This window comes from Carex rostrata, chromosome 10 (assembly GCF_964058835.1).
Source record: "Carex rostrata chromosome 10, lpCarRost1.2, whole genome shotgun sequence".
NCBI lineage: Eukaryota > Viridiplantae > Streptophyta > Magnoliopsida > Poales > Cyperaceae > Carex > Carex rostrata.
Genome location: NC_135927.1, coordinates 3,925,423 through 3,993,113, shown reverse-complemented (window position 1 = coordinate 3,993,113; position 67,691 = coordinate 3,925,423). Strand labels below are relative to the sequence as shown.

At 33.5% G+C, this 67,691-nt stretch overlaps 4 protein-coding genes across 5 annotated transcripts in view; all 4 read left to right on the top strand.

Annotated features, from left to right (window-relative positions):
• The first annotated feature begins 2,371 nt into the window (after positions 1-2,371).
• On the top strand, positions 2,372-6,276 carry LOC144560891 (uncharacterized). The gene is made up of 6 exons (XM_078310112.1): positions 2,372-2,462; positions 2,555-2,610; positions 4,913-5,107; positions 5,209-5,514; positions 5,648-5,746; positions 6,145-6,276. The coding sequence occupies exons 1-6, from the start codon at positions 2,372-2,374 to the stop codon at positions 6,274-6,276; spliced, it is 879 nt and encodes a 292-aa protein (XP_078166238.1).
• A 7,460-nt stretch (positions 6,277-13,736) lies between these two features.
• LOC144561023 (anthranilate O-methyltransferase 3-like) lies at positions 13,737-52,160 on the top strand. Of its 2 annotated transcripts, XR_013513557.1 has the most exons (5): positions 13,737-13,845; positions 15,561-15,965; positions 16,339-16,614; positions 17,132-17,552; positions 52,150-52,160. XR_013513557.1 is itself a non-coding variant. In XM_078310243.1 (4 exons), exons 1-4 carry the CDS (start codon positions 13,771-13,773, stop codon positions 17,489-17,491), a joined length of 1,116 nt encoding a protein of 371 aa, XP_078166369.1. In that variant the 5' UTR covers positions 13,737-13,770; the 3' UTR covers positions 17,492-17,607. The 2 variants fall into 2 exon arrangements, 1 of the variants encoding a protein (XP_078166369.1); XM_078310243.1 differs by lacking the exon at positions 52,150-52,160 and having other exon boundaries at positions 17,132-17,607.
• On the top strand, positions 46,157-47,928 carry LOC144560890 (uncharacterized). Its single transcript, XM_078310111.1, has 4 exons — positions 46,157-46,208; positions 46,396-46,934; positions 47,034-47,371; positions 47,463-47,928. Exons 1-4 carry the CDS (start codon positions 46,157-46,159, stop codon positions 47,926-47,928), a joined length of 1,395 nt encoding a protein of 464 aa, XP_078166237.1.
• Positions 52,161-65,029: 12,869 nt separating the features above from the next.
• Positions 65,030-67,691, top strand: part of LOC144560889 (uncharacterized) — a 6,473-nt gene continuing 3,811 nt past the window's right edge. Inside the window, exon 1 of the mRNA XM_078310109.1 lies at positions 65,030-65,585. Coding sequence (XP_078166235.1) covers positions 65,030-65,585 — 556 coding nt within the window. The remainder of the gene's footprint in view (positions 65,586-67,691) is intronic.

Genomic DNA, 67,691 nt, shown 5'->3' with positions numbered 1-67,691 from the left:
GTTCTCAAATGCTAAAGATGCAAAATTACTGCGTTGGCATGCCGAAAACCGGAAGAAAGACGGGAAATTACGGCACCCCGCTGATTCTCCCCAGTGGAGGAATATTGACAGAGAGTTTTCTGAATTCGGACGTGACCCTAGAAATCTAAAGCTTGGGCTGAGTGCAGATGGAATAAATCCGCACAGTAGCATGAGCAGCAAGCATAGCAGTTGGCCGGTTTTATTGTGCATTTATAATCTTCCGCCTTGGTTATGTATGAAGCGCAAATACATCATGTTGACCTTGCTCATATCAGGACCCAAACAGCCCGGGAACGACATAGATGTATATCTAGCGCCATTGATTGAGGATTTAAAAGAATTATGGCAACCCGGAGTGCAAATGTATGATGCATACAGCAAGGAGAAATTCACTTTACGGGCCATGCTTTTCTGCACCATTAATGATTTTCCGGCTTATGGAAATTTGTCGGGTTATAGTGTCAAAGGAGAGAAAGCGTGCCCTGTTTGCCTGGATGATACAGTCGATGTGTGGCTACCCAACTCCTCTAAAAATGTGTACATGGGTCATCGTAGATTTCTTCCTGCCAACCATGCACACCGAAAGAGAAAAAAAGAATTCAATGGAAAGACCGAGAATACCAGAGCAAATTACCCGTTGACCGGTAAGCAAGTTTATTCGCGAGTAAAAGATTTGAAAGTTCAATTGGGTAAATTTAAAAAGAAGGTGGTGAGAAAGAAAGGGGCTCCGAAAATATGTTGGAAGAAGAGGTCAATATTCTGGGATTTACCATACTGGGAGCACTTAGAGGTTCGACACTGTCTCGATGTGATGCATGTGGTTAAAAACGTGTGTGATAGCATAGTTGGAACATTATTGAATATTCCAGGTAAAACTAAGGACGGTATCAATGCTCGGAAAGACATGCAATTCTTGAACATAAGGCCAGATCTACAACCAGCAGAGAAGGAAAGAGAAAAAGGAAAAACTTGTACATATCTAAAACCCGCAATGCATACGCTATCGAAAGCAGAGAAAAAAAGCTTACTGGAATGCCTTCATGGTGTCAAAGTTCCATCTGGATATTCTTCGAATTTTAAAAACCTAGTTTCACTGGATGATTTAAAATTGACAGGAATGAAGTCTCACGACTGTCATGTTTTAATGACACAGCTTCTTCCTGTTGCAATTCGGGGCATATTGCCAAAGTGTGTTAGGCAGACCATTACGAAGCTTTGCTTTTTCTTTAACGCCATCTGTTGCAAAGTAAATGATCCTGATACGCTAGATGCTCTGCAGAAGGAGGTTGTTGTCACTCTTTGTCATCTTGAAATGTATTTTCCGCCGTCTTTTTTTGACATCATGGTTCATTTAATCGTTCACCTAATTAGAGAAATTAAGATGTGTGGACCTGTTTTCTTGCGGTACATGTATCCGTTCGAGAGATACATGGGATTGTTAAAGGGATATGTCAGGAACCGATATCAGCCTGAGGGCAGCATTGTAAGAGCTTACACTGCCGAAGAGGTTATTGAGTTTTGTACTAATTATATGGATGATGTCAAAGCCATCGGCATCCCTAAATCTCGGCACGAGGGTAGACTTCACGGGGTAGGAACAATCGGTGCGAAATTATTCGTGCCTGATAGTACAACAATGTCACTAGCACATTTTCATGTTTTGCAACACCTCACTGACGTTCATCCTTTTTGGGACGAGCATATGACTCTCTTGCGGCAACAGAATCCTAAGAAATCTAACAAGTGGTTAATCGGCGAACACAATAAAACTTTTGAAAGATGGTTTACACGTAGAGTCATGCAAGCTCCGGAGGGAGAAAACATTAAAGAAATTGTCAAATTGTTGGCTCTTGGTCCAGTTCATGTCGTGAGGACCTTCCAAGGATATGACATCAACGGGTACACATTTTACACAAGAAATCAAGATGCAAAGAGTACCGTGCAAAACAGTGGAGTGACGTTAGTAGCTGTTTCGAGTGATTTGTCAGATCCTAAAGGTGCCGGACCATCGCATGCATCGATGTCATATTACGGGTTTATTGAAGAAATTTGGGAGCTCGATTACATAAGATTTAATATCCCGTTATTTATGTGTAAATGGGTCGATAACCGTAGGGGGGTTAAAGTCGACGAAGATGGTTTTATTCTGGTGGATTTCAGTAAAGCTGGATATAAGGATGATCCATTTATACTTGCAAGACAAGCCACGCAAGTGTTCTACGTAACTGATCCCGCCGATCGTTCAAGACATGTTGTCCTCCCTGGTAAAAGACGTATAATCGGGATTGATAATGTGGAAGACGAAGAAGCGTACGATCATTTTGATGAGATACCACCGTTTTCTACTGGCATGGCATCTCTACCGGGCGCTGAGGATAATGAAACAGGTCATATGCGCATCGATCATGATGAAGGAGAATGGGTTGAAGAAGTTTCCATTGGCAAGTCATAATATTGGTATGTCAAAAAATATTAAAATGTGAGTTAATAATATTTAATATTGCTGACAAAAAGGTACGATTTTTTTTTTCAGAATGCACTGAAACACCCGACGATGAGAAGCATGCAAGTTATTCTTCAACACTTCTTGTAGCTTATTTTTTTTCATGTTATATGTAATTTATTAGCTTATTTTTAAATTTCTAATGTTTTTATTTTAGTAGCTTATTTTATTTTATTTTGTAAGTAATTTTTAAAATACAAAAATATTAAATAACACATACACATCCTTTTTTTTAATATTTTAAAATAACATACATATTCAAAAATAAAAAGCACAATTTTAAATAAATAGCACTATCAGCATCGGTTCCTAACTTAAGAACCGATGCTGATAGTAATCCGCATAATTTTAAATATATAGTACTAGCAGCATCGGTTCCTATCTAAGAACCGATGCTGATAGGCTTAGCCTCTATATTCAAAATTATAAAATAACACATAAAAATCCTTTTTTTAAAATTTAAAATACAAAAATATAAAATAACACATAAACATCATTTTTTTAATATTTAAAATGACATACACATTCAAAAATAAAATATAAAACATAAAAATCCTTTTTTTAAAATTTTGAAATACAAAAATATAAAATAAAACATAAACATCCTTTTTTTTATATTTAAAATGACATACACATTCAAAAATAAAAAATAACCCTTAAAAATCCTTTTTTTAAAATTTTGAAATACAAAAATATAAAATAACATACACATTAATTTAAATAAAAAAGCACTATCAGCATCGGTTCTTAAGCTAGGAACCGATGCTGATAGTAATCCGCATTATTTTAAATATATATCACTATCAGCATCGGTTCCTAGCTTAAGAACCGATGCAGATTTGTATTAGCATCGGTTCTTAAGCTAGGAACCGATGCAGATAGTTATGTACAAACCCTCCCTTCCTTAGCGAAATTCAAATTATTTTCTTAAGCCTCCACCGCGACCTCTTTCTTTCCTACTAAAACCCTTCCGCCGTGACCGTTGCATTCCTCCTCCTCCTCCTCCGTAACCCCTCCTCCTCCTCCTCCGTGATCTTTGGTCTCCTTCTCCTCCGTTGGCTCCATCTCGTTGGCTCCGTAACCCCGCCGTGACCTTTGCTCTCCTTCTCCTCCGTTGGCTCCATCTCGTTGGCTTTGTCGGCTCGTTGGCTCCGCCGCCCTCTCCCTCTCAAACCCCTCCCTCTCAACTCGAGTAAGATCTCTAAATTCATATTATGGAGTTATTAGAAATTGAAATTGAAGAAATGTGAGAAACGGGGACCAATTCGGGTATTGTTATGTAACTTAATTTTTTTAGAAACCAAATCGAATTAGAAACCAAATCTAATTGAATTTGAGGAAATGTGAGAAACGGGTACCAATTCGGGTATTGTTATGGAACTTAATTTGGGTATTGTTAGATAATTGTTTAGAAACCAAATCGAATTAGATATGGAACTTAATTTTTTTAGAAACCAAACCAAACCGAATTAGAAACCAAACCGAATTAGATATGGAACTTAATTTGTGTAAATAATTGGTTTAGATTAATTTGGGTAATTAATTGGTTTAGACACCAAACCAAAGTAATTGTTAGATTAATTTGGGTAAATAATTGGTTTACATATTTGGGTAATTAATTTGGGTAAATAATTGTTGCAAATTTAATTGTTGTGATACTTGTATATGCTTAGATCCCTTTAGATACTTGTATATGCTTAAATAATTGTGAATGTGTGTATCATTCTAGATGGTAGTGAGAAATTGTTAGACAAGAAGCATAAAGGTGATAGTTAGTGGATAAAAACCTAAAGGTAATTGGTTTGGTTTTATTTGTTGATTTAATTTGAATTGGTTTGAAGTTGGTTTGGATTTATTTGAACTTGGAACGATAAAGTTACAAGTTAAGGATGGTTTTCTTTGTGAGGATTAGGGACTTGTTTGTAATTTTTGGGGATTTATGGTGAAACTGTTGAAATTGTTAGAAACTGTTGAAATCTTTGTGAGGATTAGAAATTGTTAGAAATTGCAAATATAGAATGATACTTGTTATATTGTTAACCTATTTGCAAATTCAGATATGGAAAGCAATAGTCAGACAGCCTCGGCTAAGAAACGAGGAAGAGGGCCTAATGCAATCAAGGAGAAGTTTAACGAGAAAGGGAAAGAGCTGGAACTTGACAAGTTTCACAGGCCGGTTGTTACTACGGATACAACGTCTTTTCCAACGGAATTCGGTATATTGGTGAGAATGAATATTCCTATAAGTTTCGTATTGTGGAAAGATGTTCCAGAAGAGAACAAGCTGAAAATATGGGAAACACTGAAGGTAAATAATGTAGTACTAAGTTCACAAGCTTTCATTTGATATTAACTAACTCTAAATTTTGATTTCTATTTGTTTGGCAGCTGAGATGGGGTATAAAAGAGGAAGAAAAAGTGAGGAACTATTATTATCAGAAGATGGCTACTTATCACCGGAGGTGGCGAACCGAGATGACTAAAGTGTGGCGCGCGGGTGAGACTCCCGATTTTGCCAAGCAAAATATGGAAGAAAAAGACTGGGAGGTATTTGTCAAGTATCGAGAGACGGAGGAGTTTGAGGTATGTTTATTTCTGCGGATCACCTACCTTATCTCTAAGTAAGAATTCAAATACTCTTATAATTAAGGCCTACAATGATTGTCTTGACATATTAATTGTAGACTGCTAGCAAAATTGGAAAGGAGAATCAGGCCAAAAACGAGTATCCGCATTTCTTAGGATCTAGAGGTTACATGAGCGAGGGTTTTCGGAGTAGGCTTACAGATGCTATGCAGACGATTGCAGACGAGAAAACATCTAGTGATCCGTCTTCCCAAGGCTCAACAAGTGCATTGAAACCAGAAGAGGTCCTTGATATGTCGATTGAGCATAGGCACGTCACCTGGAGACTAGGAAGACAAAAGCTCGATAAGGAGACCAAGGAACGCTTTTATCCAGAAACATACGTACCGGTCATCGAGAAGATTGTAAGAATTTTAGATATTGTCATTCATTGAAAACTCTACTTTACTTTATTAGTTTATTGTAAGAATTTTAGATATTGTCATTCATTGAAACCTCTACGTTAATTTATTAGTTTATAACATGTTGTCATTCCAGGAAGAACAAGAGGCGGCTCTGAAAAAAGGCTTGTTGGCCGTCGAACGATACGACGATGTTCTCGGAAAATCTCTGCCAAATCCGGAACATCCTGGGAGGGTGAGAGGAGTGGGAGGTTTGGTACCTATCAGGAAAACATACGAGAAGAGCTCAATAAGGAGGAGACGCGCTCCCTCGAGTTCCGAAGCAAAAATGAGGGAAGAACTGAGGGAAGAAATGGACGACAAAGTAAGAGAAATAGAGGTGAGACTAGAAGCAAAAATGAGGGAAGAAATGAAGTCTCAACTTGCACTTTTGGTTCAGCAGTCAATGGGCCAACAAGTTCAGACGTTTACCCCAACAGTCCTTCAGAGCAGCAGCCAGTTAGTCAAACCAATTGCAGATCTTTCCGGGTATACTGAGGTAATGCAAATTCAAATTTCACCATTTATTTTCCATTACATGTTGTACTATTCATACGTTTTAGTTTATTCGAGTAAATACATATATCTGAACAGGAGGCAGAAATAAGCTGCAAACTCCAGGCAGCTGTCAATGGGAACACTGTTACAGTAGCCGTGGGGACAATTCATGTTCCAGTTGCACCCGGTGGAACAATTCACGGCAGACCGATGCCGCTCGACCATTAAAAGAGTGATGGTGGATGGTATTTTCGATGCAGACTTCATAAATCATCCATTACCTGTACCAAATGGCGAGCAGGAAACCCTAAAGGATGCCCTCGGCAGTTTCACTGCATGGCCGATGTCCATGATAGCGATAGGTTCAGCTGAGGTATATTATTATTACAAGTTCTTATACTTCCGAATTAGTATCTATGTGATAGAGTTATAGATGATTTTGGATTTTACTTCAATTTATTATGAAATTTTGCAGAAACCACGCAAAGAAATGATTATTCCTGGAGGTCCGAAAGTAACGAGTCACTGCAAGGCATTTGATGGTATCAATTTTGACAAGCTGGGACAGACATTCAAGCATATTCGTGATCGGTTTTCGGAGCTAGATGGCAGCCCAATCGAAATCGATTCCCCAGCTGATCTTTTATGTTCAGATGACTCCATATGCGTGTTTGCAGATGATTATGCGGCCTTGCTTACTCCACGGGAGTGGCTCACTGTACCAGTTGTTCAGATCTGGATGCTGTGAGTTAATATTTGTAATAATTGCAGATGTTTAGTACTTGTAATTCAAATTTCACAAAATTGAGATCACCTTTGTGTCTTTATTTTGTAGGTATTGGCACAAATACCTCAAGGAGGAATATCCCGATGAGCAGGTTGGTTTCATGGACCCCAGTCAAACGAATGCCACCCTGTTGAATGATGACCGAGGACGTGTTCTTCAATACATAGGGAAAGCACTCCGAGAAAATCAGGACAAGAGATTAATCTTCATACCATACCATCAGATGTTAGTGTTACATATATATATATTCTAATTTTATTATATTTCTTTCAATTCATATAAATTGAATAATATGACATGCTACAAACCTAACATGCAGAAATCATTGGATATTGGTCGTGCTTATGCCAAGAGAACGTGCATTGTACGTGTATGATTCCGATAAGAAAGGTAAAAGAATGCTGATGATCAGTGCTGCTATCGAGGAGTAAGTGTCTTTCCTAAATTTTACGTTTTTTAAGAATACTAATGATTTTATTATTATATTATCATTTCAAAAATGTATCGTAAGTACTGATTGTTCAATGTTTTCATATTTCAACAGCGTCTTCATAAAGGAAATGAGTGCTTCTTTAACAGTTCATAACGATTGCAAGGTAAAAATTCATATTGCGATATAATTATAATGAATATACATATAAGCCATTTGTATGCTCGTAATACAAACATTTTTTTTTTTGAAACTTGTTATGTAGTGCCCACAACAACCAGCCGGCTAGGAATGTGCATATTATACCATGTTGCTCATGCAAGACATAATAAACCACTGTCTCGATGTTTTTCCGCAATTGAAGGTATATATGCATTTATAAATTTTTCAAAAATAAGAATTGTTGCTTCAATTATAATAAAATACACAATTTAATTGTATATATATGCTCTTCACAAATTCTAAAAATGCAGGATATTCCCGCTAAATATACGTTACAACGCTTGGCCGACTTTCGCCAAATGTGGGCCAAAGCCTTGCTGAAAGAAATTAAGACGAGAGGAAGTTAGGAACATGAATTTTTTGTAATAAGTTAGGATGTGTATGATATATAATTAATTTATGATGTGTTTTATTGATAATTAATTTAGGATGTGTTTTATTGAAAATTAATTTAGAATGTGTTTTATTGATAATTTAGGATTTGTGATAATTTCAAATTTCGGCCAGCTAAATAAATATGGAAGCTGGCCATTTAATAAAAAATATTTTTTTAAAATTCAATTGAGTATCAGCATCGGTTCTTACTTAAGAACCGATGCTGATACTCTATTTTCTGAATTTAAAAAATATAATTTGAAATATACATCTGTATCGGTTGTACAGTAGAACCGATGCTGATAGTTTTTCCTGAATTTTAAAAATTCTATTTACAAAATCTATCTGCATCGGTTGTTAATTAGAACCGATGCAGATTAGTACCTATCTGCATCGGTTGTTAATTAGAACCGATGCAGATAGGTACTAATCTGCATCGGTTGTTAATTAGAACCGATGCAGATTGGTACTAATCTGCATCGGTTGTAACAACCGATACAGATTTGTTTGGTATCTGTGTCGCCCTCATCAGGATCGGTTGTGAACCGATACTGATATCTGTATATAACCGATACTGATTCTATTTTTTCCAATGGTGAGCGTCTTATCAACTGATATTATCTTTAGTCTCTAACCATAGCACAACACTTCAAATTTTTGTATCTAGAGTTCCATGAAGAAGAAAGATTCCAAAATCCTCTGTAGCGAAGTTCATATCCTTCCACGAGCAAACACTGCAATGCTTGCTGTCGATCCATATTAACATTCATACAATGACAGATCTTGATTGTATCTCCTTAGATCCTTGATCTAGGTGAACAGTTGGATCTTTGATTTTTTTGAATCTTAAAATTAAAAGTAGTCATGAACATCATGTAGTTCTTGTATCAAATTGAATCAAGAAAAGATCGGACAGTTGTGCACTAGTGCTGCTGAGTTGCAGAGGATCCATTCTCTGGCAAGCCATAATGATATTCGACTATGTAATTATTTTTCTTTCTACTGGGTTGTTTTTATAGTTGATCATTGTTTATTTTTTATTTTTTTATAACATTCTTTTTTGAACTAGATATAATTTACCAATTAACATTTTTGGTTATTTGTGCGAACTCGATTTTGCTGGGAGAGAGACTTGTCTGAGGGAGAACAGAGCTGAGAGAGACACAGGGAGGAAGAAACAATTAAAATGGACACCTCCATTTGTAGTTCAAGGGCATATTGATCATTTCAAATTTTAAAACAATTAAATAAACATCTTAATAATTTAATGGGGATAAAAGTAAGAATGTTAAATTTTTATGGGGATAGTGGATAATATGGTGTTTATATGAAGATATTGGCTATTTCAAAAGTTTGTATATATAGGTACACTGAAAATTTCCCTTCTTTAAATATCTTTCAAGGGCACTTTCTACTATGCATACTTTGTAGCTTTCTAGAATACATATTGTAAAATATACTATATCATTAACAAAACAAAAAATTAAGGTTATTCAGTCAAAATTAATTGTACCGTTCAAACATTATTATATAAGCCACCATCAAATTTAACAATTCTAATATATTTGACCGCACCGGGTCTTTGCATTTTCTAGTCCGTGATCCCATCTCAGAACCATACAAGACAAAGAATATTCAATAAGGTATTTATAATTTCTCTCTCATATCTCTTTTTTCCTGTGACCTTAACTCAGCTTTTCTACGTGTAACAGTTTGAAGATGAACATAATATAATAGTGTGCGGGTTATGACGACTCGTTGTGATATAAAAGAAGTAATGTAGCCTCGTTGAAGGAAAACATGTGGGTGGCACGTGGCCAGGGTTTTGTTTGTTTGTACCTTTGCAAAATTGTTTATGTCCCTGTCCATGTGAGATTGAATATCTTGATGTGTGTAGTGTAGCTAAAAAAAACAGCGATTGAATATCTTGATGTGTCCATGTGATATTCGTTGTTTTTCAGACAAATTTGGACCATAAAAAATAGCGATTTTTAATAAATCTAAAAAATAGTAAAAAATTCTCAAAAAATATAAAATTTGGTGTCCAAACACATTAATATGGAGAATAAGATGAATAGTTTGGATCGGTTATTTGGACTTTGAATTTGGTGATTTATAGTTTAATGTACAAAAATACCAATGCATTGCAATGTATGGTAGCCTTACTCTCTGTATAAATATATAGATATGAAAGAAAAATCGATCATCCTTTCTCCAAGTATATTTTCGTTTTTCCACCCTTTTTCTTCAAACAAAAAACTTTCCTCTCTTCATTAAAAAAAAACACAAAAATAAGAATAAAAAAACATGTCTTGGCACAAGATTCACATTTTATGAGAAAAGGAACCAGTATATTGTTAGACAAAATCAAATAGAGTTTTTTTTTATCATGTGCATGACATAAAGAAGCAATCAGTATAGATTGTTGTTGTTGACAATTATTGTCAGGGGCAGAAGATAAGTATGGAAACTTTATTAGCATACAGAACAGCTGGAATACTATCATCATGCCCCATGCAATCAGAAGCAAAGGCACTACTAGAGGCTATGAGATATGTTGTACTGTGCGGTATTTCCTCCTGTAGGTTTTGCACTGATAATCTGTCCCTATCTAAGGCAATATCGAGTATACAACCACCAATGAAAACTGAATGGCATGCCTTGGAGGAAACCATGCAAATCTGGAAGCTTGCGAAGGAAAACACTGGTTTTGTACGTAGCCATGTAGGGGTGTCAATGGATACGATACAGGTAGGGTGGGAGCATTTTCATACCCATACCCACTAAAAATGATCTTACCCATACCCTACTCTTACCCATTAAGATTTGATCTTACCCTACCCTACCTTTACCCGTTAAAATTATTGGGTAACGAAACAGTAGCGGGTGAATAACGGATAATACGACTATAATAATTAGTTTTATTATATTTTACAAATAGAACATCAAAACTCATTTATTTTGCACATATACAATGATATTACTAATAAAAAATAAAAATGAAAATAATTGTGCAATCAATTTCAACTAAATTATATTTTTTTATAAAACAAGAAAATTTAAAAACAAAAATATATCTTTCAAAAAAATTAATTATTTAATTAAAGAACAAAACACACAAATAAAAATAATATGTTTAATATTTTTCTTATAACAAAAATAATATACTAAATAATAAAAGTACTCACTAATTATTGCTCAAATATTATCATATTATTATATTTTATATAATTACCCTATAGGATAATGGGTACGAAATAGCTTTTACCCGTACCCTTACCCATTTAGCTAACGAAAAAAAATTCTTACCCATACCCATATCCAATAAGCTAACGAAAAAATTTTCTTACCCATACCTGTCTTATCGAATACGGTACGGGTCGGGTAAATGGCTAAAAGGGTATCATTGACACCCCTATAGCCATGTGAGTAGAGATGAAAATGGAAAGGCTGATAAGTTAGCAAAAATGGGTTTAAGGAAAGGGATAGCTTGGGACTGTATGGGGTACACATATCCTATGTTTTTGGAATTTTAGATTTTTATGGGAGGGTTTTTATATCAAATGTAATCTCCTGTGAAAAGTTGTGATTAATAAAGCTATTGCCTACGGGCATGATTCATGCAAAAAAAAAAAAAGAAAAAAAAAGAAAAAAAAGAAGATAAGTATGGCCAGGGGTGGCTAAGTCAGAGAAATAATAGACAATTTATTAATAGGATTATCTTGAACGAGCTTTACCTTTATAACTTCTTGCCAAAAAAAAAATGAAATGTGTGTGTATTATGTGATCGTGGTTTAATAAATAATAAAAAATTCAGAAAAATATAAAATTTGGTTTCCAAGCACATCTTAATATAGAGATCACATCTAACTGTTTGGATCGGTTTTTTGAACTTTGAAAATTAGAAAACGACTTAGTTGCACGGGACCTCAGAAACAACCGATTTGATATTAGCCAACCTCTATATATCCATCTATATATATATATATATAGAGTAATGCTACGCTACTTCGCGAATTAAAAGGGCCGTTTTAATTCGCGCTCATATCTCTAGTTTTGAAGACCAAATAACCGATCCAAACCGTTAGATGTTTAATTTATATTAAAATGTGCTTGGAGACCAAATTTTACATTTTTTTAATTTTTTTTACTATTTATTAAGATGGTTTGAAAATCGCTGTTTTTATTAAAATTCTGCACTATTAAAAAACAGCGATTTTCAAACCATCTTAATAAATAATAAAAAAATTCCAAAAAATGTAAAATTTCGTCTCCAAGCACATTTTAATATAGATTAAATATATAACGGTTTGGATCAGCTATTTGGACTTCGAAACTAGAGATATGAGCGCGAATTAAAACAATCCGTTTAATTCGCGAAGTAGCGTAGCCTTACTCTATATATATATATATATATATATATATATATATATATATAGAGAGAGAGAGAGAGAGAGAGAGAGATGGGCTATGGTGCATTGCAATGCATGGAGGGATTTGTGCATTGGACCATAAATCTAAAATTCAAAATTCAAATGGCCGATCCAAACCGTTCATCTTGTTCTCCATATTAATATGTGCTTGGAGACCAAATTTTACATTTTTCTGAATTTTTTTACTATTTATTAAGTATTTTACAAAATTGTTAATCCAACGGTGGCTGCTGATTTTACTGTTTTGTTAAGCCACCGTTGGATCAACAATTTTGTAAAATACTTAATAAATAGTAAAAAAATTCAGAAAAATGTAAAATTTGGTCTTCAAGCACATATTAATATGGAGAACAAGATGAACGGTTTCGATCGGTCATTTGGATTTTGAATTTTAGATTTATGGTCCAATGCACAAACCTCTCCATGCATTGCAATACACCATAGCCCATCTCTCTCTCTCTCTCTCTCTCTCTCTCTCTATATATATATGAAAGCAAAATCGATCATCCTTTCTCCAAGTAGATTTTCGTTTTTCCACCCTTTTTCTCCAAACAAAAAAACTTTCCTCTCTTCATTAAAAAAACAAAAATAAGAATAAAAAAACATGTCTTGGCACAAGATTCACATTTTATGAGAAAAGGAACCAGTATATTGTTAGTCAAAATCAAACACATTTTTGTTATCAAGTGCATTACATAAAGAAGCAATCAATAGATTTTTTTTTTTTTTTTTGAAAGATCAATCAATAGATTGTTGATGTTGACAATTATTGTACCATATATACTGCTGAGGTGGAGAGAAATGGAATGGTCAAAGTTAATATCCCGGAGTGTCCTAATAGGCACGCGTTCTAATAGAAGCTTCATTTAACTGATCAAATCCACAAGTCTTGTTATTATCCCCTCTTTTAACTAATTAAGCCTCTTTTCAAAATATATTTGATCATTTTAAAATTTGTATATGAAATTGTAATTGAGTTTGAGAGAGAGTGTTAGTGGCTTGATAACATTCATATATTGTAAAGACTTCAAGTAGAATGATTTTCTTTGTTTGCATTTAACAATTATGGTGACATTTAATATTTTGATACTAAGTAATTTAATCAATTTTCTTTTGTTTTAACATGAGTGTTCTCCGGAATTTGTATATGGAGCTACATTATATGAACAAAATTGGAATGTAATAAAAAACATGGTGGTCGTTTAAATTTTTTTACTATCTTGCGTGTATTTTTGAATAAATATATGCAGTTTTGTCCGGATACAACGGCACATGTTAAATGTAAGAGCATTTCTGTGTGTCATTGCATACATTTGGCAGTGACCTCACCATACACGCACCATCTTACGTACATATTATTGTATGACTACATATGTTGAAATATGCATATAAATACTACCTTTGCACAGATGTACATGCATTAGAACTAAAGTAAGCAGAACAACAAGAAAAACAAGAGGATCAGTCTCGGAGCAATGGATGTTCAAAAAGTTCTTTACATGGTTGGCGGCGCCAGTGAAACAAGTTATGCTGCCAATAGCAAGATACAGGTGGGAGTTTTTTTTGTTAGTATTTGATATAAACTTAATACATTTTAGTAATGGAAGAGAGAACACTCCATATTATAAATTTAACGTTTAATATTATTATTCTCTTACTCACTTACTTTCTTACTATCTTACAAATTAAAAATGATAACATCGCAATTTAGAAGCTACATGGTGCCATTTAGATATCCTATAACATAAATGTCAATAAACATGAAACAAATATCAAGTTAATGAATTGCACAACTCAACATAACTCTAGAAAACATAAACATTTAATCTATCTAGAAAACCCAAACACATTCACGTAATCATTTGACTAATTGATCAATTAATTAAGATTACGTTTTCTAACATGCCTCCGTAAACTTAATTATTTTCCACCGTCTAAAAAATATGGTAGAAAACTGTACGATTATTCTTTTAGAGACATCTTCCTGAAACTCGATTATCATCGTGGGATTACATCAATAAGTTGTCCGCTCATCATCGTACTTGATCACCCATGATGTATCTGCGTTGTTGCACCTTGGCTTCCCATGATCAAATCATAATTTGTCGCTTATCGACTTACACCCACAACCATATTTACGTTTGTATATTGGACCTCACCTCGATCTCTCACATCTTCCATGACCAACACTAGTAAAATAGTATCCAACAAACTCTCTCCTTCATCACAATTGAATCAAACTCAACCATTAGAGTTTAAAGGTGCACATTCTTCACTTTATAAACTACAAGCACCGCATTTCTAAAAAATTCTCATACATTCTTACAACTCGTCTAATTGGCAATCATATTGACGTTGTCATCATCTAACCATTGATGGATGATACTTAGTGTGCTTTGACATTCATTCTTCTTTTTCAAAGCATTTAACTCGTCTAACGTGAGTTTGCCATCATCTTCGAGTTCTTTAACCCCGTTCTCGACAATGTTCCACATGCCATGACTATTCATCACTACCGTGACCATAACTATGATCTCCACAACCGTTGTGATCTTGACCTTGACCCCGATCACCGCTGTCTGGTTTCTGTTCTATTAGTGTTGCCTTCACTTACAACGTTTCTTCGAGAATTTCGTGCTACTTCATTTTTTCATGATTACCATATGGCAATCCCACTTACATGCCCTTTTCTTTGTTTTTGTTTTCTTCTTCTTTATTTTCTTTTCTTTTAGCTCTTCTTTTTCTTCTTTGCAATGGTTGCACCCTCTTATATGTCACCAGTCTCTGATACCAATTTATTAGCAATATTTGATATGAACTTAATATATTTTAGTAATGAAAGAAAGAACACTTTATACCAAAAATTTAACTTCTATTATCAATATTGTTTTACTCTCTTACAATTTACAAATGACAACATCTCAATTTGTTGGCTACATGGTTCCCTATAGATACTCTACAACATAAATATTATTAAATATGACACAAATACCAAGTGCATGAATTGCACAACCCACCATAAATATATTCACCCAAACAATTTGACTAATTAACCAATTAACTAAGTTTACTATTTTCAACAAATTTTGGTAACTGCACTTTTTCCCTACATCTAAAAAAAATACTTTGTAAAGACAAAAAAGAAGAAACATTTGTGTGGCCTTAAATATGTCCATTTTCTAATTAACAATAGGATTAGCATTCTTTCATGCTGTTATTGTTTATGGATAAATCATGTATATAACATGTGTTATTACATTATCAGGAGAAGGCTATACTAACTATCATGCCTATGGTCGAGGAAGCCATCGGAGAAATATACAGAAATCTTCTTCCTGAGAAGATGGTTGTGGCTGATCTAGGCTGCTCTTCTGGCCCCAACACACTGGACGTTTTGTCCGAAGTGATAAAAATAATAAGCAATCAATGTCTGAGGTCGGGACAGCAGCCGCCTGAGATGCTATTCTTCTTAAATGACCTTCCTAATAACGATTTCAACAACATCTTTCAGTCGCTCGACCATGGTGAGGAGAGTGTAAGGGCAGAGAATGGTTCCATTAGTGTTCCCCATTTTGTTGCGGGGTTGCCTGGATCTTTCTACGGACGGCTTTTTCCTCGCCAGAGTGTTCAGTTTTTCCATTCGTCATATTCACTCATGTGGATTTCTCAGGTATGTACATGTACTTTTTTTAATAGTACTTTTAGTTAAAAAGCGCGATACTACGATCAAGATAATGAGATATGTATAATATTCAGATAATTTTTGTACAGTACATCTAATTTATGGTGCATCCAATTCTTATGGTACATAATTATACCTATTTAATTATGTGTTTAATTTAGATTACTTGGATAGAAAATGTATTAATTTTGAACAATTAAATTATTATATAATCGAATGATATATAAATGACTGACTGAAGAAGTCATATTATTTGACTGAAGTATTTTCACCATCATGCATACTAATAAGCTATATGGATATAAACAATTTATCTTATCTTGTTTAGTCTAACAACTTTATATGTATATAAAATATATAGGTGCCTAAAGATATAGGGGACAAAAGAAATGGAATGCCTCTCAACAAAGGAAACATATACATTGGTAAAACAAGCCCACCTCTTGTGGTGAAACTATACCAGGAACAGTTCCATATGGACTTCTTGCATTTTCTCAAGCTCCGCTTTGACGAGCTAGCACCTTGTGGTCAGATGGTGTTATCATTTCTGGGAAGGAATAAAAAGGACATATTGGATGGAGAGCTCAGCACAATCTGGGGATCAGTTGCTGAGTCACTGGATTCAATGGTTCGAGAGGTATTAGCAAAAATCCTACAATGTGCAATAAATTTCTTAAGAAGGTCGATGAAATTTCTAAGATTCCCTTATATCGTATATATATACATATATGAACGACAACAAGTTGCACATCCCGAATTCTTTATTAGTTTTCAAAATTAACCACTCAAACAAATCCTTCAACCATTGTTCTAGCTTGTTATAAATAAATTACACTGGTTTCACAATTGAAATTGTTCTGTAATCTTGAAATTTTAAATATTAATGAGAATAAAATTGTAGAATCTTATGGCACCCAAATTTGTTATATAGTGGAACACATTGTAAGAGTTCTACCTATGGTTGCATAAAAAAAATAATTGTTTCAATCTCAAGGAGCCTTCCGTTAATTACTTCCTATACCTCTTATGGCCAGCGCTAAGATCAAGGGGCTATATAGCGAGAGATACATACAACTCATTAATTATTTCTGTCATATATAAAATTAAAAGTCTCTAACTTTGGTATTTCATTGTGTATTTCTTTACATTTAAAGGGACTAGTGGAGGAAGAAAAGTTGGACACTTTCAATCTACCTTTTTATGCACCTTCTGCCGAAGAAGTGGAGGCAATCGTAAACTTACAAGGGCTCTTTGATATTATCCACTTCCAAACATTTGAGTCGAACCTTGACCCATTTAACGATTTGGATGACAATGTGGTGGTTGACAATGTTCAAAGCGGTGCAAATTGCGCAAAGGTCATACGATCTGTTTTAGAGCCGATGATTGCAAGCCATTTTGGTAGCGCTATAGTTGATGACTTGTTCTCAAGATTTGCCACTCATGTTGCGAAACACCTCCTCAAGGAGAAGCTAAAGCTTCCTGTTTTAGCTCTCTTATTGAAGAAAAAATAATAGACATAATAAATCTAATAAAAATAATTTCTTTCTGAATATTAATGCTTGTTAAATTAAAGTCGGCAGTAAATGCACCTTAGTTATTTTGAATGTTATTTATAAAATTTCATATCAAGAATAAGTTAGTTAAAATCACTTTCTGTTATTTACATTTAGTCTTGAACTATTTGATATTTAACTTGAATGTGAGAGTACTGATTGACGCGTGCAGGTACATATGCTAATATTTATTTAATGAAAATTTATGTTCAAAATAGATTGCCATTGTTGTTCAAGAACACGTGAAGTCCTTATTACAAGTGTCGCACTTCGCAAACGTACAGTCCGTTTTGTGCAACTTATTTTGATAATCCGGTCACCCCTCCTCTCCTCTCCCCTCACTTATTCTACTTTTTTCTTTTGTGAAGCAGTTTTAGAAATTTGTGAATGGCTTGTAGAGTTGTTCACTTGCTTGCACACTCTAAACCGAAAGAAATGGTTATGCCACAATGAAACATATGGTCTTTGGTGAATTTTTCACTGAAGAAGTTCACAAGGGAGAAAGAAGAACCTAGCCTACACCTGTACTAAAATGAATAAGATACCGTTAATTATTTAAATATTTAAGCATTTTCTACTGCAAGATGCTATTCACATTGAACTTCTTTAGTTAGAGTTGGTCGACATGCTCATGTGCTAACTAGTCCAAAATATGTGACATAATTCTCACGTCAATACAAATTACATGATTTATTATGTAATACTCTTGTATGTTGACCAACAATACAGTTCTAATTATTTTAAGAGAAATTATGGGAAATTTTGAGCTACTAATTAATAACCATGTGAGGAATTTTTTTGGTGGGTATGTATAATATTGCTAATTATATGTTAATTTGTTTGGTGAATTTTGGTGCATCTGAAGGAGAGACAAGAAAATATTGTTCTTAAATATTGTTTGTCTTTCAATATAAAATATCTAGCTATATCTATTTCCTATATATTTTTCAAGAACACTTTAAACTTGCATATTTTGTAGCTTTCCCGAATACATATTCTATGAACTTTATATTTAACCAAACAAGAAAAGTTAAGGTTGTAATATTGATTCAACATAATTAACTGTACCGTTCAAATACAGTCATATTATATAATCCACCATCAAACTTAACAATTCTAATTTATTTGACTGCACCGGGTCTTGTATTTTCTAATTCCTGATCCTATAACCATACAAGACAAACATTAATCAATATAATTTCTCTCTCATCTCTCTTGTTTCCATCCTGTGGCTGTAACTCTGCAGTTCTACGTGAAACAGATTAAAGATTAACAAAATTGGGGGTTATTTTCCATCTATGTATTAGAGACGAAAATACATAATTATGTCAAAACTTTTTATCTTACTTTAAACTCATAAAACGAAATATATAAGCTTCATAATTAAGTTCATTTCTCTTATATCTATTACTTAGTCATACAACTCATGATTAATGACTTGTTTGTCAAATTTTTCAGTATGATATGTAATCTTTCAAAGAGCCAACACCCAAAAAAAAAAAAAAAAACAAAAACAAACAAATGCTTGTAACTTAGCCCAACATCAATATCGCTTATATATTCAATTACAAGATTTAACCTATCATTAATTTATGGGCTTGTAACTTCAAATTCAAATTCTCTGACAATCAAAAAAAATATTGGAAATGCCGAAGCAGTGGAACCGGGCTTGGGCTTTTCTGGTCGGTTGGAAATTCTGTAAAAAGGCCGTGTTTGATAGGGACAACAAAAGCAATAATGAAACGGTTTGCTGAACTTCAGATTGAAGAGGCTGCTGGATACGGCTACGGTCACGATGCCTTCCCATCCAACCCCGCCTAGAAACTAGGAGTTATGTCTGGTTCAGTGTTGTAAAAAACAGGTTTATTAGTCGCTAGCATTGACCAAATCGTTATTGATTTTTCCAATTAATCGATCGATTATTCTCGATTATGGTCAATGATTCCCAATTATTCCCTATTAATCGCTTGGCGGTGCCCTGTCCGCCCGACGACCGCATACCGTTATTTACAACACTGGTCTGGTTGCACTGGTCGGAATTGGCCGAATTGGATCGGAAACTCGGATATTTTTTACAGAAGCTTGTTTTGTAGTAAAAAAATAGAAAAATATTGATAAATAAAATATTTTTGATATCTAAATGAAATAAATATATAGAAGATAAATAGAGAAAGAAAATCAAACAGACAGGAGTAGAAAACATGAATAAACAATTCAAAAACAAATATAAAAATGAAAAAAATTGTGTAAATTGGTGGATCCAATGAAGACCGAAATGAAGAGAAGTAAAAGATGGAGGCAGCACTAAATTTGTCTTAAATCTTACAAGTGGCTCCATCTCTCAATCAGAGTGTTTTCGTTGCTCTTGGTTCACGATGAACCAACTATTTTTTTTATTTATGTGCTTCATGGACTTGTACACCGAGTCTATTTAAGATTTATCTATTAGCCTTCTTCTCCAGAGGTGCCTATCTTCTTTCTTCCCAAATCGACTACAATTCTTCCGATAAACTCAAATTGATGTAAATAAAAGATAGAATCGGCTTATCTTGGAGAGAATCTCCTTCAAATCGTGAGAATTGGTCTGGAATTGGTTGAGACTTGCTTGATTCGGCCGAATCACCACTATTTAATCTGGTTTTTCTATGAAAAAATAGTCACCATGTAACTCGGTCAAAAATCGGATCGGCGTTGTCCGATTCCGTTCTGACTCTGCCAAATTTGCATACTATAGTCGCAAGGGGATCGTGATTATATGATAGAGCTGCAGTACTTAATTAGTGGTAACTACACACTGTTGCTCACTAAACCGATTGATTCCCAGCTGTCAGAACCTGTAAACAGATTCATAAATGGTAAACACTTCTTTTGATTAAAATGCTACTCGCTCTTGTGACGTAAAACAGTCCCGTTATGATCTTGTTCGTTAAGCTCACATGCCGATTAAGTAGAAATAGAGAATAATATAAAATATGAAGTCTCAAGTAAACACAAATAAAACTTTCTATTTGATTCACTAATTTCCAACGGCAGACCTATTACATATTTAAAGTAAACAAAACATAAAAATGCAATTAATGCTAATTTTAGTAAATCAAGAAAGAGTTATCTCTTAACAAAAACCTATGCAGTCAAAGTAAGAAATCATGTCATCTAATTTTTTCTTAGATGACTGCCCATGCCATTAAAATATGTGGGATCAAATTTCAAGTTGTACATACAACTCCTTTATTGATCTGAATCTGATGTGGCCATCGTTTACGTCTGAATCTGAATCAAACATTTCTTAAATACACACGTGTCATCTTAATTCCTCCGTCAAGGACAAAATCCGTATGAAACACTTGACATATGAAAAGGTGGGAAGAATTAAAAATGACCAAGCTGCTACAGAGTTAGCTAGCAAACTTTGTCATACCTACAAGGGGCCCATGGGTTGGCAGCCCATCTCTAAATACCTGAGAGAAAGGTGCAAGAAGAGAATGCTCAAGTATGGGCCTTAAAAGGGCCATAGATGAAATTCTAGATGAATTGGGTGAAGGAAACAAGGCTTGATCAGAGCCCAAATTTATTTGGGCTTGGCAAGGAGTATTGTACTCAGGTACCTGAGGGGGTACTCACATCCATCCACATCCCAAAACTATATAAAATTTATTGTATTTGTATTGTAGGATTCAAAAATGGATTTATTATCAATCAGGTAAATAATATTTCTAAAAGAAAAAAAAATATTGTTTATTTAGCAGCAAGATATTTGATATATACTAGTGATTGTAGTTTGTTATGAATTTATATGGAAATAAATTAATTTCTCTTGATATATATTATTTTTTAGCAGCTTAAACACATATAGTGTTGTATATTAAAGAAAAGTAAATAGCATTGTCAAGTAAATCACAATCCTCAGTCACAATCAAATAATAACACATGTCATCTTCTATGAATAGCTTATTATAATTTAGTCAGTACAGTTTGTTCAGAACAAATAGAGTAAAAAACAATAATACTTTGCAAACAAAAATCTAGTACAAAATTGAATAAGGATCAAGAAATAATTTTAACCAAAGAATAATTTGACTAACTTATTCTGCCTAGTAATAATCAGATGTCAAACTCCAGTCTCATGTAATAAATTTTATTAATATCATATGTCATTTGTAAATTCATATCTTTAAATTAATGAGACATTCTTTCTGAACTTTATTAGAAAAGTGGTTGATAGATGTTTAGAATATATTTTTTTATAAAATGTAGGAAAGAATGTTGCCACCTGAAAGAAAAATATTATAATACTTTCTTGATTAAAAAATACTAATGCATTAGACTAGTATAAATAAATAAAAACTATTAGTTAAGAACAAATTTGATATGAAGGCAAACTTTTGAGGGAATTTCTCCCTCTGAAATTCAAAATATCATATTTACTCTTCTAAATTTCAAAAACTCACATATGTACTACATAATTGGTTTATTCTATTAATATTCATAATTTATAAAGTACCTATTTACTATCTATTATAGAAATAAGAATATGTAGCATGTTTAATGACAAGTGGAATGCGCACACATGTTTAATGACAAGTGGTTTATTTTCTTACATCACAAGTAATGTTCAGTCTATTTTCTTACATCATGAGTAAAGTTCAGTCTATTTTCTTACATGGAATGCTCACACGTTTAATGACAACTGGTTTATTCTCTTATTTGGAACACAAACAAATATATGTTTGAATTTCACTGTTTATGCATCACACATAGATAAAGGAACCATTTACCATCAGAAACCAAACAAATAGAAGAATAAACATTTATATTAAACATGCAACATATTTTTATTTTTCAATAAAGGATAATATGAGTACTTGTACAAATTTAAAATGGCATTTAATAGAAAAGATAATTCGAAAGTTTTTTAAGATATATATAGAAAGAGAGAGAGAAATGGGCTACGGTGAACCATGGAGTAAAATGAGTTGGTGCTCTATGGCACTATATTTTTATTTTGAAAATCAAAACGACTGATCCGAACTTCTCAATATGATCTCCATATTGAAATGTGCTTGGATACCAAATTTTACATTTTTTGAAATTTTTTTACTATTTATTAAGCCACTTTGAAAATCTTGATCCGATGATCCAGAAATTTTTACTATTTTCTATTGTTCACAACAAAACATCAATTTTCAAAATTGCTTAATAAATAATAAAAAAATTACAAAAAATGTAAAATTTAGTCTCCAAACACATTTCAATATAGAGATCACATCTAACGGTTCGAATCGGTTGTTTGAACTTTCAAAATGAAAATACGGCATGGAGTACAAACGTGTTTTACTCCATGGCTCACCGTAGTCAATCTCATATATATATATATATATATATATATATTAATATATGAGGAGGGTTCAAATGCACCCAAATTTTTGTGCACCCAAATGCACCCTATTCTTTTTCTCCATTTTCAAAGTCTAAATAGTCAATCCGAACCGTTAGATGCGATATATATATTAAGATGTGCTTGGAGACCAAATTTTACATTTTTTGGAATTTTTTTACTATTTGTTAAGCCATTTTGAAAAATCGCTGATCCAATGGTCTAGAAAATGTAAAATCAGCGATTTTCAAAGTGGCTTAATAAATTGTAAAAAAATTCTAAAAAATGTAAAATTTGGTCTCCAAGCACATCTTAATATATAGATCGCATCTAACGGTTCGGATTGACTATTCAGACTTCGAAAATGGAGAAAAAAGATTTGAAAGATAGGGTGCATTTGGGTGCACAAATTTTTGGGTGCATTTGAACCCTCCTCTTAATATATATATGAAATTGTCCCAAAAGAAGTTATCTACATTCAGAATTCAGTTTTCAAAATTGCATTTCTATTTCCCAAATGGATAAGCCAAAAACTAGATTTTATTTCTCAAATAGATATATATTAATAAGCACTCTTAAGTCTCTTCACGTCCTGTAAGAACATTAGCAAACACGTGGACCCTACAAATTTGAGAAGGGACAACAAATTAAATAGTAATACACTACACCTAAAGCACCAACTTGACTCCCATTTTGTTTCATTGTTTTAATACATGTTATCTCAGATTCAAATCTATCATCAATCTGGCACGAGTATTAAAAGTCTTCTGCGAACAAACATCATCTTCAATGGAGCTAAAAGAGGAAACGGAACGGGAGAAAAAACCCAGCGTTACGGATCTTCTAAACAAGATAAATGATGAAGTAAAGTCTTCTCGTCATTTCAGATACTCTCTTTCTTCGCTCATAAACTCCTGTAAGGCCCCATCTCATGCCAATAACGACAACTCCGTCTCAGATCACCGGGGGAAAATTATTTCCATTTCCTCTTCCAAAAGAGTTGACGGTGGTGATAGTTTGCAAGGTTATCGTAGTACCAAGTGAGTTCTTTTCTCAAGTTAAATTTCTTCCTTTTTTGCTTCAAGGATTCATTTGATTTCTTCCTTTTCACCTTGGTTAGTTGTTTTTCTTCTGAGTGCTGAGTACCCATTTGATTTCCTCATTTTTATCTCTTAAATACAATATTTTCTTTCTTTCTTTCTTTCGTTGCTCATTTATTCATTGTGAAAAATCGTAGGACTTCTCGTTGTTCAAGTACAACACTTACAATGGCACCACATCATGACGGATATCTATGGAGAAAATATGGGGAGAAAAAGATTCTTAACAGCAGATTTCCAAGGTAATGACTTCTTTTAACTAAACATATGACAAATATCAATAGAAAAATGTCTTGTGGTTTAATGGTTTCATATGTATCAACGAATTAGAAGTGCAATTTCAGAGCTAGCAGCTTTAAAAGAAAGAAGGGGTTGAGCTCATTATTTCTGGTATTTCACATAATTAGTGCACCAAGCTTTAATTATAGGGCCATACTATATATATATATATATATATATATATATATATATATATATATATATATATATATATATTGATATTGATATATATATATTTTGTAGTTAAATGAAATTAATTTCAATGCTTTGTACGGATGCCCTTGAAAATACTTCTATCACAGATAACCTAGAATTTTCCATTTTGGTGCTCCGTTTCATTGGAAAGAAAAATTTATCTAAGGTCAAGTCTTCCCAAATTAGAGTGGACCACCTGGGTATTTTAGCTAGAAATATTTTAAAGCTAAACTTGCATAAATATCTTTCTAGTTAGTACCAAGTTTTTTCATATATATAAACACATACATGGAATTGGCTGTTTTTATTTTTTTTTATTTTGAGTAATTGTTGTATGTCAACCTGCCTAACTATTTAATACCCCTGTTTATTACAACAAATGATTTTTCCCTTTCAAATCCATAACCTCTCACATAGAAACCATTAGCCTTTGCTACTAGACCAAAAACCAGTTCTTACATGGAATTGGTTGTTTTTTTTTTTTTTTTGAGTAATTGTTGTATGTCAACCCGCCCAACTATTTAATACCCCTGTTTATTACAACAAATGATTTTTCCCTTTCAAATCCATAACCTCTCACATAGAGACCATTAGCCTTTGCCACTAGATCAAAAACCAGTTCTTACATGGAATTGGCTGTTGTATTTGTGAATTTCAAATAAACAACTCTTTATTGGCCAATCATAACATTCAGAGAAAGATTTGTTGTGGTTTAATGGTTTCATATATATCAACGTATTAGAAGTGCAATTTTAGAGCTGATTTATGGTATTTCACATAATTAGTGCACCGAGTTTTATGGGGCCATACTAGATCCTTTTTTTTTTTTTGTAGTTAAATGTAATTCAATGTTTTGAAGGGATGTCATTGAAAATACTTCTATCACAATTTAACCTAGAATTTGCCATTTTGGTGCTCCGTTTCATTGGAATAAACTAATTAAGGTCAAGTCTTCCCAAATTAGAGTGGACCACCAGGGTATTATAATATCTCTGTTGAGAATTAATTAATTTAATTATTAATCGCTAGATCTGCCTCCAGCACAGTAGATGCCATTCATCTTTATACAAGTGGATACCAGTGTAATAAAATTCATACCCTTTTAAGTAGAAATATTTTAAAGCTAAACTTGCATAAATATTTTTCTAGTTAGTACCAATAGTTTTTTCATATATATAAGAACATGCATGGAATTGGATGTTGTATTTCTGAATTTAATATAAATACCTTGACTTTTTTTTTCCTCCATATACATTTTCTAGAGCATAATCTAAGACATTTCTCCGCTATATCCCTTTGACATGTTTTTCCTTGTTTGAGTTGGCTTTTCCTATTTCTTAGACATCTTAATTATTTAATTTTTGTTGGGATCTTTCTCAAATGTATTCGGCCCAAAATCGGCCCAGTCCAACATGATCTTTTTGTGATTAGAAAGAGAAGTGAATTTTCTCTCTTCTCTAGATGTGCTGTACTCTCCATTTATGGCTTGTTCCAGTGCATCATCATCTTCAAACCAGCTCTTAAACTTGTTAACTTGCCTTTAAAATGTGATACAAAATTAAACAAAAAATGAAATTAATAAATTAAGATTGTGCAAATTATTATTAACAGCAGATTATTCTTTTTTGAAAACTTGGTAGTAGCTACCAAGGTTTGATTAACAACAGATTATTCAAGCACAACTAAATGTTGTACCTTGTCAGATAGTTGGCAGCATAGTGTTCTTCCTTCCAGATTTGTGCTGGTAAGTGATAGAAATGAAACAGAAAATAGATGTCTTGTAATCATGGAAAATGTAAAAAATGAAGTAGATAATGTTTTATACGCATAGAAAAATTTAGGGTAAATTTCGCTGTAGGTCACTAAACTTTGTTATTTGTCACGAATTGGTTACTCAAGTTTGATTTGTCTTTTTTTGAGTCACTCAACTTTGTTATTTGTCCCAATCAAGTCCCTCTATACTTTTCCATCCAAAATTTTACCGGAATATTCCTATTCCGTCAAAAAAATTAACGGAATATACTCATTCCATCCAAAATATTAACGGAATGAGTATATTCCATCCAAAATACTAACGGAATTAGCATATTCCGTTAAAATTTTGGATGGAAAAAAATAGAGGGACTTGATTGGAACAAATAACAAAGTTGAGTGACTCAAAAGGGACAAATCAAATTTGAGTGGCCAATTCGTGACAAATAACAAAGTTTAGTGACCTACAGCAAAATTTACCCAAAAATTTAAGTAGATCAATGACCTCAAATTATTATAATTAAGGTCCATAATTTTGAATCAGCTAGTTAATTAAGGTCCTCAAATTTAAGTAGATCAAGTCCTTTACAATTATCAATCAGCTAGTTAAATTTTGAATTTAGCTTAAAATTGTATTGACAAACCTGTTCCCAGTAACTATCCAATTTACCACCGGAGGCACTACAATTTTCAAGAGGAACCTGCCACTGACAAAACCGATGCGCCACATGATTGACAAAACCGATGCGCCACTACAATTTCCCAATAACATGCGGATGCACCACTTGGTTTAAATCCTAGTCTTTGAACTGCTGTCAAGCTTCGTTAGTCGAAGTATTAGTTCTTACATGCATTATTGATGGGTGTAAATGTGATCAGTGCTTTTAATTTATAACCCAGTTGTACTTGATCAGATTACAAACGCATAATCCTATCTAGTATAAACAAGTGTCAATCTGTAGGAAATATGATTTAAGGTCTTGAGCAATTAAATCACAATCTTTCAAATGACTAGACAAAATCTGAAATCAAAGAGTTGTTGTTGGATCAAAAATTAAATTTATATTTGATGAAAATGAAAAATAAATATAATAGATAAATTGGAGATGTAAATTCTTAGAATTTTGGCACACCGTTGTTACTTTAATCCACTTTGACTCATATTTTATTTGATGTTGGTTTTTAGCTATTGTATGAGGGTTGTGTAACCCAAACATAGTGATTGTCGCTAGCACTACACTTCCACACTAGTAATCAAGACTTCCCATTAAGACTTGACTCAATAAGTGCAAAGAGATATGTGATTAGCCTAAAGTCACAGACTTCACTTTACTAAGTCCTTCGACTGATCCTCTTATGTATACTCTTGTTGATCCAATTAATGGTATCTCCGGCTAAAGTCTCCACCACTAATGTAGTATTTTTATTCTCCCTTATTCTGATCCGATTAGCCCAATAGTGATTGACTTCCATGTGTGATTGTCACAGTGGCGGTCTAGACTGATAAACAAAATCAAGTAAGATCGAACATAAAGTGCAAAAGTAATCGAACAACAAAAGACTAAACAATAATCAAATAAAATAAATATCAAAGTATCATGAGTAACAAGGTTACTGCCAACCCTAAAAATTATGCTTAGCCGTTGAACTGCATGTTTTACTCACTCAAGTAATTTTGTTTGTTATGGGTATATTGTAAACTTTTTTTTGGTTCTTATTATGTATTTTTGCACTTCGTAAGCAATATATATCTTCAAATAATGTAAATAAATTAAATCATTTTATTTTCCAAGCTATTTGGCATTAAACTATATAATCTTATTATTTTACTCACTCAAGTACTGCATTTACTTAGAATTTGATTTGGAATTCATATCTTTCACACCAAAATTATTATTTGGAAAGTAACTCTAATTGGCGTAATTATCTAAATTATAGAAATTGGATAACACATCTTGATTAATGAATTAATTAAATACGAATGAGCTGCTTGCAGCTGGCTGTTGGTAGATGGCATTAATGGCGAAAAATGAGACTTTGTTTGGCAACAATTATTTATTTAAAGTTCTAAATAAAGGTTGTGCTACCTTATCTGTGGCTTGAAGGTATAAATGGCGTATCTAGTTTACTTATTTATATCGGCAACAATTTAAAAATCTCTAGAGCTACCAAGATTTTTTTTGTGTAATAGGCGTATTTTATATATTCTACATACCTTCGAGAAGAACATGCATCACTTGAGAAAGTAACATGCGGATGCACCACTTTGTTTAAATCTAATTTAAAAATGAATTATGTGTTTAGATAGAATTAAATTGTTAAATTTAATAAGGTTACGTGCAAAAATCAATTTTTTTACCACCATTTAAGGCTACTCAGCTTTATGTGTTTAGATAGAAAAAAATTCCTGTCTCATAACAAATGATATCAACAGTTTGGCAGGTGGTGTAGCCATTGTTGATACTGTGTGCAATATTTTTGTACATGATTTCATAAAATTAAGAGATGAAAGGGTTGTGCAATATCCGATTCGCTGACACGAGGAGATATAAAGAGAAAATTAAGCTTAGTGTTATATGCTATCATTCAAATGGATAAAAATTTATTAAGGTTAGCAATTCATTAAAATTATAAAATTATTTAAAATTATATATATAAATGGATAAGCTGTATTATACTTTACATATGACATTGAGATTTTCTAAGAGTTAGACCTCAATTCTTTCTCATCATTATTATTATTATATTAAGTTTCATAAAAGGCAGGTTTGAAGAAAAAATAAATTTGAAAAATAAATTAATTTTGATTCAAAATTTTTAATTTTGCCTATTTATTACGTGTTATTTGGAAAATAACTGCCAATAACTGATAGTAACTGCCAATAACTGCAATTTTTGAAAGTGGCCCAGTTTTGAATTTTGTAGAAGATTTTTCTCTAAAAGTACAACAAGTGGTCAATCTAAAAGTACAGTTATTTTGTCATGTTGTGCAAGTTGCAAACGGTTAGCAACAAACTTGGGACCACTTCGTAGAGTCGCTAGTTGATATTTTATTAACTGACATATTATATATGATATGTTATTTAAGTATACATTATGAAAGAAAGTTTTATTTCGATATTAAAATACCCAAGATCAATTCTACATATTACTACGCAAAGTGAGCCGTGATATGCTCCAACCAGTTGGATATTAATATACAGAGTCAACCTCACGCCTTAATTTGTAAATTACTTGTATTTTCATGTATAATATTCTGAATATATTTTATTAGACTTACAGTAGTATTAAGCGCAAATTATAAAGTAATTTCTCAAATTGATACATCACTTGGATGGAACAAGTCAAATCTAATAAAGAGTCGAACAAACTGGGCTGATTTTGTGTAATTTCGGCCCACTAGAACACCATACGAGAACAGAAAAAGGACTTCAGCCGAATTGGAATTAGCAACAATATTTTCAAAACAATACTAAACAACAATTCGTGGACTAATTCAGGCTAATTGGGCGGAGAATATATAATTTAATGCTGGGCCTTAATCGGTTGGAAAATCTGTTAAAAGGCCGTCTTAGATTAAAAATATTAAATGTTGAATAAATGATAAATTAAATTAATACAAACGCCACGCCATTAATACAAAAATTGGAATTTCTATTAACCAAATGATGGCTCGTTCACCAAGGTCTCAATTGTTTCACTTTATTATTATTTTTTATTAAGTTTTCTAAAAGGTTGGCTCTTGAAGAACTTAACATGCCCTACTTTCATTGTCACAAAATAATATAATAATTATATCGCGTAATTAAGAAGTTATCTGCCTGATTCAAATTAATTACATGAAGTTCAAACAGCTCTTTAAAAAAAACTTCAAATTTGAGCTGAATTAAAACTAGATGGCAAATTTACGGCTTCATTTTTCAAGTACAGTAGACAAGCTCATAAACTAGTAGGATTAGGTCCAAAATGTTTAGACGGTAGATCAATCGATCACTAATTATCATTATGTTGATGACACAATTTTTTTTTTAAAGGATCTCATGAAAATGTGGCATCAGCATGGTGGGGGATGAGGTGCTTTGAAGCACTTTCAGGCATTACAATCAATTTGAATAAAACTGAATTATATCCAATTAATAGTGATGGTGCTGCATTTGCAGATACCTTTCGTTGTAAAGTAGGTAATTTTCCCTTCCAGTACTTAGGACTTCCATTAAAAGATAGAAAATTATGTGTAGATGATTGGCAATTCTTATTAGATAAAGTAGAGAAAAGATTACAGCATTGAAAATGACAGCTTTTATTGTTAGAGGGGTAGGCTTACACTTTTAAATTCGGTCTTATCATCTATACCATTATACACATTATCCATTTATAGAGCTCCTAAAACAATACTTAGGAGATTAGATACTATTAGAAATCGATTCCTTTAGCAAGGAGCAGGACCTTCAAGGAAAAAATATGCTCTTCTTAAATGGTCTAAAGCATGTTTAGCAAAAGATAATGGAGGTCTAGGAATACTTAATTTGCAGGAAATGAATATTTCATTATTGCTGAAATGGTGGTGGAAATTTCATAATACTGAATATGCAGCATTATGGAAAACTGTTATTGTCCATGTCACACCGCGAGACAATCCGCCACGTATTTCTACGTAAGACGTATGCACATCACATACATTATCAATAAAATTATAAATAAAACCACATTTATTTCAAAATCAAACTAGTTAAACAAACGATCATGGCGGACATGGCTAGTAACACAAGCACTGCCATGCCTACTCAATATATCAATTATTGAATCATGGAAACAAAACTAAATAACATGTGGCAATTTATCAATCATAAGTCTTCCCGCTTAGCCTCACTCTTGTCCTTGCTCGAATCCTTCCTCTTCATTACCTGGAACCCACATAAAAGTGGAACGGGTGAGAGATCGAACCTTCTCTTAGTGCGGGATTTAGTTCCAGCCCAGAGTTTATAAAACCTTTACTTACATTTACAAATATGATAAGAAAAATAAAATAAAATGCGTATGCTTCTTCTAATGCAATGCATATTCTATCATTACTTACTACTTTTATTTATTTAAAGAAAAATCCGTTAATCTTGTTCGTTTGCCTCACTAGACGGTGAATTCATATGCCACTAGGTCTTGGCTTGATAGGACCGCTTCCGCCTACAATCACGTCCGTGAAAGGACCACTTGTGCCTACGATCATGTTGGTGAAGGGACCACGTCAGCCTACAATCACATCCATGACAGGACCGCTTTCGCCTACAGTCACGTTAACGAGGGGTCCAGTAGAACACTAGACCCAATGTATACATCCCAATATGCAAGCATATTGGCCCCTGTTCAATTACCATATTCGTTCTTTTTCAAAACACATTTATTCAATCACACAATTCATGCCATGCTCAATACATCCTATTCATGCAAGTCCATTGGTTAATATATGAATCCTATCATTTCATGCAAATTATTTGTGTCTACTCAAGTCATACGAATGGTTCGAAAACAACATGCATAAATCCAACTAATGCAACAATAACAAGCAGTTGAATGACAATAGGAAAGTAAAATAGTTTTATAAAGTCTAGAAAACCCGCACCTGTTACCGTAGGAGATTCCTAATCTATCTTCTCGTCTTCTAGTACTTTGGATGACAGTACTTGTCCGTATTTTCTAAAGTTCTTTAATACTATTTATAATTACAGTCACAGATTATTAGATCTAACTTCTAAACTTTAACTAGTTTAATCCTTTAATATTATAGCACTATTAATTAAGTGTAGACAAATAATCCAATAAGAAGCAGAAAACTTTAATTGAGGGAATATATAATAAATTCATTTCGAAACTTTGATCATCCAGCAAGAGGAAATTAATAACAATAATAATTATAATTGTATCAATCTGATACTAATGAAAATAAATAAATAAATAAGCAAAATATCTGTCTTTGATCTATTAGAATTAAAATCAAGAAACATCAATTAAAGGAACGGAATCTGAAACTTTTGCAAGGTACAACAAGCATTTCTATAATAATAAAAAAATATATATCTTTTATACCCATTATAATTTATGAAAATAATTCTTCTAGCCTATATTTGTTTCTCTGGCGAAACATAATACTAAGATTTAAAGATATGAAGATATGAACTTTGTAATAATATTGTATAATAAGTATATAAAAACAAGTTAAGCATCTTATTAATAGAATTTTTATTGTTTACTAGTAGAACATATTATTAATATAAATAAGACAAAATCTAATAGACATAACTTTAATTTCACATCTATTATTAAAAGAACTATAAGGAAATGGAAGACCGAACTCCATTTCATCAAAGAACACCATAAATTTACATTAAATAAATGTCATGTCCCGACAACATGACCGACAACCTGCCGCGCTGTCAGCGCAAGGCGATTTAAATCATCTTACACAGTCAAATATACATACATTACCAATGACACATAAATGAGCCACGATGCATAAAGAAATTTACTACAAGTTATATAATTTACATAATAAAATCGAAAATAAACCTGTTACAGTAGAATAATATACAAACGAAATACCATAGCAGATTTATTTGAAATTAACCTTCTTTGTGGCAAATCCCGCAACTCTTCAAGTTCTACATGTCGTTTTTCTATCATTCTCTTGGTACCTGGAACCCACAAAGTGGAATGGTGAGAGATTGAAAATCTCTCAGTGCGGTATTCAGTTTCAGTCAAGTTATCCTCAGATCCAACCAACTGAAACTAAAACAACACCGAGCAGAAACAATATAAACTGCACAATAATCTCAGATTCAAACAACTAGCGACAATATAATTTAGTCAAGCAACATAAATAGAAGTTTGCTTTATTAAATACTCGAGTGCCACAAAAATAATCAACAAGCTAGAAAAGTACCACGAAAGAAAATAAACAAGTTATATACTATAACAATCAAGCCTAAAAATAAAATCATAAGATGTAATGCTCATGTATTACAACAAATGCAGTAATGTTCATATGCATAAATTCTAAAAGTTAATTTAGTTTACATGTACTACATCATTGTCTAACTATACTCTATTCTTTGTTAATCATGTCATATACACAACAATTCATATGTACATAGGTAGGGGTATTACCACAGTATGGATTTTAGGTACGGAATCTGGTGATCCGCAGCAAGAGATGTCAGGAGCTGTTTCCGATGGCCACACCACTTGATTAGTTAGAGTTAGGTTTACGAGTCCCGTATTTCTTGTGTTATATATACGAGCTCGATAGATCATGTATCCCCTTTCATTAGATGATGTTATTTTTTGATCCGAGACAGATTGTACTGTAGGAATGATATGTATGTTTATTTATTTTTTATGTGACTGATGCTAGATACTTTATATTATTATGCTTCCGCTGCTGTTGTTTTATTATTTTGTTATCCTAGCCTTGTGTGCTTAATGATTAATTAAGTACGAGGCGAGGTTGGTCACATCTTAATCTAGAATTACTGGTTTGGGGTGTGACATTTAAGCCATTTATGAATGTGGCGTCAAAATAGGGTATCACATGAAGCATGCAACAGCTCATACGAAGTGCATAATATGCAACACGGTGAAAAACATAGAAAATTAGCTATGTCAGGAGCCTTGCGGACTGGAGCATACCGCATGCGGCTAGGCGTCGAGGCTGCAGAGCACACGGATTCAATCCATGGACTGTTTTGGTTTGATTAAATCTCAGCCATTGACACAAATTTCAAGTAGAAGCCTTCTAGAAGAACGCACTTACTTCAATTCCAAGTTTGGAAGTCTATTTGTGGTATATTATTTATGGTATGAGAGGCTATAAATGGTCTTCATGATCTCCACTACTTCCACTAAGCTACACCTTCTTAGGAATACTATATAAACCCCTCTTGTAATAGAATTATGTGTGCGTGTTTTATTTATGTGAAGTTCAGAAATTAGAGTAGAATAGAACGTAAATTCTAGAGAAAGAGAAATGGATTTTTATCTTATCATTTTTGTGACACTTTCTAATTTTAATTACATGAATCAAGTAATGTGTTTGTTTGAAACAGCATAAAACAAAATATGTCACGTAGCCATATTAGTTCCGCTATCTCACATTTAGTAGTGCCACCGCATCAAACTATTGTGGAGTACAATGAACGAGCAACTTATAATTATCCTCCTTTAATTACATAAAGATGGGTATCATTCATTAACACGAAAAGCTACTTCTGACCAGATCCAACATACAATATATATATAATAATGCCTCACGGGAGAATTTGTCTAATGGGTTAGGTGCGTAGATACTAAATGATGGAAATCTATTTTGTAGTCTACGAAGAGTTCTTCGTATAAATATTGAATTGACATCTTTTTTGTACTTCGCGAAAATATTTCTTATAAATATTGAATTGGTGTCACAATCGTCAATATTTAAATCTTTCTTATTGTCATTCACGAAAATGATTTCGTATAAATATTGAATTGTTGACCGTCAATCATTGAAATATTTATTGTACTTAAAGAAGTATTGAATTGGTGCCTGCGTCATCAATTATTGAAATCTTTCTTGTCATTCTGGACAATGGTCTCGTATAAATATTGAATTAGATTTCAGAAATATTGTTATTAAGTCTAATCACAATTGCATTATTTTTTATGTGAAATATTGTAAGCTTAAAATTCGACCGGACATAAATCATCATTTCTGTTAAAAAAATAATTAAACTAGGTGGTTCTTCACCGTATGATGGCATAGGCTCTGAAGAAAATTAAGAAAAGGAGATTTTTTTTTTAAAAATAATTATATCACAATTTTTTTTTTTTCTAATATCAATTTTTAGTTATAATGTTTAATTCATGTAATAATTCCATGATTTGGTTATCTAACCAATAAGAATAATGGTAACAAAAATGTAACTAATAACACATAATTACGTAGTGGTAATCGCTAAATTGGATTAAAAATCTTCAAACAATATTTGAAAACCAAGTAGAGTATGAATTTACTTAATTAATTGGGGCCCAAGTACCTTATGGGGCTTATGGGGCTTATGGGGCCCAAGCGCAGACAAAGCTCACTTCGCTTCCTCCTCTGTTGGTAGTTGAATGAATAGGTTGGTAACAAGGCCCAGAATATGGGGCAGCCCACCAAACCCTGTTCTGTGACAGGATTGCTTACACTGTTGTTCTTCTTATCCCCCAAAAGTGACCAATTTAGGCGTTCTCTTTGGAACCGAAGTTGGACAAATTTAATGAGAAAGTAACATATATGGTCCTGTTCTAGGTGCCTGTCTCGCGCCAGATTCTCTTCAGTTGGGGGACGCATAAGAAGGGATACAATTTAAAAGACTATCTTATTGTTGACCTACAGTCGTTTACACCATAACCACCCGATCGATCGGAGACGAAAGTTCATCCACTCCTTCCATATATATATACGTCCACCAGTCCTGGCAATGGAATTTAGGCTTCCTTCTCACCGAGGATGGTCCGATTTTGAACGGTTTGGATCGACTATTTGGACTTTAAAAACTTTGAAAATGCACGGTGTCATCCGATGTCACCAAAAAGGGTGTCATCCAATCCCTCCTCTAATAATTATTAGTTCCCGCATGAGCATAGCTACAAGTTTGAGATTTGAGACAATTATCTACATAATTTCAAAATAATTCGTTTTTTATAATTTGTATAAATAAATAAATCTTGAAGTTCTAAAAAAAATCAAATGATGTGAAAAAAAAAATTAAAGATGGCCATATGGAATCCTTGTAATTTGTTTATAAAAAAATACTTGAAAGTAATAATTCATATATTTGCGAATTTTGTTACTATGCTCGAGTAAATCGTGACCTCGTAACCATTTTAGAATGAAAACACAAAATGCATAACAATGATAAAAACTAAAAAGAGTAATTATACCATTTGATTTAAATGGAAACACCAAATCCATCCAACCGTTAACTTCATTCCATGTAATCCCAATATGCATTATAATTACCACAATGATACGGAGAGCAAAACATACATTAAAACAGGAACATAAACAACAAGAGAGACCTATCACACATGCACAAAGAAGAAAAGAAGGAATTAATCAAGCATGAGGCTGAAAGTATCATTTCAACTATCTATATCTTCAATAGTAACATTATCCAATATACGAGGATTATCTATACCTTCAATAGTAACATGCTCTAGGTGACGAGGCTTTTTCAGCTTCGGGCATAGAGCCACACGCAGAGTGGCAAGCCGTAACATAGCCATTGGTTTGACCTCCAAATTCTTCAAGTTCACCAACTTCTTAAGTTCTAAGATTTGCAACTGTGGAAATCCATTTGTGGAACAAACCATTTCATTCCCTGTATATGCTCCATCTTGTAAGCTCAGAAATTTCAGGATTTTTAGTCTTTCTAGCCTTGGCATGGGGTCTTCCTTCAAACCAGATTTGATTAGGGTGAGCTTTGTAAGGTTTGGTGGAAATTCGACATTATCTATGAATAGTTTCCTGCAATTCCATTGTCCTTCTAATTTCATGGAATTTACCTTCTCGAGTTTTGGGAAGGCCCTAACATCAGCAAATTCTGATGGTAAAGTGTCACCTGTAATCGTCATTGAGAGGAGGTTAATCATGTGACTCAATAGGATAGAAATAGATTTCCAGTATGGATTTGGTTTCAATTCTGGATTGTCCCTATTTGAGAGTGCTAACTTTTTGAGGTTGATCAGGCACTTTGGGAAGTTGTCTTTCCAAGACTCTGGAACTACAACTGTTTTTAGAATTTGTAGGTTTGATATAACAGCTGTAGAGGGTGGGCCTATAATTTGGGGTTTAGGTTTGACATACACATTACGAAGTGTCGAGATTTTCCATAGAGATTGAGGTAGGGTTTCTATGTTTGTATCTCTAACATCCAAGGTTTGGAGATATTGCATGTCCCCAATATTTTCAGGAAGATTAGATATCTCACTACCTTTCAAGCCAAGATATCGTAAGTAAGTCGCAGATAATGAACCTAGTTCTGGGACTGTGGATTTTCTCATTTCTAACACTCTCAGGAACTCGCAATTTCCCAAAACATTCCCATGAAAACCAAAAGAGAGAAATGCACGTAGATCAAGATTATTATTTATCTCAGTATATTGTGTGTTGCTGTTGTGATGTATTGCTAAACGGAACAAGCTGGATTCCAATTCTGATGGATCTGCATTGGCAGCCAAAAATTTCTCCGCATAGGATTGATTGATGGCAAATTCATGAATAGATTGGCGTACCCGGCAGCATTTAATTGTACCTACAAATGATCTCTTTGAAATACAAAGCAACGACCTGCAAGCAACAAGGAAAATAAATAAACATCAACTGCATACATATAAATGAACAAAATTTATACAAAAATAAGAGTCAATCTGCAGAGATGAATATAAAATTGCTTTGTTCTTGGGGCAGTACTGTATTACTCTCAAGTACGTAGTTGATTTGTTATAGATCATGAAGTGGACCGCAGAAATTTGTCTGCTCTTTTGTAATATGGCAGACAAAATTCAGATCTATTGATGACCTCTTCTAAGGAAACTATGACCCAATGTTTGAAATAGCAACCACAAGTTTGATGGATCGGTATCAAGATGGTACCAACTCATCCATAGTTTTAAAATGATCAAACTAAGAAACAGTAAATATACAAGCCCACAATCTTGCAACTATTATGGTAGATGATCTTTCTAAACAAAAACATACAACAGCAAATTAAAAGTTCATAGGACCTAAGTATAACAGCAACAAACAATAAACGAATAAAGGAGGGCACATCTGACAAAAACATGGAATTATGCAATGAAGTCCACACTAAGACCAAATGTTAATTTCACAAAATATTGACAATACCTTTCAACAAGTAGCTTTAGGTACTTATTTGCTGCCTCTTCAATGGTCTCTCCTTTCTCCTGTGTAAGAAATCCTTCAGCAATCCATATCTCAGTTAGAGACCATGCTGGAATCTCATAATCTATCGGGTAACATGCTAAATAAAGAAAGCACGATTTGAGTATGTAAGGTAAATCATCATAGCAGTAGGTGAAAATGTGCTCCATATGACGGTTAGTGTTGATCTTGACCAGGTCATTTTTCACCTTGTTCCATGTGTCGTAGTCCCTTGGTTTGAATGAAAGGAGACTTCCTATAAGGAGAAGAACCAGGGGTTGTCCTTTGCATGCCTGGAAAATCAGTTCAGGGAGGTTGTCCAGTTCAGTTGATAACTCTAATAAAAACTTGAGAATTTCAGAAGGTTTTTTGAGGTCACGAAGAACTGGAAAAGCAGTCATGAGGAAGAATGCTCGGCCCTTCTCCTTATTTGTTAAGCAGTTTGAACTAGTTGCTTGGTCGGGAAGCAAGTCTTCAATTTGTTTTATGTCGCCAAAAGAATTTATAACTGCATCTATGACTTTGCTCTCAACCTCACCTTCTTCTTTTGTTTGCTTCAAATAATTATCGGGAAGTGACACATCTATGATGGAATCTAGGAAGTTATACCAATGTTCCATCAACTTATGGGTGTTGGATCTGAAGGACTGCCTTCTGGAATAATGTAGAGCAAGCTGCCTCATCAAATACCCGACATGACGGGATTTTAGTCGCAAACACTCAATTAAAGCCAGCTTTTCATTGTCACTGTGATCACTGAGGTTTGTGGTCATCATGGATATATCAGAGAATAGTCTATGCAGTAGCAAAGTCAGAGAATGCACATGAAGAGGGACATTGTCTGATAAAAAAACTCTAAGCGCGGGTTCAGATTGCATTGATTTTATGAAAGGAAAGGCATCCATCTCTGTTCCAACTTTCTCAAAATCACACCCAAAATTCTTCCCACACTCTCCCTCCCTGTTGAAAATTGATTAAATTTGCATTAGTGTAACTATAATAAAGCACTAGATGTGTGGCTTCTATAATTAATATTCTCTATAACGAGTAGAGTCAGTAATTAGTGGCATGTTGCGCATGAAGTAGCATGGAACACACTTCTTGTTAGAATGGATATTTCTGGTAATAGGTACTTAATTTAGAACAAAATGTAATTATTGGTAGTAGTTGTTGTCAAAGTTTACATAGATGTGTTTTCTATAAATTAGTAAGCATGTCCTGTAATTTAGAGTAAGGTGCTAGAAAAATATAACCATTTTTGTAAATCAGTTCTGTTTACCTGTATTGAGATATAGAGTTCTGCCAACACTCCCTTCCTCTATCTCTCTTGTTAAATCAAAATAGTTTAATACTTCATTTGTTCCCTCCCTCACATCTATTGCAACCACAAGCTTCCCCAAGTAACTGCAAAAAGAATTTAGAAAGTAATATGAGCGGTGCAAAACTCAAATCAGACATTATTGAGCTAAAATTTATCAAATGTTAACAACTTGATGACTGTTTGAACTTAAAACTCTAGATCTTAGAGCCCCTGTCAACAGATGAGGCCCTTGTCAACAGAAGTGAAACACATGAGAGGAGAGAGAAGACACTCACCAGGAATTGTTGCTGTTTCAGATTAAATCTGGTGGACTCGGTAGGAGAAGAGAGGAAGGAGAGGGTAAGTGAGGGAAGGGGGAGGAAGTGGTGGTTGATAAGAGATTATTTTCTTGTGTTGGAGAGGGAGAGAGAGGGAGGTTTATTATATATAACGAATGTATGATCCTATCCTCAATTTGAATCCTAACAGATGCCACCACAGATGCTCCTTTAATAATTTCGTTATATATTCACCTTTTAAACATTCAATGTGAAAACAAAAACCTTTTCTTAATTAAAAACCATTATGAAGAACATTTCGTTTTAACAATCATTGAATTGTTTATTATTGTTATGGACGCAACTTAATTATGAATTAACACTATATATATATATATATAGAGAGAGAGAGAAATAGGCTAATGTGCTTTCGGTAGCATATGGGCCGAAATACACACAGTCAAAATTTGAAATTTCAAAATCCAAAAAGTCAATCTGAACTCTTCATCTTGTTCTCCATATTAATATGTGCTTGGAGACCAAATTTTACATTTTTCTGAATTTTTTTACTATTTATTAAGCCACTTTGAAAATCATTGATTCAACGGTTTTACTGTTTTGTTAACTCACCGTTGGATCAGCAATTTTCAAAGTGACTTAATAAATAGTAAAAAAATTCAGAAAAATGTAAAATTTGGTCTCCAAGCACATATTAATATGGAGAACAAGATGAACGGTTCATATCGACTTTTTGAATTTTGAAATTTTAAATTTGGACCATGTGTATTTCGGCTCATATGCTACCGAAAGCATATTAGCCTATCTCTCTCTCTCTCTATATATATATTTCATCTATATTATGCATCTTAAATTAAATTGTCTGTCCTGAAACTCAAACGGTTAGGATTGATTGATCTAAATTCGGATTGAATCTGAACCCTTCAGTCAAATAATCTGCATTCCTTTGATTAAATACATCATTTATATGTGTAGAAGTCTAAATTCAGTTAAAATTAGACCCGCCACACTAAAGGCCACACTTAATGCACACCATATGAGCTCTTTTTTTTCTCTGATCTGAAACGAAATCCATGGAGAGATCCAAATCTCTCTTTCCGTAAACCCAAGTCTCTCTCTCTATTCGCTCTTTGTGCGCTATGGCCGCTTCTTCAATCTTCTTCAGAGACTCCTTCGATGATGAATCATCTCGAAAGGAGGCGCTGCCAAAAACCTCGTCGTCTGGAGCAGGTCCCATCTCTAAAAGGGACGGACCTCTTCTTCTTCGTTTTTCTTCCTTCGACGCAGTCACAGGTGAGTTGCATTTTTTTTTACTTCATCTTCTCCGGTTTACATGTACCTATTTTTTGCCGCATAATTTTTCTGTAATTTCTGTAAAATACTTTCTCCATGTAGATTCACATGAGTGACACGACGCCTGAGTGAGCCATTAGATATAAATTGGGCATTAAGTCATGATAGAACCTGATTTTTGGACTAAATAGAAAAAAACAACACAGTTAGAATCTTATGATTCACATACTGAGTTGTATAATTTGATTTGATTTATTGTTCGGGTTCATACTGAGTTGTATAATTTGATTCGATTTATTGTTCGGGTTCATACTGAGTTGTATAATTTGATTCGATTTATTGTTCAGGTTGGCATGTCCAGACCAACTGAAATTGTTTAATATATATATGTCATGAAACATCTTCCAGTTTTTCGGCCTCCAAAAAATATACCTCATCTGCTTCTTTTGTGCTTTTCTGGTTTTGCTGGCTGGAAAGAATACAACAGAAATGTGAGAGAGGAAGAGCACAAGATGTGGTGATTGAGAACACAATTAAATAATTAGTTAATGCTTGTTTTCTGAATCTTGGGAAAATAATAAACTGGTAGAGAAACAAACAATGTCATTTCTTGATTTGGGTCATGACAAGAATTTGGGGATTTGGAGGGAGACACATAAATTTAAATTTACATGATTCAATATCCAAATTGCAAATTAGTAGAGCGCAAGCTTGATCAGTAATACCCAGGTTACTAATGCACATTGCTCAAATTTTGAAAACAGAATGAAAAGAAAATGCACCTGCTGGGAAAGAGAATGTATTTCATTAGCATCAAAGCAGCAAAGCATCTGCTGGTAAACTCCACCGTTAGCATCAAAGCAACAAAGCATTGCTGATACGGCTCCTAGCAGATGCCAGTCTGCCTTCTTGTACTGGTACATATTTCTTGGTTTTATATTATATTTCCATTCTATAACAAGAAGATGCTTTCTGTTTCGATTTTATTAAATCAATCGTGATCTCAATGCAGAGTGCAATGAGGAGCAGTATAGAGTAAGAAAAATCATGTCTCATCTCAATCGCTTGATATGGGAAAAGGATAAATGAAATAAATGGTTGAAATTTCTTCTTCCTTTTTATACTCCTTTCCTTTCCTAATTTCTACATAAAATCAAACTAATAGAGCAATTATTATTGTTACAAAATACTAAATTAATTACGGATGTAATTTTAACATGATCATGTACCCTGTGTACCATTTCATGATTCACAAAAGAATCCACAAGTAATTGTGAACAGTTTTGAAGAAAACAAGTCAGGTCGTTGTTTTTGTATATAGTATATGTTATATATTCAATTTATTTCTTATTTAGTGTCAGAAAATAAACAGCCTTTGAGTTTGTATAAATGTAATTGTCACATATTATGAATTAGAGAGTTCCACTTGTCATATTTTGTTTGTTTATTTTTAGAAATATTGAACTACTTCGAAGAGAATCACACTTGCAATGATGCTTCAATAATTCTTTTCATATTATATTTCATCTCTTTTTTTTCATTTACTGTTATTTATTATTTGTTTTTGTTCAATCTTATAATATGTTCCCGTTACAACGCACGGGCACGATACTAGTATATATATATGGATCCATATCCCACTACTACAGAACTGTAGTCTTTTATTGAGCAAAAACTGGATTTATTAAAGGATTCCCTACAGTTAGCTAGAGACCAACACGATAGAAGATCTTATGTCTTTTGTCGGCTTTGTGCCGATAGAATATTGACCTTATTATATCGGTATGGAATCCATTACCGATAGAGGAAATTTCATTATTCTATCAGTAATAGGTACCATACCAATGGAGTGAAACGCTCTTTTCTACCGCTCATTTGTTATGTACTGATAGTGGAATTTTTTTTTTTCCATAAAATTTAATTTATATAATTTATTAGCTCCCAATTTGCTAGCCATAATAACAAAAAATAATCTATACATAAAATAACTTGCAGTAATATTTCCAAGCAACATACGAGCAACATAAATACAAAAACATGTAAGCAACATAATGATAAACTTAAGATATCAATTAAAAATTAACATAATTACTTAAATATTTTTCTGATTAGATAGATCTAACATAAAAAATGTACAAGAGTTTATTTACAAAAGGACCCTGTAGAAATCACTAATAAAAAATGTTTAAAATGGAAATGTTTTTCCTAAAATTCATCATTAGTTGTCTCCACACGAAACCCCTCCTATAATGTTGCAATAGTGAAATGTTAATACTAAACAGTTTATTTAGCAATTGTCAAGTGTTAGTTCCAAAGTGAATGTACTACAGTGAAACTTTATAAGGTTATGTCAGAGGTTTCCTGAGAGATTTCAGTTCCTTCTTGGATGACATGTGGATTTATCAAGGCTTCCATCTTTCGCATGATTTCAGCAAACAATCTTTTCTAATAATCACTAGCTTCGCATGATTTTGGCCTGACTCGGACAGACTCGGCCTGAAAATAGGATAACTCGGCCGAGTCAAACACTGTTCAACCGAGTTTTGGTGAAAAAATCACATGGGTGCGAGACTCGGGTGAAACTCGGATCGGACCTGACCGATACTGAGTTTACTTGGCTGAGTTTCCAGACCATGGTTTTATCCTTAGCATCAGTTCATGAACCAGTTGGTTCTTTATCTGAAGTTGGAACAAAATATATGTGGATCTCTCAAAAACAATGATTATTTTTATAAATTGAAACATAATTAATATGGAGTAATTTACCTTTGGCATTATTTGATTAACCAGCTGTTTGTTTATCTGCAGTTGAACAAAATATATGTGAATTTCTCAGAAACAATGATTATTATTTTTAAAAAATATATGTGAATTTCTCAGAAATAATGATTATTTGATTATTATCACTACTATAGAAAACGAGACTATACCCGGTCCGAAAATCTAATGCATGAAACATGGTTTTCACGGCCATGTCTGTGTGCTATATGTATGAAAAGGTAGATACATTATACATGGTCGCCGAACCATATCTATATAATATTAACATACATGGTTCTTATAAGCGAACCATGTCAGATCTCCAAAAAAAGGCGTTGAAACTGGTGATTTTTACATGGTCACAATAACCGTGTATAATAAGTTGGGTTATGTACCCAGTTTCTACTAGGGATCTGTATATGATTTTAGGAAACCATACATGCTTGTTTATTACTAAACTGTGTATGTCACTATTTGTACACGGTTTGTTTATAAGAATTGTGTATGATTTCTATTTTTTTATTTGATATATAATTTGCTAGCATCCATATTTCTTAGCTATTAAACACATCCACGATTCATGAAGTATTGAACATGTAAAATATTAAAAAAAAAACAATCATATTCATTCAACATTCAAAAGACAGAAACATTTAATATATTCAACATTAATTTCACGTAAATATTTCATGACTCAACAAAATATATAACATACATATACATTTTATTAGATATGCTTGCTTTAATTTTAATAACTAACATTTTACCTGTAGGTGATCAGCTTGACATTTTAAGACAACCATAAATCAAGAATGCCATTGGCTTCCGGGAAGTCAGCCTCCAATAAATGGGAAATGCTAGATATCTTCCACAATAAGTCACGTTTTTATTTTCGCATTTACATAAGAGTTTGGTTTGAATCTACATATTTCACGCATAAAATAATACTGATTGAAGTGTAATTATAATTGGGCTGATTGTCTAAATTATAAAAATTGGATAACTCATATTTGAATATAGGTATCCGTTGCTTTTGATTTGTATTTGTTGTGCATGATATTCTAGATAATTAGTTTTCATGCTAATATTGAAATAAACTAATAAAGACTCCTACAAATTGACATCTGCTCTACCGAACTGTTTTTGTTCATGTTGACAAAAACTTAAATTTGATAAGCGGAGAGTGTATCTACCTCTTGACCTCTTGACTAGTGTATTATTTGTTATAATTTTTTAATGGGAGCAACTCCTTCGTAGGACCTAGAGGTTACAAAAGCCAATGGTTAAAAGAGAACTTAAGTATAAAAGAGCTTATTCGTAAGAAGGGTAAGATTATTGCCCCATATAACAACTCTGGTAAGACTATTTCCTCATACAACAACTCTGAATTCGACTAAATCAACCGAAATAAACAAATGGAGAATACCTCGAGATCTGCCATTGCGTTTGACTAATGATCTTATTAAAGACAAATAAGTAGTTGGAAGCTGGGATGCAATTGGTATTTTTATTATTTACTTGAGAAGCTGGCATGAAATTGTACTCATCAACTTGTCCCATCAATTAATGTCTTTTATGTTTGGTTAGTTTCCTAATAGATAAAAAAATTCAACGCCATTGTTGAGCCTAGAACTAATAAAAAATGTATAAACTAATAAATAAAAAGCATAAAAATGAGGAGAGTTCCACTACCTCATGTTTTTCATCTCAAAATCAAAAGCATAATGCCATTGTTTTCAAAGTCTAAACAGTTGATTCGAACCTTTCAATATGATATCCATACTAAAATATGCTTGTGGATGAAAATTTAATAATTTTTAAAATTTTTACTATTTTTTTAATATAGGTACAAAATCACTGTTTTTGGACAGTTCAAAAACAGTAATTTTGTATCTATCTAAAAAAAATAAAAAAATTTAAAAAATTATTAAATTTCAATTCCAAGCATATTTTAGTATGAATATCATGTTTTTGGATAGTTCAGATCAATAATTTGGATTTTGAAAACGAACATATAAAACATGATGTATGATGAGGTATTGGAAATCTCCTCCGCAAAAATATCAATAGTAAAAATTTATTATATTGAAATTAATGTTGTCAAAAATACTTTCAGACAAAAAGTAAAACAGTTCCGTCTGTACTTCGCTAACGTAAATAAAATTTCTGAGGTTATGTTGAAGATATTAAATAAATAACATCCACCCGAGCGCATGTGTATAATTTAGATGATCGAGTAGCTGGATTCGGTGGGATGCTATTTAGCCATAAGGGATATTAGCAAATTCTGTTTCAATTACCATAGCATTGATCTAGTCACAATGATCTTCAACGACGATGACCAGATTGTTCTTCCTCCAGATTCAGGTTCGCTCCCAGTTGTCTTAATTACAGTTCATACTTCATACAATTAATGTTAGTTTTACAAATCATTTATTTTAAGCATTATTGATCCCAATTCCATCTTTTGCTGAAGAGTATTTAATGTAATTACACTATAACAGACATTATTACTTCGTTGAACGATTTTTTGTTAATTTTCAAATTGATATTACTGCAGGGCCAAAACCCATCGTGTCTGGAAGAGTACAGATGGCAATGACATACAACAATAAGGTACCATTAGAAGAGAACATGCAAAGGGTGATGTTGGAGCTCACCGGTGAAGGAAAAACTCGATCACGGTTGGACCTTGTGACGGTCTTAGATCTTAGCGCAAGCATGTTTGGAGATCGTTTAGACAATCTGAGGGATGCTATGCTATATGTGATAAAAAAACTAAGCCCTGTTGACCGTCTGTCGATTGTCAGGTACTCCACGAAAGCACAGAGGCTATGCCCATTGCGCCAGATGACTAGAAATTCTCAAACAGAACTGAAAAATGTGATCTATAATTTAGAAGGTGGAGGTGCCACGAACATCAGCGACGGCCTTCAGATGGCACTGAAAATTCTAAATGACCGTCAAGTTAGCATAGGACGTGTTGGAGCCATAATGCTTATGTCCGATGGTGGTGAGAATAGAGGGAATGCTGCCACTGTTCCGATAGGAAACATACCCGTGCACACTTTTGGTTTTAGTGATAAACAGGATCCGAAGGTACAGTAGAAATTGAATATAACGCCATACTTATTGAGAATTTCTATAAAAAAATTTGCTCCTTCTGCATTCTAATTAATTTGTTCATGTTCTTAATAGGTACTGAAGGCTATTGCTGATAATAGCTTGGGAGGAACCTACTCGGATGTTGCTGACGACAACTTGACCTTAGCCTTTTCCCAGTGCTTGGGTGGGCTTCTCAGTGTGGTTGCTGAGAACCTGCAAGTGACCATCACGCAAGTTGAAAAAGAGTCTACAATACGTAAGGTATCTGCTGGAAGATATCCTCAAGACATGGAAAATGATGCTGGTTCTGTAACTATAACATTTGGCGATCTCTACATCCATGAGGTCCGCAACATGTTGGTCGACCTTCTTCTTCCTGCTACTAATAAGGAACATGATGCATATGTCCTCGAAGTCTCTTACAGATACAAGTATATGAAATCGCAGTATCTGGCAATAATTATCTACACACCTATAACCTACCAAATTATCAATCTAATTGTAATATTTATGCTGATGCAGCTATGATGGACAACAATTTGAGTGCAATCCCATGCCTGTTACTGTACACAGATTGTCAGGGTTGACTACTGAAGAACTGCAAGCACCATCAGAGATGAAAGCTGAAGAGGTCCGTCTGCATATTGCTGAGGTAATAAAAGAAGTGACATTCTCTGCAAACAACAATGTTTTGGAAATTGCTCAAGAGAAGCTTGCCTGTGGTCTGACAACATTGGGCTATGGGGATATCTATCAGATGAAGGCTGAGCTGAACGAACTGAGAGAACATATGAAGACAAAGGAACTCTATTTCAAGAATGGCCGTCGTTATGCATATTCCTTACTGACTTCACTTGGCACACAGCGTCAAACGGCCAGAAGTTACAATGCCGATCAATTTAAGCTCTTCTCAAATCCTGCTACACGAGAATTCCTTAAGGAAGCCAACAAGCTTTTAGAAGATATAATTACATTACCATATTATTAAAATTTGGGCATTCAAGCCTGTAATCCATTGAAATTACCGAAAAAGTTTGATTACTTGTTCATCATCAATTTACTCTGTAGTTTTTATAGTTCTATGAATTAGACCACTGCCGAACAGGCGGCTCCAATGAATTTTCTTTGTTTTACGTTTATTTACTTATTAATTTATTTTGATTATAATGTTTAGATGTGCTGGCTTTAAAACACATGTTCCTTTATTATATCGTTAATTAAAAAATAAGAAATTGCAACAATTGCATTATATCTTGTTCCTTTTCTCAACTACGTACTGTGCACATTAAGGCTTGTGAAGGATCATTTTAGTCAAATTTTAACCTGCAACACCAATAGCAATAGTTTTGGACCACAAATTCAATCATAACAATGTGAGTGTTTGGCTGCAAGGCTTTAGCCTCCTTAGACAGGCTTTAGCCTCCTTAGCGGCTTAGGCTGGCCGAATTACTGTGACTTAGATAACTAACAAAAACCCAGACTTAAGGCACAATGCCTCCTTAGAACTCCTCCTTAGCACCTTTATACCCTTAAGCTTCATTGCTCTAAGCCAAAATCAGCCGAACAACTCCTCCTTAGTACAGCTTAAACTCTTAAGCTGCAAGGCTCTAAGCCTCATTGCCGAACATCCTCAATAAGATTAATATGGTGATTTCTTATTTTTATTCGTTTTTATTTAAATGTGTTAGAAATTAATTTAGCTTATTGACCATTAGTAAAATACAAGACGTTTTTCAGAATGTATAATGTTATTTTTTATTTTTTTTTGTATTAACATGCACTGTGATAGGTCTGAAATAAGTAACATTTTTTGCCTGTTTTAGCCAAACATCGAGTTACAATTGCTCATTTTATATAGAATCAGATTACTTTTATCATTTCGCTTAATTATGTAGAATTGTAGATTTCTAGTGTTATTAGGGCTAAAACAGGTATAAAACGAAGTATTTTTGACACACTTGGTCCCAGCCATGCGGTTGCCCATCATCCGCATGTAAATGAAGGTACCCAAACACACAAAGGTGCATCACAAACAGAGAAGATGCGTAGCGCTTGAATTCCATGAGGATGAATTATGCAACTGCATACAACTCAGGCAAACACATAATATAATTGGCAGAGAGGCAGTTACACTACTAAACTTGGCAGCCAAGTTGCACTAAGCCCACTAACATATGATGGACGAATCAAAACTCATCTCCCTATCTAGACAGACTAGATAACCTAGTAGGATATAAATAAATTAGATCTAGGATTTTTTAGGAGAGTTTATGTCATTAGAGAATAGGATAGCCAAATAGAGAATAGGCATAAACTCCATTAGAAGAGCAGAAGTACAAGACGTGAAAACGAAGTGCATGAGCTCAAGAGAGATTCTTTAGGTGTACTCCTATCTCTCTCTTTTGTTGTTTTAATCATGTCTCTTGTATCTTTTGTTGTTTAATTCGTCATGAGTAGCTAAGCAACACATTTCTAGGGTGAAGGCATGTAATATTGAATTCTTATGAGTTTAATCTAGAGGTTTATTTATATTTATCATTTGTGTTTGATTTGAATTCTTACTGCAGTTTGTTCTTTGTATTACTACTTAACTTGGTGCGTGCTAACCTCGTGACCATGGCAATGCACACCCCGTGGTAGGCATATAAGGTTGACTAGTCAGGAATAGGGTACAATTATCTAAAATCCAATAAGGAAAATAGATGTAACTGTTGATCCCTTGTGATCCAATCTTAGTTAGAAATCTATTGGAATATAGATCTGCAGATGAACGTCGCGTTCTATAGACTAATAGTGGGATAATTTTAGTTATTTCAACTATGGAAGGTATAAAGAAAGGACGTACCTGTGAACTTAAATCCTTATAGTCTTAGTAATTGAGACTTATCATTGATCTTTATGCGATTGATTAGTGGGAGGTTTGGATACCATCCCCTTGCCAGTCCTTCTTAGGGTGTTATAGCGTACCTGTGATTAACACTATAATAGGATTAATGGCTCTCATATTTGCATTTTATACCAATACATGGTTTTGACCAAACTGCATGCAATTTCGATTAGAGTTAGAAACCATAATTGACAGGTTAAGCACAAGCATGCGCTTAGTGACAACATCACGTACGTTTGCTTTTGCCATAAACTAAATTAAACAAGAAGGATAGATAGCATTATCTCTAGAAGTCCATCTTCTATACACAAGACATTTACTTTACTGTTTTAATTGATCCGACAACCAAACAATCCACATATATGAAAACCTAGACTTGATTAGTGTTAGATCTCTTAATACACTATCTCTTCATTTAGTGCGGAATTGTTCTATATGTTTATTGATCTTCTATATTATCTTGCTAAATTTGCTACATGTTATTTGTATTCAATTTGGCGTTATATATATAGAGAGAGAGATTATGTTGTTTTTCTTACTATATATGGAGCCTAGATCCTAATATAGGCATATATAACTAAAAAAATATAAAAATAAATCGACAATAGCCCAAAATAATAACAAATAGCAAACTAGGACCTGCCAATGCCAACTGAAACACAATATATGGTGTAAGACACTTTTGCAATCGGCTAATAACACCCATCAAACGATGACGTTTCTATATTAAACGACTTATTTAATGACTAAAAAACTATTATTTCCATCTGTCTCTAATTTCCAACCGATAGCGTTCGAGCTAAACGTCATCGGTTTTGAGCCGATGACATGTGTATACTTTTCTATCGGGGTGATAGCCATCAGTTCTGAACCCAATTGCGGATTGTGATTTGAACCGACGGTGAAGTGTTTTTATGTAGTAGTGTGTGTTGGTTGGACGGCTTAATTGACTTGCGATACTCGACCGTTTGGGTATTTCATAGAAGACGGATCTATAGGAAAGACACTTGACTCTCCATTTTGTCTCTTAACATTTTTATTTTATCATTTTTGTGACACTTTCTCATTTTCCATACATGAATCAAGTAATGTTTTTTGTTTGAAACATCATTAAACTAAATATGTCACGTAGCCATATTAGTTCCGCCATCTCACATTTAGTAGTGCCAACGCATCAAACTATTGTGGAGTAGAATGAACGAGCAACTTATAATTTCCCTCCTTTATGTAAATAAAGATGCGTGTCAAGCATTCACACGGAAAGCAATTTTTTACCGGATCCAACTTGCAATATGATAATGCCTCACGGGAGAATTTCTCTAATGGGTTAGGTGCGCAGATCGTAAATTATTGAAATACATTTTGTACTACTATACAAAAATTTCTTCGTATAAATATTGATTGACGTGGCGGAAATTATTGAAATCTTTTTTGTACTTTATATACGCAAATAATTCTTATAAATATTGATTTGGTGTCCCAATCATCAATTTTTAAATATTTATTCTTGTCATTCACGACATGTTTTGTATAAATATTGAATTGGTGAGCAGACCGTCAATCATTGAAAACCTTTATTGTACTTAAAGAAATCGTATAATTGTTGAATTGGTGCCAGCGTCATCAATTATTGAAATCTCTCTTGTCATTCTGGACAATGATTTCGTTTAAATATTGAATTAGATTCCAGAAATATTGTTTTTAAGTCTAATCACAATTGCATTACTTTTTATGGGAAATATTGTTGGCTTAAATCATCATTTATGTTAAAAAAATAATTAAACTAGGTGGTTCTTCACCTTATGATCGCATAGGCTCTGAAGAAAATTATATTGAATATATATTAAAATGTTCAAACAGTTGATCCAAACTATTCGATGTTCAATCTATATTAAAATGTTTTTGGAGACCAAATTTTATATATTTTGAAATTTTTTTACTATTTATTAAGATGGTTTGAAAATCGCTATTTTGCAATGGTGCAAAATTTTAATAAAATCAATGATTTTTAAACCCTCTTAATAAATAGTAAAAAAATTCCAAAAAATATAAATTTTGGTTTCCAGGCACATTTTCATATAGATTGAATATTTAATGGTTTGGATTGACTGTTTGAACTTTCAAAATAAAAAAACTGAGTCGTTTGTTCCGAGAGCTAGGAAAAAATGTTTTGAGCTAGGAAAATCACTTGATCTGCAAATTTTGTACCATTCAGATCAAGTGATTTTCTACCTATCTAAGAAAATAGTAGAAAAATTCTAAAAAATATAAAATTTGGTTTGCAAGTACATATTCATATGGAGATCATGTTGGGCGGTTCAGATCGGCAGTTAGGATTTTGAAAACTCAAATATTAAGCCGTTGTACGGAGGCCCTCTATGCTACGTGTAGCACCGTAGCCAACTCACACACACACACACACACACACACACACACATATATATATAGAGAGAGAGGAGGATTCAAATGCACCCAAATTTTTGTGCACCCAAATGCACCCTATCTTTCAAATCTTTTTTCTCCGTTTTCAAAGTTCGAATAGTCAACCCGAACCGTTAGATGCAATATATATATTAAGATGAGTTTGTTGACCAAATTTTATATTTTTTGAAATTTTTTTACTATTTATTAAGCCACTTTGAAAATCGCTAATTTTTCATTTTATGGACCATTGGATCAGCGATTTTCAAAGTGACTTAATAAATAGTAAAAAAAATTCAAAAAATGTAAAATTTGGTCTCCAGGAACATCTTAATATATAGATTGCATCTAACGGTTCGGATTGATTGTTTTGAATTTGAAAACGGAGATAAAGGATATGAAAAATAGGGTGCATTTGAACCCTCCTCATATATATATACACTTGAATTATGGGCATGTAAGTTAAATATTCAATATTCATGGGTGTTGTTTATATTGAATGTTGAATATTTCTCGAATTATATATGTATAACATGTATATCTATGTCGAATATCAAATTAGTCCAAGTACGTAATCTACTTTATCGGTTGTGATGATCTAACTGATAGAAAAGCCAGATGGATTTTGCTAGGGTTTTAAAACAATATATGCCTTTTCTATCGGTTAAGTTTTTCTTACGATATAATCTTACAATATTTCACGCCATTTCACTGGATTACCTTTAATTCTAACCTCTTCCTTGTCTAATCAAATGAATATATTGCTATTATAGAAGCATGCATAAAACTTTTATCGATGAAGAAGTTCTTCGACTAATTAGGCATTCAGCAAGAACGGTATATGTTACTTTTTGATAATGAAAGTCCAATTCATTTGAGCAAGAATCTTACATTTCACTCGAGGTAAAAGCACATTGAGTTTCATCATCATTTGATACATTATGTGCTTGAAAAGAAAGAATTGATATTTGAGAAAGTTCAAATGATCGAGAATGGCTCCGACTAGTTGACAAAGTCCTTACTAGCTTTGAAGCTTGAAGCTTGTCGTGGCAATGTGCCTTTGGTTGAGGGTTCTACCTCAAAAGTATGGAGGAGGAGTTTTGTTGGGACCCGACATTATTTTAGGACTTATTTGTAAATTATGTTGTCTTTAATTAAGGTCTTTTGTTTGGATCTCTTTGTAATTTTGTGTAGTATAATTAAAGACTCTGTAACCTAATTTTGTTAAGAGAGAGAAATATGACTTTGTCCTCCACATCCTTGTGTATTGTGTGTCACTTGAGAATCCCTAACCTTAACAAATGGGACATTGTAAATTAGTATAATTAGTTTCCAAAGCATATTGACAAAATAATCCTTCAAAAAGCAAAACCGAGATAAACAAGCTAATCATTCAGTTAATTCATTTTTAGTTCTTTACTGGCGCTTGTTGCGCATCATTGGGGCATTATTTACCATAAACAAGCTACCCCCCCACTTAATTGCATTATTTACCATCCTAGTGTGCACCGTAATTTCAATTGGGTAGCTCAGGAAATACAAGTTTTAAATATTGTTCTCCATATTATAAAGGGGAATATAGCAATGTCATGGTCAAATAACACGTCGATTTGATGGATACTTCTAATTATACTGAGGGATTTGTTAAAGAATTCCCAAATATGCATCAATTGGTGTTACACCTGTCGTATCAATTCAATCACATTTCTTCCTTTGCAAAGATACCCAAGCTGCAGTGCTCGAACTATTCAGGCCTTCATTATTTTGTTCTGTCATGCTTCACCAGTAGAAATTTCGCCATTTACTTGTCTACGAGTGTTAGCTAGGGGTGTACAACGGGCGGGTCGATGATATTTTATTAAAATTTAAACCCAACCCGATTATACCGGGTTAAAAAAAAATTTTACTTGACCCACCCATAACCCAACCCAACCCATCTATTTTTTTATATACGGGTTATACGGGTTAGACGGGTTAAACGGGTTATAAATTCAAAGCTATCATTCTGAACTGATTTAAAGAGGAAAATGAGACACCGATTCAAGGTATGTGTCAGCTAAGTTTGTGTTTATCCTAGTTAAATTTGGACAGGCAAGTTTTTTTGTATTTGATTTAAAGCAGAGAAGAAAACAGGTCCAGTGAGGAAAAATAATGATACCAGTGCTGCCGTGCAGTGGCTAAAACCAGTAAGCTTACTACAATCAAGTAAGACAAAAATATAGAACCAATAATACCCTTTTAAACCTCAATGGCTGAGATGCTTCTCTATTTCATTGGACAATTGCAATCACATTTTTTAACTAATAATTAAATAACAAAATTGATACAGAGCAAAGGAATTTCACACTAATTTGCTATGGCATTTAACCAGTGCAGTGGTACTAACTGGTACCAGTGCAAAAAGCAAGACAATGACTAATAGAAAGAAACTTCCAGAATCAATAGTAAAAGTCTAAACTTTAAAACATTAAGCAAATGAAGTACCAGTGCATTGAATAATTAAAGTCTAAGTTAAATAGGCAAGTCAGAAATCGGCAAATTGAAGTCTAAGTTAAATAGGCATTGAATAATTGAAGAAAAGAAGGAGATTAAATGCGGGATTAAAGAATGCCGCGTCGCGAGCGAAGGAGATAAGGACTTTGGGTCGGGTCCGGGTATAAACGGGTTAGTAAGAGTAAACCCGTGACCCGACCCAGAGTAACGGGTTTATCAAATTTCAACCCGTTAAAAAATGGGTCGGGTCGGACGGGTCAGACGGGTCGGGTGGGTCACGAGTTTTTTTGTACACCCCTAGTGTTAGCAGTGTTCTCGTGTCACATTTGATTTTCCAGCTATACATCGTGCTGGTTGGATGGTTTAATTAACTTACGATACTTGACGTACCGTTTGGGCCGAGATTATTATATTTACCCAAAAAAAAATATTTTTTAATAAAAATAACCACGGTTCGGCAAAATTTTTAAAAATACCCAACCCGTGGAAAAAATCCGCGGCCCGGGAATTTTAATATATATATTTTTTTTTTGGAGATTATGTTCTTCAGTTTATTTAGAATTTAGATTAGTTTGAATTGTTAAGTTGGAGGTTTGTATGAATTTTATTTGTATGAATTGTTAAGTCAGAGTGTTTCTGAATACAATTTTGCACCTCTGGTTAACATAGCAAAACATCTTCAAAAATCATGAAAGTTGACCGACATGCAGTCTTGACATCGTAGAACAAAACTGTAAAGTTTCATACAAAATCTCAAAACAGATCGCGAGATATTATCTCTCAAAAATTGCCCGAACTGCTGAAGGAGTGCTTCTAAGCCCAACTTTGCACCTCTGGTTAACATACCAAAGCATCTTTCAAAATTATGAAAATTGACCGACATACAGTCTTGTTCTACGATGTCAAGACTGCATGTCGGTCAATTTTCATGATTTTTAAAGATGCTTTGCTATGTTAACCAGAGGTGCAAAGTTGGGCTCAGAAGCACTCCTTCGGCAGTTTGAGCAATTTTTGAGAGATGATATCTCGCGATCTGTTTTGAGATTTTATGTGAAACTTCACAGTCATGTTCTACAATGTTAAGACTGTATGTCGATCAATTTTTATAATTTTTAAAGATGCTTTCGTATGTTAACCAAAGGTGCAAATTTGGGCTGAAAAGCACTCCTTCAGCAGTTCGGGCAATTTTGAGATATGATATCTCACGATCTGTTTTGAGATTTTTTGTGAAACTTCACAGTCATGTTCTATGATTTCAAGACTGCATGTCGGTCAATTTTCATGATTTTTGAAGATGTTTTGCTATGTTAAGCAGATGTGCAAAGTTGGGCTCAGAAGCACTTCTTTAGCAGTTCGGGTAATTTTTGAGATATGATATCTCGCGATCTGTTTTGAGAGTTTTTGTGAAACTTCACAGTCATGTTCCACGATGTCAAGACTGCATGTCAGTCAATTTTCATAATTTTGGAAGATGCTTTGGTATATTAACCATATGTGCAAAGTTGGGCTCAGAAGCACTCCTTCGATCAGCAGTTCGGGCAATTTTTGAGAGATAATATCTCATGATCTGTTTTGAGATTTTGTATGAAACTTCACAGTTTTATTCTACGATATCAAGACTAAATGTCAGTCAATTTTCATGATTTTTGAAAATGTTTTGCTATGTTAACCAGAGGTGCAAAGTTGGGCTCAGAAGCACTCCTTCAGCAGTTCAGGCAATTTTTGAGAGATAATATCTCGCGATCTGTTTTGAGATTTTGTATGAAACTTCACAGTTTTGTTCTACGATGTCAAGACTGCATGTTAGTCAATTTTCATGATTTTTGAAAATGTTTTGCTGTGTTAACCAGAGGTGCAAAATTGGATTCAGAAGCACTCTGACTTAACCATTCATACAAATAAAATTCATACAAACCTCCAACTTAATAATTCAAACTAATCTAAATTCCAAATAAACTGAACAGCATAATCTCCAAAAAAAGAAAAAAATAATTATTAAAATTCCCGGACCGCGGATTTTTTCCATGAGGCGGAATAAAAAATCCCGGGCTGTGGATTTTTTTCCGCGGGTTGGGTATTTTTTAAAATTTCACCGAACCGTGGTTATTTTTAATAAAAAATATTTTTTTTGGGTAAATATAAAAATCTCGGCCGTTTGGGTACTTGATAGAAGACGGATCTATAGGAAAGACTCTATTTTGTCTCTTAACATTTTTATTTTATCATTTTTGTGACACTTTCTCATTTTCGATTTTCAAGTAATGTTTTTGTTTGAAAAAACATAAAACTAAATATGTCCCGTAGTCATATTAATTAGTTCTACTATCTAATATTTAGTAGTAGTGCCAACCCATCAAACTATTGTGGAGTACGTACAATGAACGAGCAACTTATGTAAATAAAGATGCGTGCATGTCATGCATTAACACGGAAAGCAACTTTTTACCGGATCCAACTTGCAATATGATAATGCCTCAGGGGTGCGCAGATAGTAAATGATTGAAATCTATTTTGTAATCTACTAAGAGTTCTTCGTATAAATATTATATATTGACATCATTTTTGTACTTTACGAAAATATTTATTATAAATATTGAATTGGTGTCCCAATCGTCAATTTTTAAATATGCATGTCTTCTTGTCATTCACGAAAATGATTTTATATAAATATTGAATTGGTAAGCAGACCGTCAATCATTAAATTCTTTATGGTACTTAAAGAAATCGTATAATTATTGAATTGCTGCCTGCATCATCAATTAATTATTGAAATCTTTCTTGTCATTCCGGACAATGATTTCGTTTAAATATTGAATCAGACTTCAGAAATATTCACTACGTACTAAAGAAAAACACTTTGCGTTTAAATATTTAATTGACGTGACGGACTCAATTATTGAAATCTTATTTGTACTTTACGAAAATAATTCTTATAAATATTGAATTGGTGTCGCAATCGTCAATTTTTAAATATGTCTTCTTGTCATTCACAACATGTTTTGTATAAATATTGAATTGGTGAGCAGACCCTCAATCATTAAAATCTTAATTGGTACTTATAATTATTGAATTGGTGCCTGCATCATCAATTATTGAAATCTTTCTTGTCATTCTGGACAATGATTTCGTTTAAATATTGAATTAGATTTCAGATATTTTTTTTTAAGTCTAATCACAATTGCATTACTTTTTATGATATATTGTAGGCTTAAAATTCGACTGGAGTTAAATCATCATTTCTTTTACAAAAAAAACATTAAACTAAGTTGTTCTTCACCTGATGATCGCATAGGCTCTGAAGAAAATTAAGAAAAGGAGATTTTTTTAAAAATAACTATATCACAAAAACAAAAAAATTATAATATCAATTTTTAGTTATAATGTTTAATTCATGTAAGAATTCCATGATTTAGTTGTCTAAGCAATAAGAATAATGGTAACAAAAATGTAACTAATAACACATATAATTACGTAGTGGTAGTCGCTAAATTGAATTAAAAATCTTCAAACAACATTTGAAAACCAAGTAATTTACTTAATTAATTGGGGCTCAAGTGCCTTATGGGGCTTATTGGGCCTAAGAGCAAACAAAGCCCGCTTCGTTTCCTCCTCTGTTGGAAGGCATTAATAGGTTGGTAATAAGGCCCAGAATATGGGGCAGCAGTCCTGGCAATGGAATTTAGGCTTCCTTCTCACCGAGGATGCATGGTTTGGTGCACAATAAGATAGGGAGATGATCCCTTTAGAGCTATATATATATATACAGGGGCGGACGCAGGATTTTTGTCAGGGCGGGGCAATAATCGGATGCAAATAGCTTATCGGGTTCAAATCCAATAGCTTATCGGGTACAATTCAACATAACAAAAAAAAATACCAATCAATATAATAAAAATCATAAATTACTTGAAAAAAATCAACAATTCAACATTTATAGGGAATTTTGGTTCAACTAATTTTCGCTATTTGGGATCAGCGCCTATTTGGGCTATGCTAATTTGTTTCGCTCAGAGTTTATATGGGTTCCGTTCGGTCTATTAGAATTCCAGAATGGGCTATGGGGGGCAATTTGAATTCCAGGGAGGGGCAGAGATCCGAAAAGCAGATTTTTAGCACTATTTTTGAAAATCCAGCGGGGGGCAGCTGACCCCCCCTGTGCTACAGTGGATCCGCCCCTGTATATATATATATAGAGGAGGGTTCAAATGCCTCCATGTTTTTGTGCCTCCATCATGCCTCCATCTCTCTCCATCATTTTCAAAGTTCAAACAGTCGATTCGAACCGCTCAACCTAACCTCCATACTAAAATATGTTTGGAGACCAAATTTTATATTTTTAGAAATTTTTTTACTATTTTTTTAGATAGGTAAACCAGTCGACCAGTCGGAGAGAGAGCTCCTGGCAATAGTCCAGCACAAAACTAGACAGGATTCTTGTTTCCTCCGCTAGTTATGGTTCCAGAGAGAGAGAGAGCTCCTGGCAAGTCGGAGGCGGAGGGAAGTAGAGAGAAGGAGAGGGGTCGGAGTCGGGGTAGTGGAGTCGGAGTTGGGGCTGCGCTGAGCGACCAGTCGACCAGTCGGAGGCAGCGACTGAGCTCCAGTTTCGCCTCTTAGCCTATGCGTGAGAGAGAAGGAGAGGGGTCTCGCTGTCTAGGGTTTTCATTTTCGCCTTTGCCGTTCTTCTTTTTCGCGTGAGAGAGGAGGAGACACGGGGAGCTGTCTAGGGTTTTAATTGGAGGCCTCCATTTCCGAAAATTGTAAAGGAAATGTAAAGGGTGCTTAACAGGAGATGTCCAGTTCCGCGTTTTGGCGATCTGATCAGCACTATTCTTGAAGCAGATCGGAGGGTCAGAAACACGAATTAATACAGCCCCTTTAATTTGCAAAGTAGGATAGCATAACTCTATATATATATATATATATATATATATATATATATATGTTACAATTAAGGAAAAACAAGTATTCATGTATAGTAATATATATATCGGCTGCCAACAAGCTGATTTTTTTATTAATCGAAAATAAAACAAAGAAATATCACACAACGGTATTGCTTTTTTTTTTATCGAAATTCGATATGCAAGTAGGACGGAAATAATTAATTATTCCGTCCCGTATGAGGCCAGCGAAAAATAAAATTAAACACCTGTGAAGTCTATTGACTTGGATTTTGTCACAAAAACTCCATTAAATTCTTGCCTTTGTCCGAACTACTTTTTCAAACCCCGCAGCATTTAATGGTGATATGACAGAAACTAAACTACAAAGCCATTAATGCCATGCTTGTCCCGACCTACAAAGCACACATTTCCTGCTTCCTGATTTCTTAAATTAATACTTTTCTAATTCTTCTTACTCATTTCAATTTCTTCCGTACCCCTTTCACTTTATTTAGCAATTTTTTTCTCCTTCATATCTCTACACATCTAAAATAGCACTACCATATCACTTCTCCTACAATAGCTTATTAGAAACCTGCGATGGAAAGGAATTATAAACTATCCTTTGAAAATAAAAAATAATAATAATAAGCTCCTGGGACGGGACAATCTATACAGTCTCGTGTTTTCTTTTCTTATTTTGCTTGCTGTCGGACTGGAAGAATTTTACCGTCTCTGGTTTTTAATTTTTTATGTTTATTTAATTTAGAATAATTATATGAAATCCCCTGCTCCCCTGCTCCCATCCTCCTATTTTCTCCGCACTCTCTCTCTTCCTTAACTGCCATATATCCTCCACTAATTTTGCTAAAATTTTCATTTTATCTCCGCATTAAATTAGATTATCATTTAATATCAATCCCCACATTAATTATACATTCCTCTAATAACAATTCATGCATTAATTATTCATTTAAAAACAATCTCCGCATTAATTATACTGTTATCTAATAACAATCTCCGTTAATAAATGCTTATCTGTTAATTGATGTTCAAAAAAGTATTTATCATTATTTCTGAGAAGTATTTACCCTTGTAACATAGAGTATTTATCCATGTAACATAGAGTATTTATTATTATGTCTGAGAGTATTTATCATTGATATTTTACTGTAAGTTGGACATGAAAGGACATTTTATCTGAAAGTATCTTCCATGGCACATGATTATATTTTGAAAGTGACTAATGTGCATTCGAATGTATATGAGCCAAAATACATACGGTACAAATTTGACTTTTTAAAATTCAAACGGTCGATCTGAACCGTTCATCTCACTACAACAGATCTGACTTTCTGCGACCGGTTTTCCGGTCGCAGAAAGTCCAGGCGCCGGTCGCTGATAGTCCATCCGGTCGCAGAAAGTCAATTCCGGTCGCTGATCCCCCGGTCGCTGAAAGCACTGTCGCAGATACTCAACCGATGACATCACCGGTCGCTGAAAGACGTCACCCGGTCGCTGTTACTTTTTCTGCGATCAATTTTTTTGGTCGTTGTTGTTTTTTTGCTGACGTCATGAAAGGGTATCTGCGACCAAAAGAACGGTCGCTGATAGTCAAATCCGGTCGCTGAAACTATTATGTCAGTTTTTTTTATTTTTATTTACTATTCTATCAATTTTTTTTCATTTTACTTTTCTCAAAACATACACAATAGATCAATCCAATTGTAACATCAAATATCATACAAAATTACGGTTTTGATTTGAGATATAACAGTAATAATATCAACACAACAATTCTAATTTTGCCACAGTATCAATTACAATTTCCTCAAAATTCTCAAGTCATGAAATAAAAAAAAATAATAATAACCAACAAAATCGGTCCTGCATATTTAGAACTACTTATTAGAAATTGTAAATTGAATCAAAATCTCAAAATTACAGTCTTTTTGTTCTTACTATCATTGACACCTCACGCACAAGTCACGACCGACATGTTTAAGGATTACATAACATCATATACCTACATTAATACAAGTCAAAATTATAAGTTATTCCTAAATAAACATATAAATAGAAACAAGTACAAGGTCATTCATGCAAAAAAACTATAAATTTCTAACTCGATACGGTTTCATTATATTGATGCAAATACCACTTCCAAAAAGTCCCAATAAATTTTCAAAGATGGACTGTCAGAAAAGGGTAAAATTGTCAATCAAATCAGAACCTTGTGTAGAAACTGACAAGTACATAAAATTGAAAGAAACTCATAGTTCTACAAATAATTCAAAATACCTTAATACTTTAATTCAACAAAAATACTGATTTTGTCACAACAGTAGCTAAGCATAAAAAAAAGAGAGGTACAAAGAACACCAGTTCTTAACCATAGTCATAGAGATTTAATTCATAACTTGAATCGAAACAATTATAACATTAACATCTTAAAAATTGATTAGTTTAATTCCAAGCTAAGCAAAAAAGGCTCATCAAAGGGAGAATATTGTTAGTTGTGAATATCAACACAACAATTCTATAATCAAGTTCAGATTTTTCATGAATAAAAACCTACAAGCAAAATAAATGTTCATGGTTATACCTTCTAAGACATACTAGTAACCCTATTGTGTGGAGGTATATGCTTTTAGAGCGATGTGATTTAGATCCCATTGAAGCAAGCAAGCAGTACCTTTCAATGCAATCTGAAAATACGAGTAAATAACAAATATAAGGTAAAATATAAATCAAAACTTATTTTCAAACTAGTTTTAAAAAAAAATTCAAAATAGTTTGCTTCCATCAACATAAGCAAGCCTCAAACATCAAACCAGAAAAATTGATTAAATGAATCTATGACATTAACTACAGTAAAAATAAAATGCCTTCAGCCCACGAAGCCTTCCCAATAACTCCGACTGTGATTCGTTCAACTCCTGACAAAAGTATTACATTTAGAGAATAAAAATGTTTGTATCATTCTCCTAATTGCTTTCGTTAGGTACTGGATTCATAAAAAAAATTGGATTCTAATGTAGCACAAGTAAAATAATGCTACACATACAAGAATAAAGACCTAACCATTGCTGTCTAAACCAAGCATATCAGGTAATTTCTAGATTAGCACCTTCCTTTTCTAATTAACAGCATACAAATTGAATAAGTCACAAAAGAACCTAATTGGTAAATATTGGGTTAAATGCTAAGCCTTAACCTAATATGATAAAGATAATTTGAATGGAACAGTTTATAATTAGTAATAACTGATAACAGTTAGAAGTTAGTGTAATCAGCAATTCAGGTTTTAATGAATAAAAAAACTAATCAGATATTTGATTTCAAAATTACGGGAGATAGGTTCTTGATTTATGGTTTGGTTTCGAAAATTGAAAACCAAATAAAACCTATCCAACCAGCTGAACCGAAATATCAGTAAATATTATGTTTGTGCTGTAATATTATAAGCCAAAGGACCGACCAATCAAGGAAAGGGCAAAACCCTCCGTTGAAGCCAGCACTGCCTCTTGACCGTCTCCGAGTCCAAAGTCACGAATCAGCAGGGCACACTTTTGATTTTGTATTTCCAGCCTCATTGTCTTGCAAATGGATGAGGTGGAATGGAAGAGAAGAGAGGAGGAATCGGAGAGGAGAGGAGAGGCGGAGTGGAGAAGAAGAAGGCGAGAAGAAGGGAGAGGCGGAATGGAGAGTAGACTAGGGTGTAGGGTTTGGGTCTGGACTCGGGAGGGAGACGGAAAGATAGGGTTTGGGGTTCGCGCGGAGACGAAGGGTTTGGGATTCGCGCGGGGACGAAGGGTTTGGGTTTGGGGTTCTGGCGCTTTTTTTTTTTACCCTAAAATTTCAGCGATCAAAAAAAAAAAAAAAAAAAAAAACTTTCTGCGACCGGTCATGTCGCCGGTCGCTGATACGGTCGCAGAAACTCCTGGTCGCCAGAGAAGTCAGTTTTTTTTTTTTTTTTGAAAAAAAATAGACTTTCTGCGACTGGCGCCAGCACCGGTCGCAGAAAATCTGTTTTGCTGTAGTGTCTTGTTCTCCATATTAATATGTGCTTGCAGATCAAATTTTACATTTTTCTGAATTTTTTTACTATTTATTAAGTATTTTACAAAATTGTTAATCCAACGGTGGCTGTTGATTTTACTGTTTTCTTAAGCCACCGTTGAATCAACAATTTTATAAAATACTTAATAAATAGTAAAAAAATTTAGAAAAATATAAAATTTGGTCTCCAAGGACATATTAATATGGAGAACAATATGAACAGTTCGGATCGACTATTTGTATTTTAAAAAGTTGAATTTGGACCGTATGTATTTCGGCCCATGTACATTCGAATGCACATTAGTCACTCTCTCTCTCTCTCTCTCTATATATATATATATTTTTTTTCGTCTTCAAAATTTAAAAAGTCGATATGAACTGTTAGATGTGATCTCTATATTGAAATATGCCTGTAGACCAAATTTTACATTTTTCTGAATTTTTTTACTATTTATTAAGCCACTTTGAAAATCACTGATCCAACAGTGACTTAACAAAACAGTAAAATCAGAAGCCACCGTTGGATTAGCGATTTTCAAAGTGGCTTAATAAATAGTAAAAAAAATTCAAAAAAATATAAAATTTGGTCTCCAAGCATGTTCCAATATAGAGATTACATCTAACGGTTTAGATCGACATTTTAAATTTTGAAAACGAAAAAATATCTTATAAGCATATACCCTCATATGTTTATGCAAGTAGAGTAGTCAATCCCCTCTCTCTCTCTCTCTCTATATATATATATATATATATATTATTTGTAATTTAAAATTAAGCTTTCCTTTGTGCTTTTCAAAATTACTTTAATAGAAGTCGCTATTCTATGTAGAAAATACGGTAGCCGGATGCATCCATTGGAGGGATCTCCATTAAATTCGTCAACTGAATGTCTGAAACAAACATGTCATGTGACAAATGATATTAAAAAATAATATAACACGTTGAATAAGTTGTGAATCTCAATAATTCTACCTAATTGTGGGGGAGCTAGCAAGTCATATTTTATTTGTTTAACGGAAATAGTAACTGCTGTTATTCCCAAGAAATAACAGGAACCTGTTCTTCTATTCCCAATCGTTAAAACTTGTCCATGTACGAATCTCAACAATGTAAGTTTTTCAAGCGCAAATCTCAACGAAGATCAATGGTTGAGATCCGAATAACAGGTACCTGTTATTCCCAAGGAAAAACAGCAGATTTATTTCCAGGACCTCACAAGTCACAAGGCATCTCCAAGTAAGAGACCCAAAAGAGAGAGGAGGCAAGGGGAGAGAGAGTGAGAGTGAGAGAGAGAACTTGGTAGCTTGCAGCTGTGGTTAAGTTTTCAAAGAGAGAGAGAGAGAATGGGTATTAACACTGAGAAGTGGAAAAATCGATGGAGCTCAAACGAGATAATTGTTCTCGTCCTTGCCAGCCTCGTCATGCAAATAGGCCTCATCGTCTTGGCACCGTTGCGGAAACGCATCACAAAGACGTGGATCGCGCTCATCCTCTGGCTGTTGTACCTGACAGCTGACTCTGTTGCCACCTTAGCACTGGGTAACATCAGTAACCAGGCTGGTGGTGACAGTGAAACTAGACAAGGCGATCTCACTGTCTTGTGGGCCCCGTTCCTCCTACTTCACCTCGGAGGTCCCGATAGCATCACATCATACTCAATTGAAGATAACGAGCTTTGGTGGCGTCACCTTCTGGGGCTAGTTGTTCAGGTTGTAATTACAGTTTATATATTTTGGCAGTCACCACCACATAAGTGGCTGTGGATACCCACAATTTTTGTGTTCATCCCGGGACTGATAAAGTTCGCCGAGAGGACCCATGCTCTCCGCTTAGGAAGCAAGGACAATCTCAAGGATAAAATTATCTCACAAATCAACCCAGCAAATGACACTAAGAAAGGTACATATTTTCATACCTTCAAATCATGGTTTGGAAAATTGGCCGATTCCTTGTTGACTCGGCCGAGTTGGACCGGAATTTCCCGAGTTAACTCGGGTATATAAGTTATATACAGAAAATTGAAAAAAATGAGGCTCAATCGAAACAATTAACTGAATTTTCACTCATTCTCTTCTTTCTAGAGTAGAAGTACATTATTTCATTTATTCAATCGGACCAATTTTGGATTTTTTTGCAATGACAAGAGATCAAATCGCGACTCAGAACGAAGGAGGTTAAATTCTTATAAAATATTGAATAGACTTGGTGTACGTATGGTATACTATTTTGTTTTGAAATATAACATGGTTTACGGTGGACCATGTTCAAACCGGTTATAAAATATGAAAGAATGGAATCAGCGGTCCAGCGGATGCACAAAATGTCATATTAAGCACTAATGCTATTTTTCGTTTATACCAAACTTACTATTAATAAATGCTGTACCATTTAATTTAATATTGATCATGCTATTAATTAGATAGTGATTTATTTTATTATTATTGTTTGACTAAAGTAAATAGTGCATATAGTTGTTGACAATAGTAATTTATTTGATTTAATTTTTATTTTTACTTAAGGAAAATAAAATATTAATTGTTTATGAAATAAAATATTTTCTATGAAGATAAGTTAATACATACAAAATAAAATATGGAAATGTAAAAGTTAAAATTAAACAATTTATTTGTCTTTTGTGAATTTATTAGGCTTTTTTTTTATTATTTTATGGAATAGTCTATTTAATTTCTAAATTAGATAAATATTAATTTTATAAGTAATACACTATAAATTTGATTGTTATCCATTCAAATTTAATTATTATGAGTGTTATAATGTGTTCTTTGACAAATTTAGTACAAAACGTGCTTCTGGCAAAAAAATCCGAGTTTCCGTCCCGATTCTGACCGATTCATCCAATTCCGATTTTACAGTCAAATGACCGATTCTGATTCCGAGTTTCAGAACCATACCTTCAATCAACTTCCATTTAACTATATTTACTCCAGTGGAAAATTTATTTATTGCTAAGAGTAACTTAAGATTTTTAACTATTCACTTATATGATTAATTTGGGAATTCAGGGATAAAATATTTCTTAGTGGCAGGAGTATATAGATTGCAAATTTTCAATTTTCAAAATTTAGAAATAATTATTTAAACTAGTTAAATTGTGATCTTATAAGAAATTGAAGATGTTGAACTGAATAAAATATAGGACAACAAATTTAGATAGTAAGGTGCCTCTTCCCGGTACACAAAAGGAATAATTTATATCTTTATTCCCATAAACATATAATATTTATAATTATGCTTTGCTTCAGTCAGTTTTGGTTTGTTTAATCTAGTAGTTAAGGCATCGCTTTTCATAGGGGAGACTGGGTTGAGAAGGTCAACTCTCATCTTTATCTAAAATTAAAAAAAGTATTTAGTCGCAACAGAGGTTGATTACTTGATTGCACAAAGTTCACCAAACCAAACATTGATAACTAGGGCATGTACATAGTACCAATTATTTAAAATCAGGAGAAAATGAAACACTGAACTATGGGTACAATAATGTCATGCAAATTTTTCCAGTCTGGTCAAACAATTTCTTCTTTACCTTGTAAAGAAGTTCAATTTGCAGTATTAATTAAGCTAAAGTGAAATAAAAACATATTAGAAAAGTTAAATAACTACACAACTTCTTTAATGACCAACCAGCTAGTGTACTATACTACCGTACTCAAAATTAGCTATTGTGAGACAAATGATTAATAAAATATTATTTTTAATATCATCCAGTTAAAGATCTCTCTCAACACGGCAAAAAGAAGGTCGACGACAATCACAATTGAGTTAGATATGAATACTTAATATATTATATATTAACACTTGTGCGCATATGTATCCATATTTGCACGCGCCAGTTATAAAATATATTAAATATTAGGTGATCCCCAAGTAATTAATGAAGTTCAGTTAGTTAATGATCCTCACAAGTAGTTATTGACTGGAGGATGAATGAGAAAAATTGACTGAGAGATAGTTAGTCGATCCCTAAAGTTAAATAACTAAACACAA

Bases quoted from the DNA above. Each gene is read 5' to 3' on its own strand.
- LOC144560891 (XM_078310112.1), top strand. From the start codon at position 2,372: ATGGCATCTCTACCGGGCGCTGAGGATAATGAAACAGGTCATATGCGC. The intron at 2,611-4,912 runs GTAGCTTATTTT...TTTGTTTGGCAG, and splicing joins GTTATTCTTCAACACTTCTT to CTGAGATGGGGTATAAAAGA. The intron at 5,747-6,144 runs GTGAGAGGAGTG...ATATCTGAACAG, and splicing joins ATCCGGAACATCCTGGGAGG to GAGGCAGAAATAAGCTGCAA.
- LOC144561023 (XM_078310243.1), top strand. From the start codon at position 13,771: ATGGATGTTCAAAAAGTTCTTTACATGGTTGGCGGCGCCAGTGAAACA. The intron at 13,846-15,560 runs GTGGGAGTTTTT...TTACATTATCAG, and splicing joins CTGCCAATAGCAAGATACAG to GAGAAGGCTATACTAACTAT. The intron at 16,615-17,131 runs GTATTAGCAAAA...TTACATTTAAAG, and splicing joins TGGATTCAATGGTTCGAGAG to GGACTAGTGGAGGAAGAAAA.
- LOC144560890 (XM_078310111.1), top strand. From the start codon at position 46,157: ATGATCTTCAACGACGATGACCAGATTGTTCTTCCTCCAGATTCAGGT. The intron at 46,209-46,395 runs TCCCAGTTGTCT...ATATTACTGCAG, and splicing joins TCCTCCAGATTCAGGTTCGC to GGCCAAAACCCATCGTGTCT. The intron at 46,935-47,033 runs GTACAGTAGAAA...TGTTCTTAATAG, and splicing joins GTGATAAACAGGATCCGAAG to GTACTGAAGGCTATTGCTGA.